Raw genomic sequence first — 72,089 nt, forward strand, 5'->3', positions numbered from 1 at the left:
CATTAATCTAACTTTACGCCTTTTATTCTTACCCCTCTATGTTTACAACCAGGGTCTGAAGGAAAACTTCATTCGCAGCAAGCAAATGCAAAGAATCAATTGTTTTCTCTTTTTTCTCATCATTTTTCTGGTTATGCATTTCACTGGACTTATTACATTCAAGAACAAGAAGGTATTGCTTCATGATTCATCAAATCCGACGCGGAAGGAATATCAGACAGAGGAAACATATCCCCTCTGCTTAATTTTATTTTTTCCTCTGACTGAACTTCGCTTTTCAGAAATTCTATTATTGCATCAAGACTCGAAATGTTTTGTTCAGATTCAGTAATTTTTCGTTGTCTTTCAAATGATCGCAATACATGAATAGGAATAGCACTTTCTACAAGAGGATATAAAATTGTTCCACACTGATCAGTTGTCACACCGAGACTGTTCAGGGCTCTAAGTTGTGTTGAAGGTTTGTTATACAAACTACTCAGAGAATCCTGCTTCTTTTTCTCTGCGTTATCCAAAACAAGTTTTATTAACTCTCGAACATAAAAATCAATTAAAAGTTCTTTACGGCCATATCTCTCAGTGAGGCTTTCTATAGCTAAAGGATAATTTTCGTTCGTAACAGGAAAAGATTCTACAATATCTCTAGCTTCTGATTTAATTTTTCTTGACTGTATCAAATAATGGAATTTGTCTGCATTCGTTAAGTTATTATTTTCATGTATGTTTTTAAACTGATTCCAGAACGTAAGCCAATTTCTTAAATAACCTGCGAACTTATAAAGTTCTACTTTCGGTAGGCGTTGGCACAAAGTTTTACATGTATTTTCATCAGTAACTAATTTCTGACTGCTCTCTGACGGTGTATTTTGGATTTCGTTTAATTTTCTCTTAATATTATAGAGAAATCGTTCCGATTTTAACTGTATCCTAACAGCCTTTTCTCGATAGTCCTCTGTTATTTCAAATTCTGTTTCGAATTCTTTATCATCAGTTATAGTATCTAAATAAGCACTGTGCGTCAATTCTAATGTTTCTGCCTTTTTCTTGAACAAATAAAAACACACTTCTGTTTCTTCATAATCAACATTAACATCATTTAAAAGTTCATCTAGTCTTTTATATGCTTTAGTAAAAGCTGAACGTTGCGAAGTTTTGTTTCTTTTCATCACTTCCATTTTGTCTTAAGTTTAAAATATTCAGATAAAAATTAGGCATGAATAGTATTTTAAACTTCAGTAAAACAATAATCAATAACTTCAAAACGGAAGTGTAAGGTAATAAACTTAACCTACCTATTCTTTTATCCGACATGTTTCCAACAAACACGCCCACCCAGGGGCGCCAGAAATGTCGTGAACATCATTTTGAGTTTAAGAGAAAATAATGAGCGGTTTGTTAAAATTTAGATCAAATGAAAGATCTTTTGGATAAATCGCAGAATAGGCTGCATCAGTCGATACTGTGTTTACTTCTCTTATGCTTGGAAACGCCTTTTTATGACGTAAAATTGGTTACTCCTCTTCTTAAAAACAAGTTATAAGTATGCTATAGCTTCGTATTTTAACTGCAGTGTGCCTTTGATTTGGGAAAAAAAAAAAAAAAAAAAAAAAAAAAAAAAAATAAGAGCCCAAGAGCCAAGATATCTATCTACTGGTGATTACTCTTTGTAGTAGAGGCCAGACTTTAAATTTACGATCCAGATCCAGATCCAGTATTTTAACGAAAACTTAAATTATATTTTAACTGAGTTGAAATGTTAGGTTTATAATGTTCTGCGCGAGATTTTTTTAAAATACAAATCTACTTTTATGTTGTGTGGTAGTGTTAGCATTTAACGCAACGAATTATCTCTCACAAATGTATTATTAAGATACCAAACGGTTGAAAACGATCATTACCAAACGATTGAAAATATTGAATGCATGAGTTAAAAATTATAACCGTAACTTCTGAAAATACAGAAAAGAATTCTTAAAGAATGTTTTAATTATCGATGAGTGTGTCTAATTCGGTGCTTACTTCAGAATGGATGAGTATCTGAATCTGGATTTTTTTTTTATCAGTTGGAGCGAAGAGGTAAAAAGAGCGTTAGTGAGTGGTGCATGGAGAAAAGTTTAATTGCAATATCGTATAAGTGCCCAATTTGTGACACAGATATGAAACTAGTAGAGCGAAAGAACCGTATAGGCGGTTTTGAGTGGATGTGTAGAGTTACTGGAGGCGAATGTAAGCATCGAATTTCAAGGTGTGTTCGAAAGAACTCCTGGTTTGCGAAGAGTAAATTGGACAATTCAAATCAATGGAGTGGGTTACGCGCGAGTTTCTACAATTCTCTGATTTTTTTAAGTGAAAGCAGATTTCTGAGTATATGAGCAATGCAGAGTTTATTCAGTGTCTGATTTTTTTTCGATGTGCACATGGGTAAAGCCAGTGTGGTGCGCAATGCCGAGTTTGTGCAATTCTGTGGTGTTTTTTTAAGTGAAAAGATCGATGTGTACATGGGCGAAACCAATGTGGTGCGCAATTCCGAGTTTGTGCAATTATGTGGTTTTTTTTAAGTGAAAATATATAGAAACGAATGTGGTGCACAATGCCGAGGTTGTGCGCGATGCCAAATTTGTGCAATTCGGTAGTGTTTTTTAAGTGAAAATAGATCGATGTGTACATGGGCAAAACCAATGTGGTGCACAATGCCGAGGTTGTGCACGATGCCGAGTTTTTGCAATTCTGTGGTGTTTTTTTAAGTTAAAATATATCGATTTGCACACGGGCAAAACCAATGTGGTGCGCAATGCCGAGTTTGCGCAATTCTGTAGTGTTTATTTAAGTGAAAATAGATAGAAACCAATGTGGTGCGCAATGCCGAGGTGCGCGATGCCGAATTTGTGCAATTCTGTGGTGTTTTTTTAAGCGAAAATAGATCGATGTGTACATGGGCAAAACCAACGTGGTGCACATTGCCGAGGATGTGCGCCATGCCGAGTTTGTGCAATTCTGTGATTTTTTTTAAGTGAAAATAGATCGATGTGTACATGGAGAAAAGCAATGTGGTGCGCAATGCCGAGTTTGTGCAAGTCTATCGTGTTTTTTAAGTGAAAATAGATCGATGTGCACATGGGCAAAACCAATGTGGTGCGCAATGCCGAGGTTGTGCGCGATGCCGAGTTCGTGCAATTCTGTGATATTTTTTTAAGTGAAAATAAATCGATGTGTACATGGGAAAAACCAATGGGGTGCGTTATACCGAGTTTGTGCAATTCTGTTGTGTTTTTTTAAGTGAAAATAGATCGATGTGCACGTGGGCAAAACCAATTTTCTGATTTTTCTTTAAGTGGAAATAGATGGATGAGCACATGGACACCGAGTTTGTAGAATTCTTTGATGCTTTTCGAGCGAATACTGATCGTTCTGAAACAAGGGAAAACGAGGTTGTGTGTGATGCCGAGCAGTAATGTAACTTAATTTATGTGCAATGTTTAACATATCGTTTGTGTATTTTAAATCTGTATTATTGTGTTAACTGTAAATCATATTTGAGACACCATTTTGTTATTTAAATTGTATTTTTAAGTGTTTGGTTTTTATATGTTGATAATGCTTTCCGATGTTGTTCGAAAATCGATAAATATCGATAATCCGACGATCTACTCAACCGTAGCAAAACTGTAAACTTTGACCCTTTAAGTAACGTTTACCTCATATTTTAATACGCAGTGTTTGGTATCGTAATTGCATTTGATAATATGAATTCATTGATAATACGTGTGTGTGTGTAATAGTATGAATTTATTGATAATATGTGTGCGTGTGCGTATGTGAAGCATTGCTTAGTGTTCCAAGTTTGTAGTATTTATTTTCTTATATTATTTTCTTTCATTCTGAGAAATTAGATTTTTTTTATTTATTAATGCGTAGAGTTCTAGTATGCCTACAGAGAATATGGTGTGATTTAGGAATTTTAGAAACTGATATGAAAGCTGTGTAATGATGTTCATATGCAATAAAAAATATTCTCCTTTTTTATTTATGTAAAGTTTAAAATTTTTAGAAAATAATGAAAATTGTCTAATTATTGGTATGTAAAGAATTATGTCGTTACGTAGCAAGAAGGTAATTTGTAAAAATGATAAAATTGAAATGTTCCACAATATGAGTTTAAATTTTAAAAAAATCTTTTTTTATTTCTATAAATGCTTTAATAAAAATCTTTGAAATTATTGAAGCTGTACAAGTGTTAGAGACTACGACGTTGTTTATCGTTTTAATAATTGGTAGAATTCGCTCACTGTATCATGGTAATTTTAAATATTAAACAATTTATTATACTTATTATCAGTAACGCCTAAGCTTAAATGCTATAAATGTGAATTTAAAGTAAAGAATTTAATATTAATTTACAATAATAAACAATTTATTATTTTATTTTTAAGAGAAAATAGAAAGTACGCGTACTGTAAATGCGAGAATACCGAGAATACATTGTGACGTCACAAGCTTAGTCCCACCCATTTATGACCGTCACATAGGTCCGCCATCTGAACTTTGTTCATGCAGCCTATTCTGCGCTTTTACCCATCTTTTAATATATAGCATTTTAATACTATGTAGCACAGTGTAATAGGTTCATTTTACATCCACAAAATGATCGTAACAACGCAGTTCGATCACCCATTTTTTCAAAACAACAATCTCTCTCTCGTTGCCATTCCGTAACAGAGAAACTTACCTCTCATGCAGTTTGATCGCGGCGCGACAGTGTCATAAGGTCTTCGATATTCTGATGGCCGTATATGTGTTTGGAGGCTCCGAGGAGACCGCATGTCGCCTCGGTTCGTGACCCGATATCCGCCTAGGGGCCCTGCCGCTTGTGTGATGATTTGAGCAGCCATTGGGTAGACCACAGGCACATCTCTATTTCGGATCGATGTTAATTTGAATGCAGATCAGTGCATTTCAGTGGTTGCTCCCTATCAGTCCAGTGGTTGCTCCCTATCTTCGAGGCCTGCCAAACGCCATCTTCCAACAAGATAATGCAGGACCACATGCTGCACGTCGTGTTCTGACCTTCTTCGATACACAGGACAGGACAGGACTAAGTGTGGGAAGCACCAACACATCGCCATTGGCAGAACTGCCCTGGGGTACACGATCTGCAGATCTGTCACCCTTTGGAAACATCTGGTTATGGGTTTCTGAGAGAGTGGCCGCCACTCCTCTCCAGCTAAAACGGTTGATGAAGTGTGGCATAGATTTGAAGCAGCATGGAATGAATTGCCCGTTTCTGTCATCCACGTACAGTTCGACTCCATGCCTAACCGGGTAAGGGCCGTTTTTGCTGTCAGGGGCAGCAGCTGTTTCTACTAACTTTGCACCCCTGTAAACCGTCAAACTGCTTACAAATTTAATCATTTTGTCTTCATGACATACTGTTTACGTACAATAAATATCTTTTTTGCATTTGCTTTCCTTTATGGTGTTGCAATTTTAATGACCAGCAGTGTATACAAATACATATCAGTGAATTCAATGTATATGTATTTTTTTAACCACCTTTTTACTTCAAGTTTTCAGTACAAAATATTTTGAGTAGCTTTTAACGAAAAATTACTTTATTATTTAAAAAATTAAATAATTAGTAAAAATATAATAAATAAATAATAATAATTTATTAATAAAATTAATATCTTATAAAAATAAAAAATTATAATAAATTAATAAAATCAGTAATATATAAATTTATCCTGGCAACAACTGAATGCTCTCTCGTATCATACTAAATCGCGAGAAAATTAAAAGGTATTCTATAAATTCATTAGCTGAAAATTTAAGAAATCAAGTTGCATCCGATTTTTTGTAGGAAGCCTAAATTTTCAAAATTGGAAAATTCTCTTTATTTCTCCTTTTTCATCTTCATATATAAAAGCCATGGAACAGGAAGATAAAACAAAATCCGGAGAAACAGCGAAAGTAATTTTATTATATTATAATTGGCCTTTCTGAAAATAATTTTTTCCCCATTAAGTATTTTTGCTATTTCTTTGAAATTATTCTTTTTGTCAAAATCTAAGCTGCTAAAATGTTAAAATTCACTAGAATTTTTTTTTTTAATCTAGAAAACATTAAATGATTATAAAATGTATTTAAAATGTCTTCAGTATTATACAGAGGCGGAGGAGATACGTTCAAGATATGTCAAGTAAAATACTGAAAAATTATATAAATGGCAAAAAGTGACATAAATTTATGAAAATCTTATTGTTATATGTGTATAAATTATAAAATTCTAAGCTTACAAGACGAATATTTTTGGAAACTAAATGCATCATCTATTATTTCAAAAGTAGTTTGAATTTATTAATTTGTGATAAATACAGTAGGGACCAGATTAACTTTTATTTCTATATTATATTTCAGAAAAAAATTTAAATTTTTGGTAAAAGCGCAGAATAGGCTGCATCAACAAAGTTCAGTACGAGGAGCTGCGTGACGTCATTAAATGGGTGGGACTAAGCTTATGACGTCACAATGTAGTCTCGCATTTACACTACGTGTACTTTCTATTTTCTCTTAAAAATAACAATAATAAATTGTTTATTATTGTAAATTAATATCAAATTCCTTACTTTTAATTTACATTTATAACATTTAAGTTTAGGCGTTACTGATAATAAGTATAATAAATCGTTTATAAAATTACCATGATACAGTGAGCGAATTCTACCAATTATTAAAACGATAAACAACGTCGCAGTCTCTAATAGTTGTAGAGCTTCAATATTAAATTATTATTTTTTTATTAATACAAATAAACTATTTTTTTTTAATTTAAATTCATATTGTGGAACATTTCAATTTTATCATTTTTACAAATTACCTTCTTGCTACGTAACGACATAATTCTTTACATACCAATAATTAGACAATTTTCATTATTTCTAAAAATTTTAAACTTTACGTTAATAAAAAAAGAATATTTTTTATTGCATATGAACATCATTACACAGCTTTCATATCAGTTTCTAAAATTCCTAAATCACGCTATATTCTGTGCAGGCATGCTAGAATTCTACGCATTAATAAATAAAAAAACTAATTTCTCAGAATGAAAGAAAATAATATAATAAAATAAATACTACAAACTTGGAACACTAAGCAATGCTTCACATACGCACACACACACATATTATTTGCAATTACGATACCAAACACTACGTATTAAAATATGAGGTAAACGTTACTTCAAGCGTTAAAGTTTACAGTTTTGCTACTGTTGAGTCGATCGTCAGACTATCCATATATATCGTAAATCGGAAAGCGTTATAAACATATCAAAAAACAAAAAATTAAAAATACAATTTAAATGAAAAATTATGTCTTAAATATAATTCACAATTAAAACAACAATACAAATTTAAAATACACTAACGATATGTTAAACATTGCACATAAATAAAGTCACATTACTCCTCGACATCACGCACAACCTCGTTTCCCCTTTTACACAACGATCAGTATTCGCTCGAAAAACATTAAAGAATTCCACAAACTCAGTGTCCTTGTGCTCATTTATCTATTTTCACTTAAAGAAAAATCAGACAATTGCTCAAACTCGGCATTGCGCACCACATTGGCTTTGCCCATGTGCACATCGATCTATTTTCACTTAAAAAAACATTCCAGAGTTGCACAAACTCGGCATTGCGCACCACATTGGATTTGCCCCTGTGCACATCGACCTATTTTCACTTAAAAAAACATCCCAGAGTTGCACAAACTCTGCATTGCGCACCACATTGGATTTGCCCATGTGCACATCGACCTATTTTCACTTAAAAAAGCATCCCAGAATTGCACAAACTCGGCATCGCGCACCACATTGGCTTTACCCATGTGCACATCCATCTATTTTCACTTAAAAAAAATCCCAGAATTGCACAAACTCGGCATCGCGCACAAACTCGGCATTGCGCACCACATTGGCTTTTCCCATGTGCACATCGATCTATTTTCACTTAAAAAAACATCCCAGAGTTGCACAAACTCGGCATTGCGCACCACATTGGCTTTTCCCATGTGCACATCGATCTATTTTCACTTGAAAAAACATCCCAGAGTTGCACAAACTCGGCATTGCGCACCACATTGGCTTTTCCCATGTGCACATCGATCTATTTTCACTTAAAAAAACATCCCAGAGTTGCACAAACTCGGCATTGCGCACCACATTGGATTTGCCCATGTGCACATCGACCTATTTTCACTTAAAAAAGCATCCCAGAATTGCACAAACTCGGCATCGCGCACCACATTGGCTTTACCCATGTGCACATCCATCTATTTTCACTTAAAAAAAATCCCAGAATTGCACAAACTCGGCATCGCGCACAAACTCGGCATTGCGCACCACATTGGCTTTTCCCATGTGCACATCGATCTATTTTCACTTAAAAATACATCCCAGAGTTGCACAAACTCGGCATTGCGCACCACATTGGATTTGCCCATGTGCACATCGACCTATTTTCACTTAAAAAAAATCCCAGAATTGCACAAACTCGGCATCGCGCACCACATTGGCTTTGCCCATGTGCACATCGATCTATTTTCACTTAAAAAAACATCCCAGAATTGCAAAAACTCGGCATCGCGCACAAACTCGGCATTGCGCACCACATTGGCTTTTCCCATGTGCACATCGATTTATTTTCACTTAAAAAAACATCCCAGAGTTGCACAAACTCGGCATTGCGCACCCCATTGGATTTGCTCATGTGCACATCGACCTATTTTCACTTAAAAAACATCCCAGAACTGCACAAACTCGGCATTGCGCACCACATTGGCTTTGCCCATGTGCACATCGATCTATTTTCACTTAAAAAAACATCCCAGAGTTGCACAAACTCTGCATTGCGCACCACATGGCTTTGCCCATGTGCACATCGATCTATTTTCACTTAAAAAACATCCCAGAATTGCACAAATTTGGCATAGCGCACCACATTGGCTTTGCCCATGTGCACATCAACCTATTTTCACTTAAAAAAACATCTCAGAATTGCACAAACTCGGCATTGCGCACCACATTTCTGGATCTTTAAAACTCAAGCTATGATTGACTTTCAGGTGCGCATACCCTTCGAACTCGAGACAGTCGTATGCTTTCCAACAATCGGATATAATAATCGATCCTGGTAGAACATTCTCTTTAATGATTTCTAGCAATGTTTCGGCACCTCTGTTTTCAACAACTCTAAAGACGCATTTATCTGTTCCTCTCTCAGCCAAACCAAAAACCCATTTTCCTTCGACTCTTTTACCTCTATGATACTTTTGCTTGCCAAACTTGCTTTCGTCGATTTCGACAATGACACCTTCCCCACCCAACTTAACATTCTCCTTCAAACATAACTCCATGCATACTTCTCTACAAAAACTTTTCCAATCTGTCACCGTATTTTTAGCAATACGTAATTCCGTTCGTATAAAATCATTCCCGCACTTACCCAACCACATATAGGTAACTCGCAAAACATCACACATGCTCAATTTACTCTTCGCAAACCAGGAGTTCTTTCGAATTGATCTTGAAATTCGATGCCTACATTCGCCTCCAGTAACTCTGCACATCCACTCAAAACCGTCTATACGTTTTTTTCGCTCTACTAGTTTCATATTTGTTCCACAAATCGGGCACTTATACGATATTGCAATCAAACCTTTCTCCATACACCACTCAATAACACATTTTTTATCTCTTCGCTCCAACTGATAAAAGAAATCGAGATTCAAATACTCATCCATTCTGCAGTAAGCACCGAATTAAACACACGCATGAATAATCAAAACATTCTTTAAGCAAAAGAATTCTTTTCTGTATTTTCAGAAGTTACAGTTATAATTTTTAATTCATGCATTCAATATTTTCAATCGTTTGCTAATGATCGTTTTCAATCGTTTGGTATCTTAATAATACATTTGTGAGAGATAATTCGTTGCGCTAAATGCTAACAATACCACACAACACACAAAAGTAGATTTACAATTTAAAAAATCTCGCACAGAACATTATAAACCTACTATTTCAACTCAGTTAAAATATAATATAAGTTTTCTTTAAATACAAAGCTATAGCATACTTATAACTTGTTTTGAAGAAGAGGCGTAACCAATATTACGTCATAAAAAGGCGTGTCCAAGCATAAGAGAAGTAAACACAGCATCGACTGATGCAGCCTATTCTGCGATTTAGCCAAATTTTTAGACTTCTTAAAAGATACTTTATTTTTTAACATTGCTTGGAATTGCACCATCCTTGGAAATCGGCATTAAGGTGTTAAACTCTTTGCCTTACCCGTTGCGTTCGCGTTTAGTCTTGAAATCACAAAAATATATTTCAGAACCGAACCTCTAGAATCACTTAAATATTGTAAAATTTGGATTTGACATTGAAATTCCGAGCATTTCAGAAAAATACTGACACAGATTTGATATTATAACTTCAAGTACCTTAGATAAACAGCCAATTTGGATGTATTTCGCCAGCTGTCCCAAATGTTTGTATAACAAAACTCATTTCTTCTATTTAATTCCATATTAGAGATATTTATGCATAAACTGCTACTACTACTACTGCTAATAATAATAATAAAGGTAACAAAATTGTTTAAAATAATAAAATTGTAATAAAATTCATTGACTGTTCGAAAGATCTACAATAAACGTATCTTGTCAATCAGTCGTAATTATATTCAATAGAAAAAAAATTAAAATTAATGCTGAATAAAATAGAGAATAGAAAAGAAAAGTGAAAGTATTCTTCAAGAGGGAGGTTTAAAAAAAGACCAAAAATAAATATTTAGAATGTTAAGACGGCTAAAATTTCATAAGCGGGGTAAGTTGGCGCTAAACTATTTTGGCCTTCAAAATTTGGCGAATTTTTTAGGCTCGCTAAATAACAGTACTAAAATGTAATTTTTAAACGTAAACAGAATAGTAACTTTTAAGTTTTGCAGTAGTCAAACGCCGTTATTTTATGTAAACAGAATAGTAAAATGAGATGATAAAACACTCGATGAGTAAAACAAAGTCCAACAGCTTTGCAAGTAAAAGATAGTTCTATATATATGTAATTTATCATAAAATAGTAGAATGAACAATTCTTGTAAATAATTATTGAGTAAATAAATGTATACACTTATCAGATCAGAGCACTGCGAAGTCAGTTTTACACGTAAACAGAATAGCAAATTATGCGTATTCAGCATCATAAACTAACTAAAATATTCAAGTTACTATCGTCGTGAAATTCAACACACTAAACAACTTTCATTCAAAGCTTTAAATATTCCACATCTTCCGATTGCCATATGCAAGAAACAAAACTTTAAAAAAAAAAAAAAAAAAATTCAACTGTATAAAATTAAATGAAAACATTCATAAATTATAAACTTCATGTCATATGAAATCCAACATTCTTCCACCAACAACAGCTTAACCTTCTGCAAATATTTATATAAATATAATATTAAACAGTAAAACTTTTAAAAACAAACACAGTATTTCGAAATTAAATTTTAAAAAAATCTGGCTATACTAAATTCGCGCTCTTACAGTTACCGAAATAAAGCTCTAGGTTTGCCACAAGAAAACTACAACCAAATTAAAATCGCGCCAAATAAAAAACTCTCGCCAAGCTTGGCGCTCACACCGATTATGGAATTTTAACCGTTAAGACTATAAAATGTATATCCGCCCAAAAGTTCGCAGACAATTTTTAAAAAAGCCTAAGCATACAAGAACAAATCATTTTTATGTAAGAATGTGCAACCGCGATTGCAGCCTTCAAGTTCGGAAAGAATAAGAGATAAAGGAATCCAATTAAGGTATGTGTCATTAAACATATATATGTTTACGATTCCAGAATGAAGTTCATTACATCGTGAAAATATGTCTCAAGATCAATGCATGGATTTACTATCGGGCTCAAAAATGCTAAACCTTTCATAATTGAACCTAAATTTAATTTGTCTTGCATTTAAAAATTTAAACTTACGTAACCTAAATTTTCCTGCACTGCGCCACCTTAAATTCTTGACATTTTCCCGCCTTTAAATTTTGCTGTTTATTCCTTTATTTAAATTATAAAAGTTTTGCCATCCCTAAAATTTGTTGCTCCGTGCTTCTCTGAATTCTAAAAATTTTACCCCCTTCCTTCTTCGGGCCAGTGCAATCGCGTAGGTTGCACTAGCTCCAGGGCTGGTTCTGCCAAAATTATCAATGCCGAACTAGTTCTGTCACTGACTGAACGAATAAAAATCATTCAATTCATATTAATTCAAGCCAGGATTCGGCCTCCAAAGAAACATAATAATTTTTCGTTGGTTTTTCTTATAGCTGAGACTTTAAGTAAACACATTAGACTGTTAGTTGAAGATTTCTTGGATGTAAAGAAAACGCACCAACATAAAACTTAAAAATGGGTAAAATGTGAGCTTGGTTTGACGTTGCTACCAAATAAAAAGGTGGTACTTTTCCGTTTTGCCGGCGCAGGCGATAAAGTCGCCAATTATGGTACAGCTGATGCCAAACGGAATATCCTAGCTGGTATTTCAAAACAAATCACAGCCATTTGCAATCAAATTGAGTGTTTCTTTCAATACTGGCATACTATTACATAGAATTTTTACCAGATAGTTCAATTTTATGTCCTAAGGCCATTCATGGTAATTAAGTCAATTAGGATGCAATCACACCGCTCACCCGAAGGCGAAAATATCGAAAAGGCAAAGTCAAGGGTTAAATTCATCAATTCGAATAAGAATGCACTAGCGAATAAAGCACTGTGGTTTTACATAATTTCTGAGTAAGCTATTCGTACGAATTGAAATAATTCTTGCATTTACACTTGTATTCCGGATTAAGATTTAACTTGAAATTAATGTAGATAATAACTGACAGAATTAGATTTTTGTAGCGTAGTTTACGTGAGATAAGATCACTTGGGGTCGCGTGATAAGAAGCGGCGAATCAGGATGATGAACTATGAAAGCATAGTACATTCTTAAATTAATGTCTTTTTTACAAATTTATTGTCTTTATTGTTTTTTTACAAAATTTTAAACGATATTTAAAAGTTTATGCCTTCAAAATAAAAAATTCTTAGAACTAACATTTGTTATGTGTATACTGTATGTTGTCGCCAATAAAGTCTGCTTGGCGAGATTTGCGCTGGCGAAACGGTAAAGTGCCAAAAAGGTTCAACATATTTTTAAATCTTATAGAAAGAGAGCAAGGATTTTCAACTGGTGGGAATCATGGCGTTGTTTGCAGGATCTTTTGATCTACGATTCAGACTGGGTACTATTCTGTTAGAGCGTTGTCAGTTTATGAAGAAAAATGCGAAGAAAGCTGCTATAACAAACGTTAAACAACGTTTCAAATATCGAGGCTCGAGATTTCTAGTTTTCATTTGAAATATCATCACTTTATTTTTTTTTTTTTGGGCCATATTTCGTTTGCACTTTTTAGAAAGACGATGGACTACACAATTTTGCAATTACCTAATAACGAAGAAGCTGCCACAAGATTCTTTCAGGACAAAGGAATAATTCTTAGCAATTGACTTTGTTCTCAAAATCATTCGATGAAGACTCAAGCAAGATTATCAGCTTCTATATCGCGTTGTTACGCTGTGAAAAAAAAAAAAAAAAAAAAGTTTTGAGAACTGAAACAGGGTCTGAAGGCTCGCGTCTTTCTTTCCTCAATGTCGTTCGTTTTATCTATCTGTAATGTTAGGAATAGACGCCAACTGAATTTTGCCAACTTCAGTTAAAAATCAACCATAATACGAAAGTAAAATTGGAATAACTACAAAATTGGGCAAGTAGTTTGATGTCTCGTAAAAGAAATAAAATCGGTGGAAATTACAACATCATAGCAACGGACGAAAGTCTTTTTACAAAAAAAAAAAAAAAAAAAAAAGTTGGTTGGGTTCTTTCGGAACAGTGGGATGCCATACCCAACCTGTGGAGCGATTGTGGGGTAGTGCTAAACGGAGTAATAAACGTCAGCTGGGAACTGCTCGCCACCATTTAGTCATATTTGATAGAATTTTATGTGGCGTCGGTTATGCTGAAAAATTTTAATTTTTTTCTATAATTTAGAATGATATTTGTAATTTTATGCCACCTGTTTAGATTGAATTTCGTTTTGTTTTGTTACTTTTTGCTTATGTGTAGAATATTCTAAATTAAAAGATTAAAACGAAAAATTTACTTTCTTTAAGAATTATGAAATTAAAAAATTTACTTTTTACAGAACGTATTTTTTCTAGTCTTTTGAACTCTATTATTATTTCGCAATTTTATACTTAGCAACAATTGGTGCCCTCCCCCAAAAAAAAGTGGCGCATTTTTAACTGACGCCGCTCTAACGGAATAGTACCTCAGACTGTACCAAAAAACGAAGACCTGAAAAACTTAAATTCTGACAGAAAGCTCATACTAAAGATTAACTGGAGTTGAAATAACATGACTCAAATGAAGTAACATGGGTTAAATTTAAGCGTCAAGGTAAGTATAGAGAAAGCAATAGAAATGTTTCTGTTATGGGAAGGCTCACCAAAAAAGTAACCTGCCTTCAGTACCGGTGCCATGATCTATGGAGGAAGCCCTTTGCTCAACTGTGAGCAAAGATGGATTGTCCATCTGCCAAATAAAGCAGTATTCCAGCTTTATTCTGCCTTCCTGTTCTCTCCGTCTAACACATCGGGCCAGAAAGAAGGTGTTCATTTCCATATTATCACGAGAAGCGAAATTTTCGTCCGCTATCCATTATAATAACAGTTTATAGATTTACAAATACGTAAATAATTCACATTTATTACGTACAATAAGCATTTATGTCTTACAGCATAAAAAAATTCAATTAGAAAGCTGTCAGTTTTACTGATTGTTTTGAATGCATCACTTAATCAAATAAATAATTTTGAAAAACTTAGGGGAATGAATTTTGACTTGATAATTTTGAATGAAACTTAGAGGAATGAATTTGTGGAGAGAAGACTGAATAGAGGAATAACATTTTAGAATCACTGTGATAGCGTTCTCATTTAAAAAGCTATCTTATGATGAAGAAACATCCGTATGGAATAGCTTTTTTAAATTGAAAATATGATTTTATTCTTAACGAATCCCAAACAATGGTGTAAGTTTTGCCGACCTTTGAATGAGTCCCCATCTGCTTCATGTAAATAAATTTCGAGCGATTTTAGAGTACTTATTTTGTAATATTTTTTCAGCTAACAAGGTTCCTTGACGTTTTATTTTAAAAATCACGTATAACTTTCTTAGCAACATTGTTACTGATATTTACTCAAATATTTCAGAGTGATGCTGGAAGTTCTGCTGATTCGGGTACCATAGATCAAGCTTTTAAAGAAATATTTGAAGTTTTTGCCAAATTTGGAGATCGAGAGAGTGAAGGCAACATTACCCTGAAGAATATCGACAAATGGCTAAAGCAAGCAAACATCCTGGGCAAGAAAATCACTAATGCAGACACTGCCATCACCTTCTCAAAAATTGCCAAGTAAATTTAGTTTTAAATTTAGAAGTTTATAGAAATTTCAGATAACTGGTCATACATAATAACTTTTCCCTTTCTATATAATGATTTTAGTTGAAATATGTATATTGATGCCAAGTAAATCCCTACTTAGACAATGTTTTCAATACTTGTGGTCTAAGGTAACGCAGGTTTGTCTAGTATTCCTACAAGTTTCAGTTACAGACAGATTCAAATTTTCAGTTGTTCAGTGAGAGAATCTAAGTATCAGTTTGTAAAAGCTCTCTCTGATAGTAGAAACTTGAGAATAATCTCGTATTTTGATTTATAATAAATCAAAGTATGTATTCCATTAAGGACAAGATTAAAACTGGACTTGACAGTATATTGCTTCAGATTTATTCTTAACATATAACTCGATTTATGCTTAGCATTTCGAAATGAGTAAAATTAGTCAAGAAAATTAAAAACTGCAATTAAAACTAATATATACTCGGAATTAGCGGTATCGAAACAGCATAGGAACCATCGGAGTGATATTTTCAAAATAGCGTATGTTCTCGTGTGCACTGTAACGTCAGAACACTCGTGTTGTCTTTTAAATATTTATTTTAAAAACTTAATAAGAATTTCTTGAGTATTAAATAAAATAATCACATCATTTCAGCCATAATACATACAAAGGCCAGTGACGCGGCGACGACTCTGGTATGCGTCTGCTTTCTTTCGTTCACAGCATTTTTTTCCCAAAGCCCTCTCTTCGTTTTGTTAAAAAACTTGGAATGGGGGTACATTAATTAGTCCCTTATGTCCGGAAACCTCACCAGTAGTTTTCCGCAACACCTTCCTTCAAAGTTCTGTTATCAATATGTCTCTGAACAAAAAGGAAAATCTTCTCATTCCGAGGTGTGCATATGTCGTCACAGCACACTTGTGCGCAAACTAAGAGACTTTGTACATTATGTCGAATTTCTGAAAAACTAATGGACAGATTTTAATGAAATTTATTATGAATATGCATTTATAACATGAAAAGGGATTTATAACATGAAAAGGATGATTCCAAAGTCATTTTATATATGCTCGATTATCAGTAAAGCTTATGGTTCAGGGATGGTGGATTATCAGTAAAGCTCATGGTGCTCCACGCTATGACATCGAGTTGAAAATTAGTCTAATATGAGGTATGGTTCCCTCCTTATAGCCAGACAAATAGCGTAGCATCGCCGCATACTGTACAAAAGGCAGTTGAGGAGTCCACTCCTGCGGCAAGGCAGTTTTCATCCCTGCAGCAATCCATCCCACTCCTGCGGCAAGGCAGTGGGGCTCTCAGAGGAGGATGGTGAAATGAAATTACCCTCCCAAGAAAGTTCCAGACATAGTCTATGGGGTGAAGGTCAGATCTGGATAGCAAATCCATGCGGTGAATATCCTCCTCACTTTCTAGGTAATTATCGATCAACTGTGCCCTATGTGGACGAGAGTTTTCGATCGTTAACAAGAACCCAGGACGAACTGCGACCCTGAAAAGTCGAAAATTGGGCTGCGAGATCTCTTCTTTATACATCATAGCAGTCAGAGAACCTCTGTAAAATACAAGCAGGAATGTGAGGCCGTTCAACATGGCCTTCCAAACCATTACACGGCCGCCGCCGTAATGATCATTTTCTCTGAAGAGGGAGAGATGGTATTGTGTTCGAGGCTCTTTCTGGATATAGGTACACCGGGAATCAGTGTCCAGGCTGAGTGGGGCCCACCAGCGGCCGAGCGCTGAACACTGGTAGTTCGGTCCGAGGTTCGAATCCCGCGAACGGGCTGGCTGCGTGGACGTTTTCGTGGTTTTCCCCATGTGCAACGTGCATACGAGCCATTTGTCCTTAGAAAGTGCTCCACGAAGGCATCCCTCCCCTTAAGCAGATAGCCCTAGTGTGCTTTGCCGTATTCTCAATACACCACCACCACCAGGCTGAGTGACGTCTGTTAAACGCACTGTGCTCCACTGAAGTCTGATTTAAGGCATATATTGTCTGCACCATGCTAAATGCACTTTCTTGTGCATTCTTGTGCACTTTCTTGTTTTTCTGTGTGATGCAGTGAGCAGAACGGCTCTTCTGGCATACAGCTCTATCTCGGGAAGCCTTTGGTCAACTGCAGACCATGAAATTCGGGTTCCAGTGGTAGCATACAGCTCACATGAGAGCTGTAAAGCTGTAGCTGTCCTGTGTCGCCACATTGAGAGTGACAAATAACGATTCTCATTCGTCATTGTGAATCTTGGTCGATCTTGTACAGATCTTCTCGATATAGATCCAGTGTCTTAACACGGTTTCCACAAAATGTAGATGACACTGGGCGCTACGTTGAGCTGTGTAGCCACCTGTGCTTGTATTTGGCTTACCTGCAATCCTCCGACAATTCTTCATCTCATTCCGTGATCCATACGTTCCTGGATACTCATTTTACATGATACTTAATAAAGTTTACCTAATTCTTGCGTTTACATATTCTACTCTGAATATTTGCTGAAGTCTTCGGATGTATGTCTTCGGAGCTCCTTTGGCTCAATAATTTTGTAAAAATAGACATAATTTGGAAATTGTCTTAATTTTACCCAGAAGTGTTATATGCGTTTTATAAAGTTAAGAACTTAAAGGAAATCAAAAGTAATGTTAATTGTTATATTACATCATTCACTGGTGAAACAATAAGCTTCATAAAATGTGCATTGTAGTTATATACTGCATGATTTTCAAAGATCGTTATTGTGGCTGAATGCGTGAAAGACAAATGGCATAACACTGTTCAGTATTTTTAGCTATTTCTTAGCTAAATTCTGGTATTCTTAGCTAGCATACACTGCTACTAGACCAGCTTGAAAGTTTGTTAGCCACATCCCTAAGACTAGAAGATGAATACAGCAGGGAAAGGGTGTAAAAAAAAACATTTTAATTAAACTCAATTATTTGCAAACGGCACATCTCGGTGTTTACAAATCCACCATCCACTTGTGGCGATAAAACTAAATATAATGTTAAACTTAACTGAAAGATAAGCTAGTAGTTCAAGTCTACACAAATTAATTTAACCTAGCAGTTTGACTCGGAAATTTACAAAGCCGTGATAATAAATTTTGGCGGTAAGAATATGAAGCCTAGATTCAGAATTCATTCAGCTGGTAGAAACAGCAATGTGTACACTCAATAGTGAAACACGCTGTGACTAACCTTTTCTGTACTTAGTTTACACTCTCGCTTACTTTAACTCATTGACATACTGACAAGGAAACGCAAGAGAAACAAAATATAGCAGGAAAGGCTAACAAATTAAAATAATTGTTAATAAAAATAATATACTTCACGCAGTCTTATGTATGGGCAAATGTAATATTGCAGAATTGTCTCAACATTCTTATTTGTGATGAGGCTTATTAAGCATTTTTTTTATTCTTTGTTTAAAATGCTTTGCTTCTTATAAATTTCAATGAAATAATGAAGAAGAGGTAGAATTTAGTATTATCTTGCTCCTCTATTCTGAAAGATGAGTTTAAAAAATTAATTCATTAGTGGTTTTTATTTACTAACTATATTTTCTACTAGTCCATCAAATTAATAATATTGAAAATTATTTACCAAATTAACCCTATGTAACCGATTGTTGTCCTAAAAAATTAATTGAGAGCCAAGTGTATTCCTTATATTTAAAACATAGTTCTAAGATCTATGGACTCAGCTTAGGGTCAGCAGCCACAGGATCTCCGTCAAAGACCTGAAAATCTGTGTGCCAGTCTACCACGGTGTCTATCCAGACCATCAAACCTCCTCTAATATTCTTGTTTATTTCCCGGATGTTGGAGGATATGAAGCGGGTTTATTGATGAAGATATATAGAGAATCGCTCATTAGAATGAATCGGAACTCACTTGTGAAGGGAACGGCTCCCACTGATTGCTTGGTCTAAAGTCGGTTTTCTCTGCATTGTGTTAAACTGGCTTTCTTGTACGCAGAAGTGAGCAAGACGAAAACAGCAGGATTTCTTGAAAATAGATGATATTTTAGAGCCCTATATTTAAATATAGGGCTATATTTGCCTTTCCGACTGTTTAAAAATGAATGATATAAAAGAATGTGCTTTTAGCTGATCAGGAAAAAAAAAAAAAAAAAAATCTGAAATGTTTCAGATTTTAAATTACGTCCAAAGGGGCGTTTTTTTAACGTTTTGAGTGTTACCTTTATTTATTAAATATCATGTTCTTTGCACTTAAACCATAAAATTCAGTTCAAGAGCAATATCGCAAAATAATGTTAAATTAAGCATATCTTTAGAATTTCCGATATACACAGTCTCGCGAGCTAGAGATAAAAGTATTTTTTTTTTCTATATAACGTTGCCATTTCTCGCTTTTAAAGCATTGAGTTTGTAAATAAAAAATTCGTTAAAGTTTTACAAAATATAAAATCTATAATAAAAAAATAAATTCCAAATTTGGGATTTCAGATGCCCATATTCGCAGTAGGATTTCGTCATTCAAAATTCGATGGCTCTATGTACCATTGTTTTATCACAATGCGAGAAATAGACAATCATTTATGCAGATTTTTCATTATTTAATTTCTTCAAATATAATGCAGGACTCTAACATTTTGTGGCAACAGTTTGAAAAGTGAACCGACGTTTATGAGTCCGGCGCAAAATCGCAAAACGAAAACAATAGTCCTTCAGGGACAAAGCCCCTTTGGACTAAAAAGAGAGAGTAAAACTAATTATTTTAAATTTATATATATATATATATATATATATCCTATATATTTAAAAAATTGAGGAATTGCCCATGACTAAAAGTCGGCAATAGAATTTTGGGTAAAGTGCAGAATCATCCACTGCTTGACGCGTTTTTAAGAACTGCACATACTCGGTATCCATGTGCACATCGACCTATTTTCACTTTAAAAAAAAATCCTAGAATTGCACAAAAATGGCACTGCGCACACCCTTGACTTTATCTATATACACACCGAGCTATTTTCACTTAAAAAGTAAAAGAAAATTGACAAAAATCCAATTGTTTTTACCCTTGTAAAAAGCGGCGAACAAATAATTGAGGGTTTCTGCACTTTACCGAGAATATTTTCAAAGAAAAGGCATCATTCATTATAGAAAATTATGTTTGAACAACCAACGAGATGAAATTATGCTTTAGCGATAACTCGGTAGCGAAACAGAGATGCAGGAATAGAGATTCAGTTATGTTTAGCAATTTTTATATAAATTATATAAAAATGATCTGAAATAGTTATTTACTCTTGTGCTTCCATTCAGTTATATTCAGACGGTACTTTTCCGTTTCGCCGGCGCAAGCGATAAAGTCGCCAGTAATGGTACAACCAATTCCAAACGAAATATCCTCGCTGGTAACCTTTTATTTTAACTTTTACATTTTCAAAACAAGTCGTAGCCGTGTTTTATCAGATTGATTGTTTCTTTCAATACTGGCATACAATTACATAGAAGTTTTACCAGAAAGTTCAATTTTATGCCCTAAGGCCATTCGCGGGCGGTAATTAAGTAATTAGGATGCACTCACACCGCTCACCCGATGGCGAAAATATAGAAAGGGCAAAGTCAAGGGTTAAATTCATCAATTCTAATGAGAATGCACTAGCGAAGTAAAGCGCTGCGGTTTTAATTTCTGAGTAAGCTATTCATACGAATTGAAATAATTCTTGCATTTAATTTGTATTGCAAATTAAGATTTAACTTGAAATTAATGTAGATAATTACTGAGAGAATTAGATTCTTGTAGCGTAGTTTACCTGAGATGAGATCACTTGGGGTCACGTAATATGAACCGGTGAATCAGGATGTTGTACGATGAAAGCATAGTAAATTCTTAAATTAATTTCTTTTTACAAATTTGTCTTTATTTAATGGCTTTTTAATAAAATTTTAAACAACATTAAAATATTTATACCTTCAAAATAAAAAATTCTTAGAACTAACATTTGTCAACACGTTTTATGTGCATACTGTGTGTTTCCGCCAATAAAGTGTACTTGGCGAGATTTGCGCTGGCGAAATGGAAAAGTACCATTCAGACTTTTTATATAAATTATAATAACAAAAAAAGTATTATACGAAATTAACATTTCATCTAAATTAAAACATCAATCTTAGATAGTTATTTACTATTATACTTCCTTTCTTGCCACAATTATTTTTGGCAGCATTGGCATCAACAATAGTTTGGCGATTTTTTACGGCCCTCGAAACCAAATAGTACCGAAATTATTTATGTTCGGCTCAATGTTTTGTGAGTAACATTCGTAAATCTTCTATGAACAACTAGCCGTCGGTTTCTATTTTTCGTGATGAGTCTTATAACAGCACTAAATCCATATTGGTTCTGGTTTTTGCAACCAGAATTTGTGGTATCTTTGTTCAAACACCCGTTTCAGCTCCTCATTTGTGAATAATTCAATAAATTTCTCCTGTATTAGTATGAATTCATCTGAGAATGTGGGTCTACTTGTGAAAGGGTCCAACAGCCAATCGGGAATAGCCACGTTAAGCTCGTTTTTGTAATTCTGAAAGCTTCTTTCTTCTCACCCCAAGTTTTGTTTTTATATAAAAGGTTTTGCAATAATCTCAGATATTATACTTTTAGTTTTAATTAAATTTAATTGATTACCTTGTAGCTTCAAACTAATTTCGCTAAATTTGGCAAACACATCAGTCATATAAACTATATCATTTTTTAATTAATTACACTAAGTAACAAACACATCTTTAATTTCCAGGAACTGCAACATTGAATCAAAGATTGCATAATGTCGATCCAAACAGGCACTTTTAGATAATCAAAGGACTTTCGTGGTTACGTAGTAAATTAATCTCTCATTTAGGGTATTTCTTTTGACTTCAGTAACTACTCTAATCACATAAACTAGTGAGCACATGCAAGCAATCACCAAGATTTTTGGCGACTAAATGTTATCGATGAATGTACAGATAGTACGATAGGTATACTTTAAAGCCTCGATATCATCCTACCATTGCTGAAGTACCATCAGCAGCAATGCCGAGAATATTACTAAAATGTATAGCTTTCACATCGGAAAGTCATTTGGTACTTTTCCGTTTTGCCGGCGCAGGCGATAAAGTCGCCAATAATGGTACAACTGATGCAAACGGAACATCCTCGCTGGTAACCTTTTACGCCTCATTTTCAAAACAAGTAGCAGCCATTTCTTATCAGATTGATTGTTTCTGTTAATCCTGGCATATAGTAACAGAATTTTTATCCAGATAGTTCAATTTTTTTGCCCTAAAGCCATTCGCGGTGATTAAGTCAATTAGGATGCAATCACACCGCTCACCCGAAGGCAAAGATATAGAAAAGGCAAAGTCAAGGGTTAAACTCATCTATTCTAATGAGAATGCACTAGCGAAGTAAAGCACTGCGGTTTTACATAATTTCTGAGTGAGCTATTCGTACGAATTGAAATAATTCTTTCATTTAAACTTGTATTTCAAATTAAGATTTAACATGAAATTAATGTAGATAATTACTGAGAGAATTAGATTCTTGTGGCGTAGTTTACCTGAGATGAGATCACTTGGGGCCACGTGATATGAACCGGTGAATCAGGATGTTGTACGATGAAAGCATAGTAAATTCTTAAATTAATTTCTTTTTACAAATTTATTGTCTTTATTTATTGGCTTTTTACAAAATTTTAAACGTTATTAAAAGGTGTATTCTTTCAAATAAAAAATTCTTAGAACTAACATTTGTAAACATTTTTTATGTGCATACTGTATGTTGTCGCCAATAAAGTCTGCTTGGCGAGATTTGCGCCATCGAAACAGAAAAGTACGTCTTTTTAGTTCATTACGTATTATTTCACCTCTCGTGTCAGTTTCCAAACATTTGATAAATAACAATTTTTTGGAATTTTTTTTCCTTATTTTACAAATCTCACATCAAGTAAAGCTTCGTTTCGTAGTAGTAAATTTGTTTGATCAAGCTGCATAGAGAATTTAGATGTTTTTAAATACTCACCTAAAGAATTTTCTATGCATTGAACCATTTCGTCAATCCTTCCTTGTATTGTATTATTACTCAGAGGAATTGTTATGATATCAAAGCTGATTTTTGCAGCACGGTGCGGATTACTTTATTTACAGCTGTAAGACTCCTATAAGTTGCTCACCAATGGTGTAACTTTCCGACTTCGCAATCAGTAAAGATATGTGTGTGTGATTATGTCAAAGCCTCGCGGGCTATCTGCTTAAGAGGAGGGATGCCTTTGTTGAGCACTTCCTAAGGGAAACTGGCTCGTATACACGTTACACATGGGGAAAGCCACGAAAATGCCCATGCAGCCAGCCCGTTCGCGGGATTCGAACCTCGGACCGAACTACCAGTGTTCAGCGAATTTACCACTCGGCCGCTGGTGGGCGCAATCAGTAAAGAAATGTTATAAGAAACACACTGTCAATCATTATCTTGCTTGATGCTGCCGCAATGACGGTGTTTTCAATTATTTTCCTTCGGTTGTTTTAAAACAAAAATTAATATTTTTTAATCTTTTTTGTCGCTGTGGACTTTTGTCAAATTAATATATTTTGTCAAACACTTGATAAATAACAATTCTTGGGAAATTGTTTACTTCTTTTACAAATTCCACATAAGCTAAAAGTAAAGCTTCATTTTCTGCTAAATTTGACTCGTCAAGCTTATAGAGAATTCAGACGTCTTTAAATACTCACGTGAAGAATTTTCTATGCATTGGGCTATTTTGTCAGTCTTTCCTTGTATTGTATTATTAATCAGTGGAATTCTTATAATATCATTCGTAATTATAATAGCTTTATTGATTCGTCTGAGAAATTTTATTGCGCAGAAGGCACATAAATAAAGTACTAAATATTGATAACGGAATAAAGCTTTTTAAATAATAAAAATAAAGCCATTTAAATATTCACCTCTATATGTCTGCATTTTTTTGACCCACTCATACTGATAACTGAAAAAAAAAAAAAAGGACAGGATTTGTTTTATTTTAATCATGACATAAAAATTGCTTTTAGTTTATTTATTTCTATTTATTTTAACATTCATAATAATGAAAAGGAGTGGTAATTATTTTATTTTATTCTCTCACCCATCCCCCCACATTGCCCATACACATCCATATTAATTTTAATTTGCGACAGACCCCCTCCCCTCAGTGGTCATAAGGACTCTGGATTTCAAAGGAAGTCACTTTGAAAACCACTCTTTCGGATTAATCCTCATTAAGAAGTACAGAGATGGTAACTTTCTGATGAAAGTGTATTTAAGTTTTAAAGAAGATAATCAATAAAACATGGTAACTTGCTTCAATACTGAAAGAGGGAACTTGTCGCCAATAAGCTCTAAATATCGAAAACAATCTCCAAAGCTAACTTCATACCCTCAATTGAAGATTAGCCTTATTCAAAGTTCAACCTTATAAGACTCGATGCAAATGCTGCAATTAAACATATAAACGACTCTTTGCCATATTTTGAATTTAGAATATAAAAAAGGGACCATATACTGTAATTTAACTTCAATACAAAAGGATGTATACATTTCTAATTCTCTCTCTTTTTACATTATTAGAACAAAGAAACGCATGGACTTTCACGAGTTCCAAGAATTTCTGGACACCCTGGCAAAAGATAAGAAGATGGAAGCCCAGGAACTCATATCCCAACTGCAAGCAACTGCAGCTCCCGAGCTCAGCAATGCTACAGTGAGTAATAAACAGAAGCGATGCCAGATAATTTGAGGGTATTTAATAACATTAAATGCCTTCTTTGAGCATTAGCTTAATTCATAAAGAAGTACAACTAAAATACAACACATGTTGGGCATTTTGAATTTTAAGATCTGGCACAGGTAATGGTAGTTTAATGAAGTTCAGACGAAAAGGCTCGGTGTGCTTTGAGAGGCAAAACATTCTCTTTATTGGAAATAAAATTGTAAACTGCAACTGATAATACGATAAAGTGGTGTTTGTTATATCCATTCGTTAATGTTACAATCAGTTATAATTTGCGAAAAACCCGTATACTTGCCCAGCGTTAATTAAATTATAATGTGCAGCAGATCAGTCCACGTTTCACTATATTATTTATAATTTACGATTTATATTTCCATTCAGAAACTCAGAAGCCTTTTATTTGAGAAAGGGAATGTTTTGCCTTTCAAAATACATTGAACCTTCTCGTTTGAATTTCACTAAACTACGATTAACCGTGCCAATTTTTTTTTTCTTTGGTCACTACTAAGGCAGAAGCGATGGTCATTTTATTATACCTAACAAGTAGCCACCGTTACCTCATATGAAGGAACAGGCAATTTACATCCATGCCTTCTCCGGGATTCAAAACCGAGCACTTCGGTACGGCAGTCAGAATCACTAACCACATTTTCGTCTGGGCGGCCTTGAGCCAAATCTTAAGTTAGGGTACTTACGTATTATCCTGTCGACCGCGGAAATTGTCTGCTATCAGACCATGAGAGTTGGTGGTGATGCCGCCAAATTTGCGCCGACAGTTCCAGCGGAATTCAGAAGGAATTAACTCCTCTCTGTTTAATAAACAATCAGAGTATTCGACCCACTTTGCTTTTGCGTTTCTTAAAAAACGTTTCGTCGGTTTTCTCTATCTTGTTAGACTTTCTCATTTTACTGGAGGCTCTGAGTAGAATGCTTTAAGTACAAACTTTATGCAGGTAACTGTCACATTCTATTACTGTTTTTTTGGGCATGCATAGCTGACTGCATAGTGTCCATTAATACACACATTCTTGATGGTAGGATACCATAACTTCGAAAATAATCCGCTGCTTGTTGTTTTGGAGAAGTCCCAAATTTAAATCATTTTTTTTTTTTTTTAAATTCAAAATACAAGGCAATAGCACTTAATTTATTTCATTGCTCATAAAAACAAAAGGTGGCTTATCAAGAATTAATCGGAGTAACATCAAGCAAAAGCACAGATGCTGGGAGTATCTTGTTGCCTCTCGTTTATCCATAACTGGCACTAAATCGCTCTGTTTGGTGACAATTTCACGTTGACGGGATAATACGTAAATATCAAAGTTAACTACTGCTTACTTCACATTTAAATCAAAGCTTGTTTCTTACTATTGTTACCACGTTATATACTGAAAAATCACTATTTTAAAGTTTGCTAGGCTTCTTTTTAGGCTTCAAAGACAACAAATAGAAACAACTGTTCAGAAACTCTAAACAAATAAAACTAAGCGGTACTATTCGGTTTTGAGGGCCGTAAAAAATCGCCAAACTATTGTTGATGCCAGTGCTGCCAAAAATAATTGCGGCAACCCTAACGCAAGAAAGGAAGTATAATAGTAAATAACTATTTAGAATTGATGTTTTAATTTAGATGAAAAGTTGATTTCATATAATATTTTTTTATTATTATAATTTATATAAAAAAAGGGCTAAACATGATTGAATGGAAGCATAAGAATAAATAAATATTTCAGATCATTATAATTTATATAAAAATTGCTAAACATAACTGAATGGATGCCTACATCGCTATTTCACTACAAAGTTATCGCTAAAGCATAATTTCGTCTCGTTGGCTATTCAAACATAATTTTCTATAATGAATGATGCCTTTTCTATGAAAAAATTCTCTGTAAAGTGCAGAATCGCCCACTTATTTGTTTGCCGCTTTTTACAAAGGTAATGGATTTTTGTCAATTTTCTTTTACCTTTTAAGTAAAAATAGGTCGATGTGTACATAGATAAAGTGAAGGGTGTGCGCAGTGCCATTTTTGTGCAATTCTGGGATTTTTTTTAAAGTGAAATTAGGTCGATGTGTACATGGATACCGAGTATGTGCAATTTTTAAAAACGCGTCAAGCAGTGGGTGATTCTGCTTTTTACCCAAAATTTCATTGCACACTTTTCTTCATGGGCAATTCCCAAATTGTTAAATCCATAGTATTTTAAAAATTAAACTAGTATTTCAATGGCGTCTTAAGAAATATAGAACTATATAAACTTACGCAATCTTGAAATCAACGCGTACGCTAGATTTGGCGCGCTGTTAAATGGGCGCGTTTGCTAGATTTGGCGCTTTTGTTAAATGGGCGCGTTTGCTAGATTTGGCGCTTTTTTTTGTTGCAATATTTTTACGGTCCTCAAAACGGAATAGTACCAAAAAGCTTTAAAAATTATTATTTTACATTTAAAGCATGCGACTGATTCAAAATTCACAGAAATAACTATTTTATAGCAAAGACTTCCCCACCGGTGAGCATTATCAATCACCTGCAATCTATCAAATGCCTAATATTAATAAGATTTTCTTTTATTTCATAGTCTCACTTCTTATTATAATTTCCAGTGCAACAAAAAGTGAGTATGGACGTGTTCACTTTGTATCTACTGAAGATTTCGCAATTTATATTTTTTTTAATGTTGATTAAACGTTGGTCTTTATTATATTGATCAAATATTGATGTTTATTATGGTTATTAATGTTGAAAAAATATTTTTATAGTGATAGTATGTTATCTGAATATTTAATTTGAGTCACTCTGAACTTTTAAGAGAATCTAAGATCATTCATTTTTTTTTTTTTTTTTCAAAAACTATTTATTTATTCCCCCTCCTTTTTTGGTAATTTTTACTGCATCGAATAAGATGTACTCATATAGCAATAGCATGTCTTTTTTTCCCCACTGAACTCTATGCATAAAATTTGTAGTTTCATAAGCAGAGTTTTCGCTTAAATCGACTTATGATTATTGTTAGTATTATTATTATTATTAGTAGTAGTAGTAGTAGTGTTATTGCTTATGAGAAGACTGAAAGTATTAGATTGCGCTAAAAAATCAAACGGGAAAGGAATGAGTTGGTACATAGAGATTTTTATTTTTCTTAAGAGAGATTTATTTATATTATACCTAGGGATTTAGACGGGTTTCTGCCTGATAAGAGGGAAGCTTTCGCTACGAACTTTCTCAGAAAAACTAGTTGATATATTATTTACACACAATAAAATCCTTTAAAAACACTCATGCAGCCAACCTGTTTTATTACCACCGGGCATAAATTTAGCTGTGTTTCTTCTGTGTTCAAAACTATGGCCTGTTTCGTACTACCCGCCTTTAAACAAGTTTCCAGTTTCAAGGGAGGAGGCACATCTTTTCTTTGTGAAACTGTACATTTTCCACTTCTCAGTTTAATTTCTGCAGCTTTCAGTCATTCATACTTCAGTTTTAACTCACGAGAAATACTTCTGTAGCATAAACTTATGTTTCCACCTCTCTCCTCCTGGTCACGACACCTCATTCTTCATTTGTGAACTAGCTTTGTTATTTTTAAACAATTGAGTAATTATAAGGGGCGATTTAAATTCACGGTATGGGCGTAGAACATTATTCGGTAAATGGTGGGCGTATTATGTTCAGCATAGCCATTTCAATCGGAACACGCATAGAGATTCAAACATTCCAATATGATTTAGCGCTGGTTCAACCGGTCATGGACCGTTTTCTTGCTGAAATACCATTGACCGATTAGACAATCACAGTTATGTATAAATTATCTTCTAACCGCAACTTGGTTTAAATTTTTCTGAACCAGTTGCTATATCTTGTCAGAAGGCAAAGTATATATAAACAGATCGAATGAAATATGTTAAGGCTATAAATAACAATCTCTGCATTTTTCAAACAAAACTCTCAGGCCATGACACTGAAAGCTTGGTTAAGGACTTACTGATGATATCACAATCACATTGTGCAATTTCAGAAACACAGGGCTTTGAGCTCAAATAAAATGCTCTAATGAATTATGGAACCTTAGTAAAGCATGTTCAGAATTTCTTCGTACCAGATATCCGGAGGATAAAATTCACTTAACAGGACTTAATAATACAGTTGGGTAGCTTACCAACATACAAGTTCGACTGAATTAAAGTTTGACTGAACTTACAAGTTCGTATTTAGTTCGACTGAAGTAATTATTTAAAATCTCTCTCTAACTCTCTCTGAGTTTTTGCTTAATAGGAAAAAAATATTGCTAGGATAAAATTCGGCTCCTTAAAAGCTTTCAAAGGATCCATCACATTGAAAATGGCATCCTTGAAAGGGGGGAGGGTAAGAGGAATTTGTACTTTCAAAAAATAACAATAACAAACCCTTCTGTTGAGTCATTTGTATATGGGACGAGTATATAGGGAATTTTGGTATTCCTTCTCTGTAGGCACTTGTGGTGCAATAGTTAACACATCCAGCTAACATGGTAGAAGATTCTTGGTTTGATTTCTGTCGAGAGCAAAACTGATTTTCCAAGATTCAATCTCCAAAATTCCAATAGTCTGTATCTATCAGGACCTTTAATTTTTAGAAATTAATATCGTTAAAGATTATAAATGATGAAGAAAAAAATCTTACAGTAAATTAACCTTTAATATCGTGGTTCTTCGTTTAATGTTATGTTGATAATAGGAAAATATTAGTAACATTTTTCCTAAATTCTGCTCAATATTATTTTTCTAATTCAGCTCAAAAACTTAAAATTCCATTTAAAGATTGAACACATAGGTAGTAGACTTAACCTCTGAGTAATTAAAACGTTGCTGAAACGATTTAAGGAGATTCTGCGTGAAATGCATTCACTTAAACACGTAAGGTTTTTTTGAAAAGCAACGTCTGCATTATTTTACTATTATACCTGTATGTTGACTTTCATACTTAAAGTCATTGATTTTCAGTACTGTTTCTGCAAGGTCAAATGTCCCATTCTTCTTTCTTTCTTTCTTTTTTTTTTTTTTTTTTTCCTGTAGATGCCAGTGACAACGGGAGCAGTCGGAGAGAACTTGCGACGTATGACGGATCCCTCTTTGTACACAGGGGCTCACAAAGAGCGCTTTGACGAATCTGGGAAAGGTAAAGGGATCGCAGGAAGAGAAGACTTGACTGATAATTCCGGATATGTCACAGGCTATAAAGAAAAAGATACCTACGATAAACTTCATAAGAAAGATGAGGAGAAAAAGAAAGAGGACTGAAATTTTATTTATACAAATCTTTTTGAAAATTATCATGCTATAATACTCCAAAATTTATAACTCGTTATAATAAAACATATGCTTTAATCAATTGAAATAGTTTTTTTATTATATTAAATCTAAAATAAGAAGGCACACTCATTCTTTTTTAAAACAGTAAGACTGGTCGTGAGTCTTGATATGTGAACAAATCAATTCTTAAACAAAATTAATTTCTTACTGATAATGAATTACTAGGCTGCATTTATCGTCACTGATATTTTTTACCACAGTGTTAATAATTTGGTTAAGACAACAAAGCTTTCAAGGGTTAAGGAAGGAATGCGTTTCTAGCGGACTTGCATAAAAACGTTAGTTCATGCTTACACTACTAGTCGCTACTACTTAAAGTCCCAATCACATTAGAGAAAATGACCACTAAACGTCGGTACGCAAACATAAATCAAACAACATGAAGGGCAAATTTTAGCAACAGTATGAAGAAAAGTTCACTTTTTTAACAGAAAAATTCCTAAGCAGAACTTTCGTCTGATTGGTTGTCTCTACCCGGGACTGAGGTCCAGGCGAGACATTTTCGGTGAGGTTTGAAAAAAATCCCGCGTAGCCGCAACATAGTTTCCGTAGCTAGGCGGAACTTCGCTTCAGGCGGGGCTCTTTTTTTCTAGGAATCCTCCAATGCTATTTAAACCAATGCTATCAGAATCTCGTTTCTCAGAAAATTTCCGTCTAGTGTAGCCATGTGTGATAACCTCTTTAGGAAAACTACGAAAGCCATAAGTGGTTTTTCACCGCCTGGAAACAACTGAAGGTTTCGCGCCCCCTCCTGTTTTCTAAGAATGGAAGATATTTCATTCTAAAATTTCGTGACATCAGTCCGGCAAAAATTATGTTAAGAAATGTAAATATTGTTGAACAAAGAGAACGCAACAAATAAAAGAGTGTGAAACGACGCATTACGTTGCATCCAGCTTTTTATTTAAAAAAATCCCTAATCTCTCGACAATCCTTCAGTGATCAATAAGAAGGCATCCTTTTTTTTTTTTTTTTTTTTTGCATTATTGGCGAAACTGCTGATTCCAGCAGCTCATTTTTACTGCTGGTAATGCTATATGAAAAATTTGTTTTTACCATTTTTACTGCTGGTAAATACCTTACCCCATTTTTGCTAAAAAAGGGCAATAAACTATTCATTCATTCATTGACCAGAAAAAAAAAAAAAAAAGAAAGGAATTGTTATGGCGTCTGCTTCATCTTCGACATACTATATGCATAATTTCCACCCTTAAAAATGTAAAAAACCACTACGCAGTTTAAGATAATCATTTCAAATGTTTCTGTCAAATTACCGGAGCATTTTCCTAATAAATCCGATAACGAAATTCTTACTTTTACTGCTGATGCGATTGGCGTTTCTTTGATAAGCATGTATGAAATCCAAATTGAAAGAAAATGGTGTATGAGGGGGAAAATGACCTCTAAAAGTCGGTACGCAAACATGAATCAAACAACATGAGAGGCAAATTTTAGCAATGATAAGAAGAAAATTTCACTTTTTTAACGGAAAAATTCCTATTGGGGGGAGGAAGTGGCAAAAGTTATAAATGATGAAATTGGTTCGCCTAATGTGTCCATTTGCACAGTAGGATAAATGATGGAAGTTTTAAGGTTTCCATATAATGTAGAGTCATTAGTTTGTGAATAAATAATATAATGTAGAGTCATTAGTTTGTGAATAAAATAAACTAATGACTCTACATCACTCTACTCATGTGATGTAGAGTCATTAGTTTATTTTGAAGCAGAGGACGTGAAAAAGGAGCAGTGCCCTCGCCGGGACTCGAACCTGGACCTCTCGAAAACACACCAAGTGTGCTAACCGTTACACCACAAAGGCATGCTTGAAAGCGGGAGAAAATACCTTATAAAGGTCCCTTTTAAAGGTCGACTCAGGATTAGAGGACCCAATCGCAAAATCCTGGTCGGGATGAATTATTTTCCACAACCTTTTAGTTCGGGCGCTACTGTAAAATCATTTTTTTTTTAGAAGACATGTAAAATGTGCAATACCCTCTCGAATACGCGCCGAGTGTGCTAACCGTTACACCACGAATGTATGCTGAAAGGAGAGAGAAAATACCTTGTAACGAAAACGCATATAACAGTCGGTTTTGATTAAACGTGACGATATTGAACGCTTAAGGCACACATAGCTAAGAGATAATAATAATAAAAAAAAAATCGTACACAGGTTATAACAATTTACTGTACCGATAAAATCTGGGTAAAATTTGGGCATTCAAAAACAAAATTTGGCAGAATACAACAATAAAAGTGCCAAGACAGCCTTTTTGAGCTGCCTTTCAACAGGCCCAGTTACTTTCTCAGGAAAATGTTTACGACACATAGCTGGAATATGCTGAGAATGACGACGGATTTATTCCCAAAGCGTGCGATATATAAGTTAAAAAAGGAAGCATGAAGAAGATTATCACTAGGAAATGAATGCAGAATGCTATGAAAATTGGTTTGTAAAACAATTACTGCCTAATTTGCAACCTAAGCGTGTATTTGTGTTGGATAATGAGTCGTACCACAGCGTTTTATCTGAGAACATGCCTTCTTCATATACAAAGGAAAGCAGATATTCAGCTGCTGAAGACAGACGGACTGTGCTCCGTTGACCACAATTTCATTGAGAACTGACGCCAACTGAACTCATCTGAAGAACTGTGAAAGACTATGTAGCATCCGAAAAGCGAACTAAAAAAAAAAAAAAAAAAAAAAAAAAAAAAAAAAAAAAATTGAAGTCCATAAATTGATTTGGTCCATAAATTGATTTGTATTGATTTGGTAGCTCCTATGAAAAGGACTAAATGCGTTAGGCATGTAATAGTAGGGAAAAAATGTGGAAATTAGATTGCTTGGTAGAGAACACCGTTGAATGCGTGAAATTTAATATTAATGAGTCGGCCATTTCAGATTCTTTCAGATGACAGTCTTAGTGGAGTCGGCAGAGGGAACACGGTTTTCTCTCTAAAGGGGAAAATATCTTCGTGGGAGGACATTTTAAGAATAAAGGACTGTTTTTGTATAAATACACCGAGAGACTCGCATGCGATCCCAGTGCTTTCAGTCTCTAGAAACGAACTCGCTGCATATTACCAGTGTTTCACAGCTTTATCAACTCAGTCACTGATACCCTCGATGTGATATTTTCTTAAATTGTAGATGTTCCGATGCATGTTTATCTATTTTCTGTGTGCCTACATGCATTATTTTGCATTTTATAAATAATCTTACTTTTAAGTGTAGCTGGCCTTGACATGGCGGCGACTGAGTGCTTTCGACGGTCTTTTGAATTTTCTGTACTATGAAAACAACTTTCAAAGTACTTTTATGATTCTACATGGTTTTATTTACCTACAAATTGATTTGCATGGATTTTAACACAGTTTTCATGTGGGCTCGATGGACTCGATGGAATCGGGACTACTTTAGTTAGAATTCTTTTTGGGGAATTCACCTCTTTTTATTCACCTTTTTTTACAACAAATGTATGGTTTTAACGACTTTTCCCGATATTTGGAAAATTGATTCTTGTTCCTAAATCTACAGGTGGACATAGACCCATCTGCTTATTAAAGACCCATGCGAAAATCCTAGATAAACTCATCACGAAAAGACTTGAGCATTTTTTAACGAAAAATAATATTTTCAGTTCAAATCAATATGGTTTTCGAAAGAATATGTCTACTGATTTAGCATTATACAATGTGATCCAACAAGTCAGAGTAAAGCGACAAAGTAAACATGTAGTCCTGGTTTCCTTCGATGTTCGAGGGGCATTTGACTCTATTAGCTTGTTCTCCCTACTGTCTATATTAAAAGAAATTGGCATCTCAAGAGATCTATTTGATATAATTAAAAGTTATCTGGAGAATAAAGAACTAATTTTTATGGGCAACTCTAATACAATTATTCTTCATTATAAAATTGAAAAAGGCTGTCCCCAGGGCTCATGTAGTGCTCCCCTGTTCTGGAGCCTCATAGCAAATAAATTACTACAAGAAAATGTAACTGATATGAATATTACCTGTTATGCCGATGATATTATGGTAACTATTGCAGGAGACTCCCTCAGAAAAATAGAGGCTACTTTTAACCTGCTTGAAAATGTTTTTAGGGAATGGAGTACTGAGCAAAATATAGAATTTAATATTGAAAAAACAAATGGTATGTTTTTCCCTTGGGGAGGGAGAAATGTTAGAACCCCCAGACTGAAATATGATCAAAAAAGAATAAAATTTGTGAATACCTTTAAACACCTGGGTGTATTGATCGATGATAAGTGGAACTTTATAGAGCATTTTAAGTCCAACGAAAAATAGAAGAAATTTAAATTATTATAAAAATACTTTTACTCCAATCACTCTTTCTGACAAAAGCTTAACCCTGAGGGATATTTACAAAAATGTTATTATACCGAAAATTCTTTATGGTATTGGTGCATGAGGTAATCGAGCAGGGGAGCTGGTCAAGACAAGGCAGAAATTAGTCTCATTGCAGAGGGCCTGGGCAGTTGCAATTACAAGATCATTTAGAACAGTCCCGACAGAAGTTGCGTGCTTACTGGCTGGTGTACCGCCTCTCTCACTACAATTTAATTTACTTATGACAAATTTTGTCTGAAATATAGCATAAAACAGAAAATAATGTATGAAGATAAAGCAATTACCAGCGAGGCTTTTTTAGAACATGATCTGACTTCAAGCCATCCTAGCGAATATTACGGTATATCCTACGATAAAGACTATATTTCAGCTGGAGAAATTGAAATTTATACAGATGGATCAGGGTTTGCGGAGAGCATCGGCTGTGCCTTTGTCGTATTTTCCCACGGTATTGAAATTGGTTACAAAACGTTTACTTTAAAACCAAGAAATTCAGTTCATCAAGCAGAATTGTTGGCAATTAAAATGGCTTTATCCTAGATCAAGAAATTATCCGTGGGGTATTACATTAATTTATACTCAGATACCTTATCTGCTCTTATGGGCACTCTCTCGCCGCTTTCGAAAGAATAATATTGTTATTGAAATTATACATATATATTTAGAACTACGAAAGAAGCATATTTTGAATTTACATTGGATCAAAGCTCAAGCTAGTCATTATGGGAATGAGAGAGCGGATGCTCTAGCGAAAGAAGCCTCCCTGGGGGTTGGGACCGAAAAGGTTTTTATTCAAGATTCGAAAAAGAAGACATGTACTATAATATATGGCAAGCTTATTAGAGACTGGAAAAATTTATGGGATCTCTCTGAAAGAAACAAAAACTATCTAAAATGTTTAAAAATTATCAAAAAATGGGAATTTTAGGAGTGCAGATGTTAATCAAATTCTCACTGCACATGGAAGGTTCCCTGCTTACTTAAAAGGGTTCCACCTCCAGGAAAATGATATATGTAAAGTTTGTAATAAATTCGGCGATTCAAAGCATTTCGTCGAGGACTGTTGCCTGACTGGAAGTGTGAGAGAAAAATATAAATTTGCGAAGTTTGAGGATTTATTTAGTAATTATAAATTGTTTAGAAAATTTGCAAGAGATATTATGCAAACTGTGAATGAGAATAAGAAGAATATTGGTATCGAGATATAACAAAGCAGAATCATACTGAAAACAGAAATAATTGAGTTAACTTATAAATTTAAGATGAATTTTGATAATATAAAGAAGATTTGAATAATAATAACTAATTGAAAGTAAAACTTATAAAGATTTTAAACTTTAGAAAAAAGACAGAAATATGGAAACGACGCATTTATATACTAATTCACCGAGAGTGTTTGGAATGTATGTATCTACTTTACTTTTTTTTAATATTTAAATTTATGCCTTTGTGGCTTGGCCTGTCCCTTCATAGCCATATGGCAGGTTTCGCCTGCTAGGTGGGCTGGGGGCCAGTGCTTAGAACTAACTAACTAACTAACTAACCCTCGATGTGCAGATGATTATATCTAAGAAAAGATTCCATCTAAGATTTTTCATATGATATGTTTGTTTTCTATACCTTTATGTATGTGCATTGTTTTCAACTAACTTATAGAGTCCTACCCTCGCAAAATATATTCCACAGATTCTCAGGCAATTGAATCAGTTTTCTCTCTATAAACTGAAAGATATCACACCAATGTATTCCCCTGCGGAAGCAAAAGGTATATCTTTCACGCGCCGTCGCATATAGCCGTTTCTCAGAATTCTTCATTCAACGAAGCGTAAGAATTTTAATTTATTGCTTCTTTGTACGAGCTAAAGGAAATATTGTAATCGCGAAAAATGTCGGGTATATGAACAGAAAGATCCATTTTGACGGTTCCCGAATCCATTTGGATTATTTTTTTATGTGTGTGTGTGTCTGTACGTGTGGACCGAATAAAAGACTCTTTTTTACAAAACGCATTGTACAATGGATGTGAAAGAGATTCAAAAGGGATATTTTCGTGACGTCTGTACGCACGTACATACCTATGTATATATATCGCATAACTCAAAAACGCTTAGCCGTAGAACTTTGAAATTTTATATATTAATATCTATAACACCCAGTTGTGCACCTCTCTTTTTAACTGCAATCGGCAGAACCAAACGTATATACGGGGTGTGACACGAAAAAAAACGAGACTGTGTAGCTTGAAAAAAAGAGTGGAGTTGGAAGCAACTGTTTTGGTGACGTCATCCCACACACCTCCTCTATCCATGCGGCCAGTTTCGACTTAACTGATCACACCAGTTGGGAGCACTGCGCCATTCAGTGAACACGTGCAACTTCATTCTGCGGAAAAAATGTCTAATGTAAAAACCGAACAACGAATCAGCATCAAGTTTCTTGTGAAACTTAAGAAATCTGCTACGGAAACATTTCAAATGTTAACTGAGACTTTTGGAGATGAAACTTTGTCCTATGCACGTGGCATAAGCGGTTTTCAGGGGGAAGGGACAAAGCACGCATGTTAAAATCAAACTTCAAGACTATGTTAATTGTCTTCTTCGATATTAATGGAACTGTAATGATTGGGTGTGTTCCCAGTGGTTAGACTATTAATTAACTCTACTACACTGAAGTACTAAAAAGACTTCGTGAAAAAATTAGGAAAAAAAAGGCCACAGTTCTGGAGTGATGGCTAGCTGTTGCACCAGGACAATGCATCTGCTCACACGGCCCTATCTGTCAAGCAGTTTCTGACCAGCAAAAGCATTATTGTGTTGGGGGCATTCTCTTATTCACCTGATTCTGCTCCATGTGACTTTTTTGTATTTCCTAAAGTTAAATCTTGCTTAAGCCATTTTACCTCAGTTGAAGAGGTTCAGGCAAAAATGGAGAATTTCCTGAAGGGCCTCGTTCCAGAACCGTTACCAGCAAAGGCTGCACCGAATGCAGAAGTGTGTGAATGCTGAAGGGAACTACTTTGAAGGTGATGATGTCGCGGAGAACTGATTCTGTAAGTACAATGATTTATTCGACCAGTCTCCTTTTTGTGTGTGTGTGTCACACCTCGTATAAATATATGTTTGGTATCTAGCTTAAAAATCCTTAACCGGCTTTTATTTTCGCTATTCATTGGTCATATACTTCCAGTTACAAAAGCGTTTTAAATGACAAAAATATTTATGCTTTGGCAAATACAAATAAAAAACATTTCCGAAAACAGAAAATGTGTGCAATTTAATAAGCCGTACAAGGAAGTCATACGGTGTCCATATCAGATTTTTAAAAAAAATATAATCATACAGTCATTAATTAATATGCTCAATGGTTTAAAAGCAATAAACGCACATCTTAATAATTTTAATTTTTTAATTTTTTAAGAATGAATACAGCTGATATAAATTAAATGTACCGTAATCTGTACCAGTGAGAGGCATTGTTACTATATGTTACTATATAACTTGTGATATAAAAGCAAACTCCTTGGCACTTTAAATAAGTGTACTTGATATCTGTGATTTAAAAGAAATACACGCACATAATTAATCACTAAATAAAGTTAAATATTTATTTATAATCACTAAATAAAGTTAATATTTAGTTGTTAATGTGGTGCTGTGACTCATCTCACGTGCCTGACTGTGACATCAGAATAAGCCCACGAAATTCATCGTGACAAGGAGAGCAAGATTGCGCCTGTCGTTGACAAAGCCTTGAGCACCATACAGGTGACAATACGACTTCGCTCAGTTCCGCCCCTAACTTTGATGGAGAGCACCTCGAGGGAACAGGTCCGAGTCTCTACCACCAACCTTTCGAGAAAACTTTCGGCTCGCCGCATATTTAGTGACCCCATGCCACACAGACACTACAAATTTACAAATATCCATGCCTTCTCCTGGATTCGAACCCTGCTCTTCGGTATCGCAATAGGCTCCCCTAACCGCTATACCGTCTGGGCGGTTTTATTTTTTAATTATGTGTCTAACTACTGTCATAATTAAAACTCATTTAATTTTATAATAAATCCACTGACAATTCTTATGAACATTTGCGCTTTGTTAAAATTAGCAAAAGCCATTTCTAATGTAATGTATCTAATGTCACTTAATTTGTATAGAATCATTTGTCTTCTCAATTTTCATGTATGTTTTACAATTTTAAAGTTTTTAACATTTCGAAAATTTTAATGGTAATTATATATATGTAAGATATAACAAAATACGAATGGCTGCTTTAAAAATTCATTGGTGACCTCAAAATTAACATTCTCTTCCCCTAAATTCATTTGTTTTCCCAAATTCGAGATCATTCCAAATTACATAACACTGTTTGAAAAGGCAACTAAAACTAATGTTGACCAATCATAGCTTAGAATACTCTGTGCACCTACGAAGTATAAATATTGAGTCAAGAGCACTACTGTCTGTCTACGGTAAGAACAGCTCCCGCCACGGTGTCTGGCGAGTGGCGGTCGCTATAGCAACAGGGCTAGTATATTTCAAATAGGGACGAACCAAGGGTTGCTTTATTGTTATTTTGTTTTTGGCGACTGTTGGCTTAAGGGAAGTTTATCATTCGTCTTCTCGGCTTCATTCCAGCTGCACGCATCTTTTCTTAAGCCTTATATTATTACTATTAGCTCTTTTTATTCTCGTTGTTATATCATTTGTGCTAGCATTTGCTCAAATTCGCTTCTATTTAGCTTGATTTTCGTAGTGCTTTGTTAATCGCCAATTTTTTAAAATGCCCTTCCAGTTTAAGAAAGGTCAACCTTTAAAGTCTCAGTTACGTCAAATCGTGTATAGTGTCGCAGAATTTTGCGCTTCTGAAGTTTCGAATACACTTGGAAAGAAATGTAAAAGCCCTGCTAATCATAAATGTGAAATTTACGATTTTGACAAATGCGTTCTACGGCAGACAATACAAGACTTTTACATCAAAGAAAAGAAAGTGCCATCTGTGCGGAAATTACTGCCTGTCTTGAGGCAAAAATTAGACTTCCCGTGGCAAAAAGACTCTTTGTGTAAAGTTTTGTGTTCAATGAATTTTCGTTGGAATGCGTAGAAAAAAAAAAAAAAAAAAAAAAAAAAAAATCTTATCGAAAGACCTCACATTGTATTTTGGAGGAACAATTATTTACGCGAAATGAGAAAACTCAGAGCAAGTGAACGAACGCCACATCGTTTACATCGATGAAACATGGATTGACAGCAATTTAACTTTTAAGAAATTTTGGCAACATGATACGGTTTTGGGCGCACAGCCAGTTTCCCTTAGCAAGCCCTCCATGGAGGCATCCCTCCTCTTAGGCCTGGAGGCTTTCCGTAATCATATAAACCACTCAAACCACTGGTAATTAAGGAAAAAGCAGTTTTGATTTTAATTCACCTTCTCTTCCTTCCGCCATTAAATTAACCAGCTTTTGGTTTAGTTTAAAGGTATGAGAAAAGAAGAAATGTTCGCAAAAAGTATTTATTGAGAGCATGGGTATGTAAAAAAATGCTTTTACTTTCAAGATGATTCTATATACATTTAATGATGAAATTTTTAGTCATTATTAAAGCACAAGCAATAAATTAACAGAAAATTTTGAAATAAAAACATAGCAGAACGTCATTTAAAGACTGAAGAAATTGCTTTGAATGTTCACGGTAGATCAGCTAGAGGGGAGAACTATAAAAATTAAATTTATTTTATATTTATGAAGTGCGTCTATACTATATAAAGAGAATGGGGCAATCAAGTAGATTTCTAAGATGTCATCTATGATTTTGCAAGCAAACAAATAAACAAAAAAGAAGCAAAATAATAGCATGATTTTTTTAAATGTCGAAATTAAAATTTTTCTTCAAAAATAAACACGGATTTTTAAATTTATTTCCCTACAAGTTTATTTTTACTCATTGTACATCTAGAGGGATTGCAAATTTAGCGACTTGTACCTCACACGGCAAAACCAAAGACCGTTTCTTGACTGCAAAAGCTTTATCTACGCCATCGAATTTCATTTTCGGAAATTGGATGTCGGGGTCGACGCAAAGGGTCAACAAGCATTTTACTTGAAACTAAAACAAAATGTGAATATCGCCAAATCATCTTTAAATGCGCCAAGGTGGCAAACTCAGAAGTAAGTCTTCAAGACACCCCTACGAAAAATGGGTTAGGGCTCGTTTCTACGGCAACAGACAGCTGCAGACAAACTGGCGAGAGCTGTTCTTACCATAGACAGATAGTACGCTTCCCTTTTTTCCTAACTTCTGCCATGCAAACAACTCCACGCCGCTTATGCTTCCTTGCCTGAAATGACGTCGTAGCTTTTTATCTGTGTATATAAACATTTTTTGCATTCAACTATGATCGAAAAGTAATTTGTCTGCCAAAGAAATAATTTTTGATGGTTTTGCCAATGTCTTATTCTTGCCTTACCCACCCACCCATGCCTACAGCCAGAATTTAAAAGTACCGGATTCATTGACTGCGCACTTAGTATATTACATATATATGTAATGAAATATTACATGTAATGAAATATTATGAATATTCATATAATGAATATTAATATAAGGAAATATTTAATGTTTTTCTAATATTTTGAAATTTTTAATGACTGCAATCTGAAGTTCCCAGTTTCTAATATTTTGAAATTTTTAATGACTGCAATCTGAAGTTCGCAGTTTCCAATATTTTTATTTATTTTATTTGCTATTTTAAACAGTAATAAACAAGACAGAAGACGTACTGCGGGAGGGTGATTGTCCGCGCATGACCGGAAGGGTATACATCTTAGGAGACAACCAATACCAAGATATAATTTTTACGATGTCTGCCAAAAATGTGGTTGGAGTTTTTTTAACAATCGCCCTTAAAATCTAATTAACGTCTTGCTAAAATAAAAATCGAAAGTTTTACTCTAGTTCACTGTTTTAGAAATAGCCAACTGGCTGACTTCTTAGAAATTTGAAGAAAATAACTTACATTCAAATTTGCTAAATTCATATGTTTTACTTTTTTGGGGGGAGGGGGGGATTTTACTCAATCTGTAAGGAATGCATTGTTAGCTCTTTCATTTCTCTTTTAAGTAATGATTCAGTTTTTAAATGTTACCAAATTCGTAAGTGTTATGATTAGAAAACAGTAAAAACTTTTACATAAATTAAGAAAATTTAAAAAAAAAAAAAAAATCTGAAAGTTTTCAGACTTTATTTACATTACGTTTTTCTTGACGTTTTGTGGGTTACCTTTATTTATTAAAAATCATGTTCTTGCACTTAAATCATAAAATTCAGTTCAACAGCAATATCGCAAAATAATTTTAAAATGAGTGTATCTTTAGAATTTCCGATACACAGTCTCGCGAGCTGGAGGAAAAAAAAAAAAAAATGTTTTTTTCGTACAGTGTTAACATTGCTCGCTTTGAAATCGTTGAGTTTGTTAATCAAAAATTCCTTAAATTTTTACAAAATATGAAATCGGTAATAAAACAAATTCTAAATTCGGGCTTCCAGATGTCCATATTCGGGTGGAAATGTACGTTATTCAAAATTGGATGGCTCTAGGTACCGTTGTTTTATCACAGTGCGAGAAACATACATACATTTATGCCGATTCTCTATTATTTAATTTTTTAAATATAATACAGGGCTGTAATATTTGGCGGCAACAGTTTGGAAAGTGAACCGACATTTATCGTGAACCAACGCAAAATGCCAAAACGAAATTAATAGCTCTTCTGGGCTAACGCCCTTTGGGCTAAAAACATACCCTACAGTTAACTATCAGGTTAAGCTGTAGTTTTGTTGAATAAAAAGATTGTTAATTAAATACTCTGGGTTTGGCAAGAAGTGGCAAAATGTGCGGTGAACTGGAGAAAACCGAACATTGGTGGGCAATTTGATGCGTATGTATAACTTGAAGAATAGGGAGAAAAGCCATAAAAAGGTTGTTCTAGCCTTGTACGTGTTCTCAGATTAGACTCTCTTTGAGGTACGACTCTGATAGTTCAGACTTTGCCATATTTCTGAAGAAAGTGAGGCAACAAAGGTAAAATTATTTGTGCAGGAATAATAATTGCTAAGTACAGAAATAATAATTGCTGCAACAGTAATAGATAATTGTTGCATGTTGTGTGGTTTTAAATTCTGTTGAAATATTTCTAATTCCTGAAAAATTAATGACCTGGGTCTTCCATCAAGGAAGTAAATTTCTTTACACGTTCTTAATGTCGCTCATTACATTTTCAGTTTCACTAAACTTGAAATGATGTGGTTAATAGCATTCATAGTCGGATTACCTGTTTGGACATTCCGTGTGGTAACAAGGACTTGGACACAAGTAAGAACCAATTTTCCCCCATTTACTTGAAATCTGTGTTTTTTGCATGTGTATCATGTCGTTGTTTAACCGTAGCTAATGGGCCGAGTTTCTTTGAAAGATAAATTTTTAAAGTTAATCAATTTAATAGTTTTTTTAAGTTAATTTTAAAATTGCAAAGTTGAGGTGTTTTTTAATCTTCGAAATTCGAAATTTTTACTTTTAATAGACCTGAAAAGTTATAATGAGAAGAGCGCACTGTTAACAGTTAGCTGAAGACACCTTGCCTGAAAAACACTAATTTTGGGGGGGGGGGAGATGCATATATATACACTTCCTGTTGGCAAATTTTAAAATGTTAGCGCATACAATGCTAACAGTTTTTATCTCTAACATAATTAATTGAATTTTATCTAATGAAAGTCATTTTAAGTGCTTGAATTGATAAATTCATTGTACAAAACTTAACTATGCTGTATTTTCTGCATTTCATATAAGGGTGTTAAACTTTATATTGTGTGAAAAACTTGCATGAAAGTATCCCCTTAAAGCAAATGCTGGTTACTCTTCAGTCAGAAGTACAAGTTTGCCAATTTCTGCTGGAATATTTACTTGGTGACAATTAATAAAGACAATAATCAATAGAGTATAACTTGTTTCAATGTTGAATGAAGAATCTTTTGGCTAACAATACCCAAAGCAGTCTCTGTTTCCTCGGTTGAAGGTGATTCCTTAAATGATACCCCGCAATAATCTACGAATGTCCAATTAGTTTGCCTACTAAGAAAATGACGTTTTAGAGAGCTCTAAGCTAAGAAAACAGAAGGTACTATTCCGTTTTGAGGACCGTAAAAACATTGCAGTGAAAATGTATGCGCAAAAGCGCCAAATCTAGCGTACGCGCAGATTTCAGATTGCGTAAGTTTATGTAAGTTTATATAGTTCTGTATTTCTTAAGACGCCATTGAAATACTAGTTTAATTTTTAAATCCTTTTTTGATATCCTATGGATTTAACAATTTGGGAATTGCCCGTGACGAAAAGTCTGCAATAGAATTTTGAGTCAAGTGCAGAATCACCCACTGCTTGACGCGTTTTTAAGAATCGCACATACTCGGTATCCATGTGCACATCGACCTATTTTCACTTTAAAAAAAATCCTAGAATTGCACACAAATGGCACTGCGCACATCCTTGACTTTATCTATATACACACCGAGCTATTTTCACTTAAAAAGTAAAAGAAAATTGACAAAAATCCAATTGTTTTTACCCTTCTAAAAAGCGGCAAACAAATAAGTGGACGATTCTGCACTTTACCGAGAATTTTTTCATAGAAAAGGCATCATTCATTATAGAAAATTACGTTTGAACAACCAACGAGATGAAATTATGCTTTAGCGATAACTCGGTAGCGAAATAGAGATGCAAGAATAGAGATTCAGTTATGTTTAGTAATTTTTATATAAATTATAAAAATGATCTGAAATAGTTATTTACTCTTGTGCTTCCATTCAGTTATATTCAGACTTTTTATATAAATTATAATAATAAAAAAAGTATTATACGAAATTAACATTTCATCTAAATTAAAACATCAATCTTAAATAGTTATTTACTATTATAGTTCCTTTCTTGCGTTAGGGTTGCCGCAATTATTTTTGGCAGCACTGGCATCAACAATAGTTTGGCGATTTTTTACGGCCCTCAAAACCGAATAGTACCAAATGGTGGTGTGGTGTGGTGTATTTAATTATGGCAAAGCACACTAGGGCTATCTGCCTAAGGGGAGGGATGCCTTCGTGGAGAACTTTCTAAGGGAAACTGGCTCGTATACACGTTACACATGGGGAAAACCACGAATACACCCATGCTGCCAGCCCGTTCGCGGGATTCGAACCTCGGACCGAACTACCAGTGTTCAGCGACTTTACCGCTAGGCCGCTGGTGGGCAGTACCAAATGGAATTTTAAAATTTAGTTTAATATTAAAAAATTGAATTTTTTAATTATAATAAGAAATAATATAAACGTTATTAAGTTTGCGAATTTCGGTCGTAATATTTACTTGGGGACAATTAATAAAGACAATAATCTATAGTATATGATAACTTGTTTTAATATTGAATGAAGAATCTTGTCGCTAACAATCGCCAAAGCAGTCTGTGTCTTCTCGGTTGAAGCTCAACCGCAGATATCCCTTAAAGGATACCCCTTAATAATTTACAAATTAAAATTTTATCTCGGATAATTTGTGACATCTCTAGCTGGCTGAAAGTAAAAACAATGATATTTAAGTATCTAATTAGTTAGTCTAGTAAGAAAAGGATATTTTAGAGAGTACTAAGCTAAAAAAAATTTTTAATTTAGTTTAATATTAAAAGGAAAATTGAATTTTTTAATTATAATTAGATATAAAATTACCGTAATTCATACCGACCAGAATGTGCTTCTTACCTTTTCGTCGGTGTTTAATAAAAAAGTGGTTAATATAGATCGTTTGCTGGTAATTGCCATTCCGGGAAATCGTAATGTTTCCGTCAATATTTGAAAGAATGTAAATTCATAAATACGATGAAAATTAATGATTAGGAATTTTACTAGAATAATATATTATACCCATCAAACTTAATTATCTTTAGCAGTATTCAACGTTCAGTATTCAAGCACTGAAGCAGAATTCTCGCTGACTTTTGAATCAGGCTTAGGCAAAAACTTGTGCGAAAGTTTTTGTTTTTCTTCCAATGGGGGGCCCTCAGCCGACTTCGAGTTGGCCACAATTAAGGCCAGAAATTGTGGTCACTTTATTATGGAGACACCTAACAGGTGAGCCACCTTTGGTTCCTATGAAGGGACGGACAGTTACAACCGTGCCTTCTCCGGGATTCGAACCCGAGCACTTTGGTATCGCAGTCGACTTTCCTGACCACTATACAAGTATTTATTAAACTATGGGTCGCAAATCGGAATTTCAATTCGATAGTTGAATTTAAAGAAACTGCATTCATAAGACTTTTTCGTTAATTGACATTAATGAGATTAGACTTATTAAGACATTACATTAACATATATTAATGAGATTAATTACTTGTTAGCTTTACAAATTCTTTTTCATTTTATATATCTAGCGATTCAAACGTAACACTTGAGTTCTCACGAAAATCTTCTTCTTCTTGAATTTTGGATAGGAGTTAGAACTCAAATTTCTCGTTATTTCTGAAATGGCATTAAATGTTCTCTCATTCAGCACCACACATTTTTATAAAACTAGTTTTTCAGCTTTAACGCTATTTGAAACTAAATGTCTTTCAATAGTGAAATATGTTGAAGATGCTTTATGTCCAGCAGTCTCAAATATCGCACCAACATTTAATTTGTTATGTAGCAGAAAACGAGCACATCTATCTCATTAGTTCTTCAATTTTTGCTTGCTTCAAATAAATCCTAAAATACTTCTTTTTATATGTATATTGTTTACCAAAGAAGTAAATTATTTACGGGATTTTTATATCTTTATTTTATATTTAATATCTCGGGTCGCGAAAAAAGTCTGACAAAAAGAGGTCGCGATTGAAAAAAAGTTTAAGAAAACCCTGCACTATAGTGTCTGAGTGCCTGCGCGAAAGTATAGTCATTAAAAGATATGATTCGGCATAGCCATTGTAAAATTACGAAGTTTATTCAAAGCATAACTGTTGTAAAAATGTTTTATAAGGTAGGCAGAGATAGAGATTTTGGTAATTTATTAGTTTAAAATACGTATGAATTTTCCTTAAATGTATTCTATCAAATTTTGAAAATCGTTGCAAGAACGTGTATTACAAATACTGCTTTACTAGGATTTTTTCTCAGATTGTGTATAAAACCGAATTGTTAAAAAATTGCTCATATCTTAACAATTTTCTATTTGGGCTCAAATTTGCAATTTTTCTTTGAAAGGGTATTAATGAAAATTGAAACAACTAACAACTTCAACTTTCATTTCGAGATTAAATAACTGCCGAACCTGTTTTAAGAAAAATTTTCTCGCACACTTAATTTCCGATTTAAACCATCATCTGAATAATTTTGCTCTTCTACTGGGGCGATTCACGAAATTCAAATTGCGTTCTTCATGTCTCGAAAGCGCGACTTAGGATATATATTAGATTTATATATAGCACTATTTTAACATAGGTATTTTGACACAAAATCGGACTTTTTCTGAAATAACATACCAAAGTTTTTACATATTTCGATTTTACGACTCAAATTATGCCAGAATACCAAGTTTTGTAAAAATCGTACGAGTAGTTTTTAAAATATTAGCTCTCAAAATTTTAGCTCCTCAATGTTAATTGAATTTGGCAAATATTTATTTATATCTCTTTTTTTATTAAACTTTTTTTATTTTTTCTCTCACATTTCGAAATTTAGGTTCATTCCAAATAAAATTTACCCATTTTTTGTGTTTTATTTTTTAAATTTCTATTTTTAAATAATTTTTATAAATTTTTCGAAAAAATTTTGAATTATAACCTATAAAATTTTTACCATCATCTTAAAGTAGGTATATTTTTAAGAATATCTGCAAAAAATTAGACTTTTTTATTCAAAATTTTCTAAGATATACACAAATTTACATATTTTCGCGGTTTGAAATTTGGCATCGTTTTTTGAGCGATAATAACGCCAAATGTGATCTATGGATTTTTGTCACACTGTATTGCACAGCTATTTTTAACCTTAAATTTCAAGTAAAATTTTACGGAGAATTAATTATATGACATTTTTTCCCACAATAATGCGTAATAAATATTTATTAATACTATATGAAAAGCTATTTTTTAAATAAATTTTTTAATATTTTTTTTTAATTTCTCTCTCTCTCTCTCTCTCTTTTTTTTTTTTTTTTTTTTTGTTTTTGTTTAAATAAGAGTAAATTTTAATAAGAGTAAATTTTTACCTTCGCCGTTTTATCGTCTGCTACTTTACTTCGCTTAAATCGAATAGTCTAAAACTGAGAATTTTCGTTTGATGTTTATTTGAATTTTATGACATTAACTGCACTATTTATTTCTAAATAAACTGATGCTTTTGAAGTGGCTGAAAGAGCGGCTGGTACTATCATCCATATTTTTAAAGCACACTATATTTTTATAGAAACATAAGATTTAGAATAATCATTTTTATAAAAGTCAAATTATGATATAAACATACAACCCTCTAGAGACTGAATTAATGGAAGTTCAATGGTTATGTAGAAATGATCTGCAGCTACTTAATCGCTGGATAAGTCAGCAGATTCTGTGGACAAGTAAGAATAATTATATAAACGACACCCAACATTCTGAATTCAATTAACAACGAGGATACGATGTTTATTAAATGAATTCAAGAAGTTTTAAAACATAAAAAATCAACTCATTTTTTATCCTAAAATGTATTTTTGTGCGTAGCGTATTTTCATTATTCTAATTTAAAATTCTAATAATTCTTAAAATTCTAATTTAATTGTCAAGAACTGATTCCTAATCATCAGTAATATAATAAGTAATTATTACGGTTATTAATATATCCTTCTTATAAAGTAATTGCAAATATTTCAAAAAAACTTTCTGTCTGAATGCAAATATTTTTCTGTGCAAATATTTTTAATTTTATATTAATCAAGATTGCACATGATATTATTTATTTGCACTTCAATTCTTAACGTCAGTTCTAGTAGAAGTTACAAATCAATTATATTTAATTAAGGATTGGATTGGATTGGATTGGATTATTTAATTATGGCAAAGCACACGAGGGCTATCTTCCTAAAGGGAGGGACACCTTCGTGGAGGACTTTCTAAGGAAAACTGGCTCGTATACACGTTACACATCGGGAAAACCACGAAAACACCCATGCAACCAGCCCGTTCGCGGGATTCGAACCTCGGACCGAACTACCAGTGATCAGCGTCATTACCGCTCGGCCGTTTGTGGGCCTTAATGAAATGGAAGGCGATAACTTTATTTAAAATGATTGTCAGAAATACCAAAATGTTTTGAAAAGTTGGATACTTTTTAATATGCTTTCAGAATGCTTAAAGAAAAAGAGAAGAAAAATAAATTTTTTCGTAAAATTTAGTATTTGTATTTTTTTTTTAATTTAAAACTTTTCAATCTTATTATATTTGATTCTTGCGATTTCAAAAATAAAATATTTGACTAAAATATGAATAACATTTTAAGAAACCAAATGTAGGATAAAATTGTGTAAAGCAATGGGCACAATGATAAAACTGTTTAAAGCAGTGTATGCAAGTCATCCTAAGTTAAAATGTCGGTTATACATCTCTCTTATTTATATATATCTTTTCTGAACGGAACATTGAAAGGCGTGTAAAACTGCGCTTTACTGTATTTTCTCTTTTAATATAGTATGCAGTTTCCATACGCATCGTAGTCTGGGTTGCAAAGTATTCTTCCGAAAGAAACGCAGTTCAAATAAATAAAATCAAATTCTGGAAAATTGATATTAATAAATATATTTAAAATGTTAATGTCATAAAATTCATTTAAAATGCTCAGTTCGAAGGAATAAATAGAAAATTTTAAATCAATTATCTGAAGAGACAATGCAACACAAACAGTTAAAATAAAAGTATAAAAATTTAAAAAGTACCTAAAATAATAACTATGACGAAAAATATATATAAAGAAAACTATTTGAAAAAAAAATAAACGCTGCACCTTTATTTACGCAGTTCGAATAGGTAAATAGAAATTTTTAAAACAGTTATTCGAAAAAAAAAAAAAAAAAAAAAAAAAAAAAAAAAAGTGCAACTTTAAACGAGCAACAACTAAAATGAAATTCGAAAAAGAAAAAATTACTTAAAATAATAAGTTATAATTAAAAATATAATATAAAGAATATTATTTTGAAAAAAAAAACGATGGTGACTTTTTTTCCTCTCACGGGAAAGGAAACTAGGTTGCCATATATTAAGAAGTTCGCCAAGTGAAGTATTCTTGGCGCAAACTGACAAAAAATTGCCAACATAAATCTGTGAATTTCTCCGTAAATTTCGCTCCAAATTTTACAAAATTTCATATTTAGGCGTAATTTGAGTCGTAGAATCGAAATAAGTAAAAAAATTGGTATGTTATTTCAGAAAAAGTCCGATTTTGTGTCAAAATACCTATGTCAGAAATTTGCTATATATAAATCTAATATATATACTAAGTCGCGCTTTCGAGACATGAAGAAGGCAATTTGAATTTTGTCAATCGGCCCAGTAGATAGGAAGATATAGGACTGTCGCATTTTTTTTTTTTTTTTAGCAGTGTACATTTTTCTAATTTACACCTCTTTAACTAGCTACTTTCCAACTGGTTAAAACTTCTAAATATAAACTTCGCCCACCAACAGCCAAGCGGTAAAAGCCGCTAGATACTGGTAGTTCGGTCCGGGGTTCGAGCCCCTGCGAACGGTCTGGTTTCATGGGCGTTTTCGTGGTTTTGTGTAACGTGGATACGAGTCAGTTTCCCTTAAAATGACATCCACAGGGCATCTTTCCTTTTTCGTGTAGTGTCTAAGAGCAGACACGTAATAAGTTAAAAAAAAAAAAAAAAAAAAAAAAAAAATCAACTTGGTCCTGAATTCAATTCTTAAGGTTGACTTAAAAGATATCTTGTTTCCAGCTTAATAAACATTAGTTTAGAGAAGTCCTGTTCTTCAATTTTATTCTTAATAATTTAAAACTACCACCCACCCCAAATTTCTTTTCAAAAACTGTGAATTTTTCAGCATTTAATTTTTTTAATTAAAATTTTTTTTTTATTTTTTTAATGTGCTCAAATATTATAGCTTTACAATATCAAATTTGTTTTCAGCTTTCATCTTGGATTATTGAACACTTCCAGCCATTTTCCTGTGCGGACTGCCCCTTCGTGCAGCTAAGAAGGTTAACAAGGCAGCAATACCAGAAGATGCGAGACATTCAGATTCGCCAGAGAATCACAGCACAGGCAACAATTGGTAGAATAAGACTGATAGCGTCACATTTCTGTACAAGTTCCAAAATCAGCTTTGCGGATGTTTTCAGATTCCATTATATAATTTTCAAGGCTACGAAAGAAGTGTTATACTTAATATTTCTTAGTGCCTGGTTAGAGGAATTCCGCATTATATACACTTTCTTGCGCAGACTTACATAGATTGCTTATAAACTTAATAATATTACAATCACCTAAATTTCACTTTTATCGAATTTTGAGAAAAATGGATACAAATTAGATGTGCATTAAAATTTCTAATTAGTTGAATCTTCTCAGCAACATTTTAAATCTTGAATGCTAATTTCTAGTTCATAATTAATCTTATATTTTTACTTCTTTATTATTCATTTTATTTATTCATGCATTTCTAATAAAAATAGTTCAAAAACTGGTCTCTTCATTCTAAGACGAAAGGTGAACTGATATAGCAGTATACTGTTTATCTTCGGACTCAGCAGAAAAGACAGAAATTCTACTGCTAAGCAATGCTTTATGGAGCTAAAATCAATAACTGAGTAAGATTATTCGAACTTGTACAAAATATCTCCTCTCCAGTATGTTGGTATCTAATCCGAGTTAGGAAAATTTGGGAGCTTCCTTAAAGAACTTTGTTTCATTTAAAGATTTTTTTCCAGTGTAAAAGAGCTTTTTACGCCTTTCACTTAATTTTATTTTCTATATTACTGAGTTACTATATTTTAATGATATTGTAAAAAATATTAAGTCTCCAATTTTCAGATTGGTTCACTATTTTACGAGCCCACTAATGAATGAGGCCGTTGAACATTAGTAGTTCCCCCCTCACCCGACCTCAAATCTTTAGAACCGGCAATTTGTACGGATTTTTCTTGATTTTACCCTTGGTAAGATATATAGTCTCCGCGTGTTTAGCGTTATACGGCTAAATAAGCATTAGTACAACGGATAGCTCCTTAAGTATACAATGACTCTCACCATTCAAGCATACACTTGACAACTATTTGGTTTTTAAAGGTTTTGCACACTTCTGCACTTTTTTTTTTTTTTTTTTTTTGATACTCTTATGCCGGGCTGTCGGTGTAGAGCACCCGACGTTGCCGGCTCTATAACTAAGTATCCCAATAAGGCACAAGACGTTGAACAGTCTGGACGTGCAGTGAGAAAGCGTCGGAAATGGGAAAAGTAACAGAAAAGTTCTTGGTTTTCTTTCTTCTTGTGACGCTGGTCACAAGAAGAAAGAAAACCAAGAAAGCCGCGCGCATGGAGAGGGTAAATACGAGTGGCTGTCTGGTAGTGTTGGTATTATGATAAGTGGGTGGTTAAGACATGAGAATAAGTCTGAGAAAAGTTTTATTATCTAAATCAGATATCGTAAGATATAACATACAATACAAATACATGACACATAAATAAAAGATACAAATGATAGAATATAACATATATACACTATATACAAATTTACACTATTTACAGGAGAATCCGTGAAAGCGAATTAAGTAGTGAAATTATCGTCTCGGGTGAGGTGCGCCGCGTAAGGTCTGATGCAACTGTCTTCTCTCAAAGGTAGATAGTCAAAAACTTTAAAATGACGTAAAAAGTCGCATTGTATGGCTTTGTCGAACGATAGCTTTATTTATGGAACGGGTCTGGAACTTTTCGCCGTGGCCATTTCACCGTGGCCGTTTCGCCGTCGGGACGTATCGCCGTCAAGACATATTTTTCTTTTACATTATTGTATTTTATCTTGCCGTATTATACTCCTATTAAATTTTATTTAGTTAAATAATTCTGTTTACCTTTTTCCTTTTGTATACTTAATAAAGGTTGCTTTTACTATATATAGTTATTTACAAATATGAGATATAAAGAAATTACACATAGTTGGGAAATTATGTCGGTATCAAAGAAAACTGGGGCTAAATTTCTGATGTAACAGAAGTTATATTATCGATTTTAAAATTATGCGGGAACAATATTTATATAATTCGGCAATTCTAATCAGCTTGTTCAGAGAAATCACTCATACAAGCCGAAAATTCACATTTTTATGAAATCTGAATGGAAAACTGAATTGCTTTGGAATCTGTCAGCAGATTACTTAGATTTAAAACTAGCATGCCATTTGTAACGGTGTATTTGTATAAAACCGTACATAAAATTATTAAAATAATTGAATTACTGTACAAATTGAATTAAATTATTAAACTAAACAGAGTTATTAGTTTAAATCAACTTGAAATAATACGGCAAGATATAATCCAGTTAAGTAAATCCAGTTAAGTATATGTGTTGACAGCAAAACGTCCCGACGACGAAACGGCCACGGCGAATAGTCCCATTCCCCATGTAACTGATCATGTGTGCGTAGTATATAGCATTCTGTCGAGTAATATTTCATCTTGAGTGCATACATTTGTGAGAGCGATAACTAGGTGAATCCTGGAAAAATGCATTTGTGTTTAACTACCCCGTTTTTATTTTAGAAAAATACTAACAGAAGAGAGTTGTATTTAGTTTTCCTGTTTGCGAATGAGGGAAAAAAAACATGAAATTGAGATGTTGCTAATCTCATTTTTACCGTCAAGATAAGTCTACTTCGTATTATGCGTATTACATAATACCAGAATCAATTTTAGTGCAGATGCAAAAAGTTATCCCAGAAGAGTTGAAGAAATATATTTCTTCAACTCTTCTGGGATAATTTTTATATCTAGAAATTATTTTTGTGCCTATGAAAATAAGGAGGGAATAAAGGTTAACCTATGAAAAAAGAAGAAATAGAAAAAAGAAGACTAGAAAAAAGAAGAAGTAGAAAAAATACCTAGGGTGGTTTCTTCTTTTTTCTTTTTTCTATTTTGTGCCTATGAAAATAAGGAGGGAATAAAGGTTCTACTTCTTCTTTTTTCTACTTCTTCTAAAGTACTTGATTGCGATAAGAGTTTGCAGTTGTAAAAGTAAACATTTCGTGCTTATTAATCCCAGGGAAAAGGCTGATTGGATATTTCGTGATTTTTCCTTTTTTTTTAACAAATGAGTTTCGTTTATAAATTCCTACATGAAGACATTCTTTCTTAAGAAAGAAGGCCCTTGCATACCTTGCCATAATTGTATAAAGAATGACCAAACCTCTCCCACTTACTTTTTATAATCTTCCTTTCACTCTATTTTGTTTCGAGCGGTAAACTCGCTGAACACTTTTACTTTGACATTGTTTCGATTCCAGGCAAATGTGCTGGTTGCATGGTTTATTTTCGAGGTTTTATCCATGTGTAGCGTTTATATCAGCCAGTTTTCATCCACTGAAGCATCTCTTCCTTCAGGGAGTTAGCTTTTGTGTATCTTGCCATAATCAAAATAAACCGCACTTAGTCTGGTGTTCAACGGCTTTAACGCTCTGTCATTAATGAGCGATAATTATTCCTTTCTGACCCCATTAAGTCTAAAATTTGCTGCTTATTTACTGACATAGTAAACTTGAGAAAATAAATAATTCCCACTACCTAATTTTGATTTTTAATCTGTACATACAAAGGATTGGGTTATTGGGATTATAACAAAGCACACTACAGCTCTATATGCCTAAGAGGAGATAAATCTAAAAGGCCTTTCTGGAGGATTTGTTTTAAGAGATTAGTTCATATTACTAGATACATACGGATAAAATCATGAAAATTCTCATTCAGCTAGAATATTAGTACGGATCGAATCCAGTGGATCCAATAGCGGCCGAGCGGTGTAAAGTCGCTGCACACTGATTGATTATTCGATTGGAACGTGAGCGAACGGGCTGGCTGAATGGGCGTTTTCGTTGATTTCCTCGTGTGTAACGTGGATACGAGCCAGTTTCCCTTAGAATGTCCTCCACGAAAGCATCTCTCCTTTTAGGCAGGTAGCCCTCACTTGCTTTGCCATAATGAAACAAAGTAAACGAAACTCTTCATTCCAGTCTGCATTAAGCTTATTGGTAGTTCAGTTGGCGATGAGTGGAGATACCTGGTCTTTACCAATGGTAGACCTTTTTATACTACTGTGCATAGGTTTAAATGTGTAAATTTTGAAATACATATATACATGAAAGAGGCAACAAAATTCAACGTGCTAAAAGTAAAATTCATAAACTCCAATTCCTGGATTCGGTAAAGTTTGAATTTATGAATGTTTGGTCGAATTTTATACCGAAAAGAGCAACACAAACTCAAAATTTTGTGATCGGCTTCTTACGCAAAAGGTGCATTTTTTTTACGCCTTTTGCCAAATTATTCTACAAAGCGGCCTTACTCAACCAACTGAATACTTCCATTATAATAATGAGTATCGGAACCAGATTTTATTATTCTATGAATATCTTCACCCACCCAGTGGCCAAGCAGTAAAATCACTGAGCTCTGCTGGTTCGAATACCAGTGAACGGGGTAACTGTACATGAGAGGTTACGTTATTTGAACGTGGCAAAGCCACTAAGGCTATCTGCATATGAGGAGGGATGCCTTCGTCGAATACAAACCATGCAGCCAGCCCATTTGCTTGGGTTCGTAACCAAATTTTGTCGAATTACCAGTATTTAGCAGTCACCGCTTGGCTGCTGGTGGAGCGACTGCATGAGAGTTTTCGTGGTTTTTCCCATGTGTAACTTGCATCTGAGACAGTTTCGCTTGAAAAAAAGTTCTCCTGAAGGCATCCCTCCCCATAGCCAAACAGTTCTCAAGCTACTTCATCTTAATTAACCTAACCATAAATATCTGAAATATGAAGATGTCTAATTTGACAGCATTCCATCTGCAAACTGTTTGGCCAAAGAGATGTGCGACGAAAATGAAGTGAGATTTCCAAAGCATGATTAGATTTTTATTCACTTTTACCTCTCGATTTGTCTAGCGAATTTGATTGTTTAATCAATTAATGCAAAGCGTGCATGATGGCCCACCAGCCAGCTGAACGATAAAGTCACTGAACCCTGATCGTTCGTCCTGGGTTCGATTCCATGTGAACGATTTGAATGCATAGACGTATTCGTGGTCTTCCTCGTGTGTAACGAACCAGGATACGAACCAGTTTCCATTAAAAAGGTTATCTACTAAGGCATCCTTCCCTTAGGTCAGGATTTCTTAAACTATGGATCGCGAGACCTGCAGCAATTTTAGCAGTTTTGATATTTCTTTAAAACTCATTATAATAATTTTACAATTACCAAATATTTTTGCACTATGTATCTGAAAATAGATCAAGATAATGCAATACAGACGAAGAAAAAAACGAAAACGTTTCTATGAGTTCTTTTTCTAATATAAGCGTTCATTTTCCTTGCATTGCACGTGACGCTGTCATTTCCTCTGTTACTTATTGAAGATTTTCACACTGTTCTATGTCTTAAAGTCAATGACCTAAAGCTGCAATAAATTACAGTAACAAGGGAAAAAATTGACAGTTGCACTCATGCGTGTGTCGGATTTGCGCAATACTTATGGGGTCTGACAAAATTTTTGTAAATATTATTGGGTCTTGGGGGTCGCGAAAATATCTCAGGGATAAAAAGGGGTCACGACTGAAAAAGGTTTAAGAAACCCTGCCTTACGCAAATAGCTCTCAAGTGCTTTGATATAATTGGATAAATCAACCAACAAAGCAAAACATGCAAGGACTATCTACCTAGGGTGATGGATATCTTTATGTAGGACACTTTAAGATAAACTGGCACGTATTTACTTTGCGAATGAGGAAAATGCAAAACTAAAGAAAATAACTTGCTTCCAAATTTGCTAAATTCATATGTTTTACTTTTGGCAAAGCGAACGGTTTGGGGAGGGCGGTATTTTACCCAAAATTTGTAAGGAGTACATTGTTAGCTCTTCCGTTTCTCGTTTACGTAATGGTTGTTTTTAAATGTTATCAAATTCGTATGTGTTATAATTAGATAACAGGTGATGGATATCTTTATATAGGATACTTCAAGATAAACTGGCACGTATTTACATTGCGAATGAGGAAAATGCAAAACACCCCTCCTAGCCCGTTATTGTGATATGAATCCGGATCAAACTACCTGCGTTCTTATTTATTCGGACGCTGGTGGTAGAAAATTCTACTGCATCCTATTTTGCTTCACAATGAAATAACTCTTAGCTTCAGTTCTTATACAGAAATGGCAACACTTATCTGGAATAATCGCAACATGGTCAAACTGTTTAAAATTATAATTATACAAGCCAAATATAATAGTTTTAAACAACACACTTAGAGTATTCTTTTGCTACTTCTTTTCTCTGTTATTACATCAGGTCCACAAGCGGCCAAGCTGTAAAATCGTTGAAGATAGGTAGTCTGATCTGGGTTTGATTCCAGGCGAACGGACCGGCTGTTTGGGCGTTTTCGTGGTATTCCCCATGTGTAACATGTTGTAATATCTTGTTATTTAATAAATAAATATAATTATTGTTGAATTGGGAACGCCATATTTGTATTAAACCGTTACTCAGTACCGTGAGATATTGTTTCAAAAAGATTAGTATTCTGAAGATTTTACCAGCTAGGAGAAGTATAAAAATTTTGCTACTTAAGAATTGCATAAAATTTGTCTATCACCGTGAACTAGAAGTAAAATTTATGTTCTACTAAGAAGATTGTCTGTTTGTAAATTACTGCAAAATACATTACAGTGTATACCAGCCATTTTCTCTTAAGTTCTCCGTGAAGGCATCTCTCCCTTAGGTACATGCCCAGCGTGCTTTGCCATAATCAACTAAATTAAAACCTATCATTCCATTAATAAAAATATTCCAAACAGGAAATTTCTTAATACTGAGATAATAGAATTCCAGATTTTGTATCAGTTGTGTGAGAAAAAACACTATCGTTAACAGGGGATATTTTATTGCTTCAAACTGTACTTCGTACATCCAACTGTGGACTTTAAGAATTGAATATCCTTTAAGGTTCGAATTATTTCAGTGTTCCCAGAAATCACTCTAAGCTTCGTGGTTTTCTCCACGTGTAACGTAAATACGAGCCAGTTTCAACTTATTGGCATAGATCAATGTTTACTCCAAATCCAGTTTTTCTTCCCCTAATTAATCGCAGTTATTTATTACACAAAATGCATTGTATAATTTTTTGGGTTTTGTTTATTTTACTAGGGGAAATACCCAATGCCAGTTAAGTTAGATTGAAAGTAATGCATATAACAACAGAGAGAACAATACCGCTGTAATCCTTCTCTAATAACGATGCAAAAGATACGATTCATAGTCATACATTTTTCAGTGTAATGCAATAGGGAACCCACATAAAAAATTTCGATAGAAAAATAAACTAATTATATCAGCAACACTGGCACGCAGTTTATAATGGTTTTCGTCTTTCAAATCAAATGGTAGCAAAAGCTCAAGTTCCATTAAATATTTCACTTACATTCAATTTTAGTCGATTGAATGTGGCAAAAAATTGATCATAATTGATCAGGAATCAATAACGGAAACAAACAAACACACAAACAGACATTTTTCTTTATATGCATAGATTTTGTAAAAATTACAAATTTTTTATTAACAAACTCTACAATTTGAAAGTGAGCAGTAGCAACACTTTTCGAAATAAAGCATTTTTATCTCCAACACGAAAGACCGTTACCACTTGGAAAAATGAGGGCGAAAATTAGCACTTTCAGAGATTTTAATTAATATTTCGACTATTTAAAGTCGTACGAAGATGAGAATAGTCGAAATGTCTTCCCACGAATTTTTGGAATCGGGAATAATGTATTTAATGTTTTGCAATGCTATTTTTATTTCATCGTAAAAGTTAGAATTTTTTTTATTAACAAACTCTAGGATGGACGTCCATCTTTTCCACGACACAGAAAAAAATTGTTCAAAGTATGGTGACGGTAGCTATACTAGTGACTGAGTTATTAGAGGACAAACACGCAGAAATTTCTTCTTTATATATACTATATAAGCAAGTATGCGAGGGCTGTCTGCGTAAGGGAAGGAATGCATTCTTTGAGGGCAAACTGGCTCGTATTCACGTTACATATGAAAGGAACGCGTTGATCTAGAATCGAACCCAGATCGAATGACGTGCGTTCAATTCCAGGCGGATGAGTTGCCATGCAGTCTCGCGTGCTGGCGATAAAAATGTTTTTTTTTTTTTTTTTTTCGTTCAGTGTTGCCATTTTTCACTTTGAAATCGTTGAGTCTGTTAATCAAACATTCGTTAAATTTTTACAAAATATGAAATCGATAATAAAACAAATTCCAAATTTGATGTTCCAGATGCCCATATTTGGGTGGAAACGTACGTTATTGAATATTTGATTGCTCTAAGAACCGTTGCTTTATTTAAGCAGATTCTTCGTTATTTAATTTCATTAAATATAATATAGGAGTCTAAGATTTGGTGGGAACAATTTGAAAAGTAAACCAACATTTATCGTGAACCAACGCAAAATGCCAAAACTAAATTAATAGTTCTGGGCAAATTGCCCCTTTGGGCTAAATATAGTTCTTAATGTGTTTACAATCTAAAAAGCATTTCATTAATAACATGAAGATAATAGCATACAAATTTAATGTGTATCCTCATTATTACATAATCTATGTTTTAATAAATATACATAATCGCTGATTATGCAATTTCAGATTAAAAGTAGTAAAAGTAATTAGCATAAAAGTAACGTCGCGCGTATACAAACAGATTAACAAAAATTATTCACCTTAAATTTAATAAAAAATATTCAATTATATAACAATAACATTTCTTTTCACACGGTCAGCACGAAATACAACAAATTTGGCGAATTTTCTAAGCAAGACTCAACGAAGTCGATATTAGTCTTTTGGGGACGAATAAGTTGTTAACAAATCATCAGAAATAGCAAGTCATAAAATACTGTCTACTCTGAAATTTCCGCGATTATAAATTTAATGACTATATATACAATATTCGTCTTCTTTTAAACTTAAACATATAAATATAATTCAGCAGGAGATTCGAGGGCCCCCTAAGCTTTCGGGCCCCTATGCGACGGCATTCCTTGCATACCCATATTTACGCCACTGGATATATGAGTACGGATATGGTCACTCTGAGCTACGATTTCATAAGAGTAGGACTGCGACAGCTTGTCTGTCACGCTAAGATTATGCTTCGCCATTTTCTACATTGACCGCATGTTTTTCATTACTTACCAAGATTGTACATCAACCTGAACTTTTGCTTATCTTCGATTCGCCTTTTAGATTGCTATTTATCAAGATTGTATGCCAAATTACTAGATATGATTGCCTAGATATGCTATGCTATGATTGCACTTTATGCTATGCCTAATGCAGCTGACTCGTAATTGCCACAAAACTGCCTCTTATGCCTACCCATACCACTAGTAAAATGCCTGCTTATGTCTTGTTGAGAATATATGATCGCGCTAATTGCATTTTGTATAATTTGATGCTTATCTTTTAGTATCGCCTGAGGGTGTTGATACCAAAGGGTATCATTTCGTCATCACAATCGTTATTGGCCCAGTGCACAATTTGATTTTCTAAGCAAGACTTAACGAAGTCGATATTAGTTACTGAGGGATATCAAAAGTCAAAGTTTTCTCAACCTTTTCTGTTCAAGATCCTACTTTTTGAAGTTCTAGGTCCCAACTACTAACGAGTTTTTACCTATAGCTGATGTGAGGCTGAAGTTTCAAGTTCCACTTATGCCGAGATTATGAAGCATTCTGCTTGATGTGTTCCGGCTGTCATTAGATGTTTGCTCTTTGGTCGCTGAAAAGAGAATAATATCGAAGTGCGAGTCCAGAAGGGCAGGAGCTAATGGCGAAGGGGCGTATTGTCACGTGGGCTGCAAGCTGACTTATCATTGGTTGCAAGTTTTCTGAGGAATACCTCGCTAAAAGTGCTATTAAATACAGTACAAAACACATATGGAAGTAGAAATAGTAAAATTAATTACATAAATCAGTCTTCTAAATTATTTACATATACATATTAGTTCAAGTTCGTCAGGAGATAAACACAAGGCACGGGAAGAAGAGCCCGTAAGTAACATGGGTAGTCACCCACTCAAGCTGAGGCTCAGATGCTTGCTACTTGAGTTTGGTGTCACTGAAAGTAGATACTATCGTGATCATTATTTAATAGACACTAATTAAGTGGGAAAGTCTTGATTTTCCTTAATCAGGTAAGCAGCATAAGGCCTGAAAAACCTATCTTCAGCAAGTATCTCGTAGTGAAACAAGCTAAAGTTCATAAGATGTTCACAATTTACCACACCATTGAAGAAACTTGCATTAATCTTGCGAATAAATTGATTTAGTGGTTCAATTTTCATGTCTCTATGCAATACTTCGTTTCTGACATAATAGTGAACATTTGTGCTAATCCTAAGGAACTTGTTCTGCACTTTCTGGAGTTTCTCTATATCTTTTTCAGTGGCAGTATCCCAGGCTGGCGCCGCACATGTCATAATTGTTCTGATGGTACTAAGATAAATTAGTCTTTTCTTATACAGATCCAATTTTGAAAATTTTCCTGTAATTGGGTAGAGACATTTCGTGACTCTTAGTGCATGGTTACGAACATTCTCAATATGTGCAGACCAGGTAAGTCGATTATCGATAGTTATGCCAAGATATTTCGCTTTATTGTCAATTGGCACTGGTTCGTTAAACAGTAACAGTTCCTTTTTAGGGGGGGGGCATTTCTCTTTCTTTTTCTGACAATGAGGAGTTGGGATTTTTGTGCATTAATCCGGACTTTCCAGCGTTTGCACCAGTTTTCAATGTAAGGGACGTTTTCCTGTAGTTTTTTAATTGCATGATTAAGATTCGCTGACTTCACCGCGACAGCAGTGTCGTCAGCATAGCCTGCAAGTATTGCATTATTATTGCAGTGGATTTTCGGGAAATCTGCAACGTAAAACAAGTAGAGTTATCAGACCTAAATCCGATCCCTGAGGAATACCACTCAGCATGATTCTTTTAGTAGAGAGGGAGTTTCCAACGGAGACTTTAAAATTCCTATTTGATATGAAAGAAAGCAGCACAAGAATGAGTTCTCTTTCAAAATCAAGATCGATCAATTTGCAAATTAGCCCCTCATGCCAAACGCGGTCGGAAGCCTTCGCCACGTCCAGCATAAGGACAGCTGTATTCAAATTATTGTGAAGTGCTTGCCCCACAAAGTCAGTAATTCTTACTAATTGCTTGGTGGTCGATAGATGTTCACGGAATCCAAATTGCTCCGGTGGTAGCTTTTGAAGGTGCAATTTCATACGGGCAAGTAAAATTCTTTCGTAAAGTTTAGATAGTCCAGGTAGGAGGCTGATAGGTCAGAAACCATCTGTTTGCATATGATCTTTCCCTGGTTTGGGGATCATAATAATTTTGGCCGTCTTCCGTTGTTGGGGAAAGTGAGTCATGCAAGCGTTAAACATAGACGTAATCTTGCATATAACGTTGATAATAGGCAGGTTTTTCATGGCAGTGTTTGTGAGCCGTCAAGCCCCGGGGCTTTTTTGGTCTTCAATTTTTAATGAGGGACTGAACTTCGGATGGAATTGCAAGCTTCATTAAATTATTAGCTTTATGTGAATTAAGCCAGTCCTTCACTTTGGAGAGCGTGTGCAGTTCAAAATCAGCCTCGACGGGCCAGCAATTTGGCGAAAATGGATCTTCTAGGTGAGAAGCAAACATGGCTGCCTTTTTTTGGTCAGAAGTCGCAACCTTATTATTGAAGTGCAGTGGTTGGTTACTGGTGTACGTAGTTTTTAAATTTTTGATGAAATTCCAAAATGTACCATTTTCGGCATCCAAATTCTACATTTTTTCCCTGCCATAATTCCTCCTTATGTTGTTTAATAAGTTTCCGTATTTTTTTACTGATCTTATTAATTTCCCTCTTGATTGGTGGAGACCAGATCATGTGATAACGTTTTCTTAACCTATTTCGCTGCTGCATTAGCGAACGAATATTTGAGGGTAATTTATAAAGTTCCTCTCCATCATTATTTATATCACTTGCCTCTACAGTGGCGGTTTTAATTTTACTGGTTAATGAAGAAATTTCATTTTCAATATCAATAACAGTACTTAGGCTTTTTTGAGGAAAAGTCCAGTTTTCAACAAATTTTCAAAACGCCTCCAAATCTGTGTAAGTTCTGGTCGTATTAGTCGAGGGTTTAGGAATCAAAAAGCACCGCGTCCGCAGGCGTGGTCGTGAAGGCAAATGCCTCGAAGTCAAGCAAAACGTTTCTTCTCCTCTATTTAAGCTCCTCCTCTCTTGATGTCGAAAGTTGATTTGTCGAGGCCAGTCACATGAGTGGTCACCCACCCAAGTACTGACCCCGAAAGAAGCATCTTGAAACAGGAAAGTTTGAAATGAAGGAAAATTTGAAGTTTTTTGAAAAATAAGATAAAGTCCATGTTATCCATCGGTTCTGTGAATTATCGCAGTAGTTTAATTTTTATCCTCAGCTATTCTCATCATAAATATGGCCTTGAATCCGGCTGCAAGTTTTTCTGCCGTAGTTTTTGCTTTTTTATGTTTTCTACGTAATCTATAATGTTGCTGAGTAATTCTTGATTTTTTTTATTCTGGTTTATCGTTAATTGTAGGTCTTGAGGAGCTTATGTTTTCTTTATTTTTCTCGGAAACTAATGCTGGACAATCTTCTTTTTTCCAAGTGAAGTCTGCAGGTTTGTTGGGGGTTCTTCTCTTCTCGAATTTTTGTCGATACACTTCATACTCTGTAGCTACAAACATGATCTTTTTTACAAAAGATGAGGTTGGTTTTTCTTCTTTCTTCAATGGGCAGGTATTACCTCCGCATTTGCAGCATTTGATTTGATTAGTGCATAGGTGCTGGGAGTGTCCCAACTCCTGACACTTAAAGCACTGTATCGGTCTCTTTTTTGGGTTGTACTTTTCGTTGACTACGTTCAGGCTAAACATATTATTTAGTGAGTGGATTACGTATCCGTTTTTATTTTTATTCAGCTCTAACAGCCAAATTGGCAGTTTTTCAAAGTTACTTTTTGCGCTTCTGCTGAATTGCTTCACAGTTTTTATAGGAAATTTTCTTCTATCGAGGCTGTCGAAAATAGCTTCTTCCTTAATATGAGCTGGGATATTTTTTAATATATATTCTTAGTGGTTTTCTGCGTTCATTTGGAAGGTATGAAAAAAAATTCCTCTGAGTTGTAGTAATTTCGTAGCATTCTTATAGTCTTCTATCGTTTTAATATTCACGAAAATTGAGTCAGATTTCATATTGGCTCTTATTTCGTCATTACAGATTTTTCTGAGTTCTTTTTCTATCGTCAGCCATTCGATTATTTTTCTGCTGGAATGCTATGGGGGCTAGGATTCCTTCAGACTTCGTTTCATCACCTTCCTCGTTAGCTTCAGGATTCAGATTTTCAAATGTGTTTTTCTTTATTACATCCATTGGTTCAGGATTTTTTGAGGGTTTCGATTTTTTCTTTGGCGATTTCCATTCTCTTTCATCATCATTTATTTTCTTTTCAGTTGCTTTCTCCGCTTCCTCTCTTCTTGGCTTTGACTCTTCGATGTACTTCAGAATTTTTCTGTTGGGATGTTCTTTTATCATCTTAGTCACTGCTTCCAAACCAAATTCATCTGCTAATATTGTTTTTTAATCATCGTTTATCTTGTAACGGCATAAAATATAAATAATTAGTTTGAAGGTAACTCACAATATTTTAATACTCATAATACTTTAATAATTATAAATGTTTACTGTGCATATTATTGTATTATCGTTTCTGGCAACAGTTTTTATCTTTAGAATTCGATTTGTTTGGTCAGCGCTAAATCCCCGAACGCGCAGAGAGGTCACGTGATCGTCGCTTCTTGCGTAAGCTGACGTCACAACGAAGCTCCGCCCAGCATCAACAACTTCGTTCGATGTAAACATGGTTCGCAATTTTGATTCGGAAATCTGAAATAAGTCTTTGTGGATATCTGTGAATATGTATGTTTGAACGATTTCGAGCATTATACAACTGAATGGCTTGGTTATGTTTCTCCGTATAGGAAAGCGAAAGAATAAATAGTGATCATTTTTTAGATTGGTCTTATACAGAAAATGTAGTGCACGTAAAAAAAATCTTCAGTAAGATATTCTAGTATCAGATATTTTTAATCTTATTTTTACATGATACGATTGCTTTGTCAAGTTCACTGATTAAGCTAAACTTAGCAAAACTAGGCAAATTTAGTCTATAAATTTCTCTTTCAAGGAATATTCAGAATAAAACTGGGATTATGGTAACCTGACAGTAAGATTAATAATTTAATTCACAATGGAACTGTGTTTGAATAAAAAAATATATATAAAAACAGTTATCTGTTATTTTGTAACCAGACCTTAAAAATAGAATCTAAGTTTTTGAAAATGCCAATCAACTGCATTTCCATATATTTGCTATTTTTTTCTCATGTAACATCATTCATCATCATGGGCAAATTTGTGAATAAAGTTTATAGAGTTGCTACTAAAATATCTGTGTGTTTTATTGGATTTATGATGCTTGCATAATAACAGATATTTGTCATGGCACCATTCATACTTGTGGATAAATATCCAACTCTCATATAACAGTTTATAATTATATCAACACAACTAGAAACTGAATTTCTTTGCTCCAGGCAAACTGGGATTTGTGTTTCCTCACTTTCAAAATCAATTTAGTTTTATCCGAAATCTAGGCTCCATTTTTTTTACCTAATTTTAAATAATTTCCTTGCCAATTCAATAAAGTTAAAAAAAAAATAGACAGTTTCTATTCTCTGACTTCGCAAATCCAACAGATACATAAATCAGAAATTACAAAAAGAATGACAGTTTTTTATTGCAAGCTGAAATTAGGTGCATTTGAGTAAAAATTTTATATGATGCAATTAAAATACAAAATGAGCAAAATTTCAGGCACATATCTTGTAATACTATTTCTATCATCATCATATTTTTCAAACAAGGGGCTCACATTTGTTAAAAAAAATCTGCACGATGTTCCTATTAAATAGTTTATGCTCATTTTTTCTCCAATAAGTATATTTTTAAAATGTTTGTGTACTTTTATCATGCATTACAAGTGAAACTGAAAAAAATTAATAAATATCAGATTTTATATGTGGCACTCGACATACTTTTGTTCTGCAGTGTTGCCTCTGCTATAATTTTATGAAACACTGCATTTCTGAATATTCAAAAAAATGAATATCAATTGTATAGGCTGCTTCTTTACGAAAGATAAACTAAATGCAGATTCTGCCAAATTGGGAAAGAACAGGTAGCAGTGCTAGGAATGCGTTTTTTTTTTCTACATATATCAACCATTCAATTTACTTTCTTTGTTTTCAGCATTCATCTTTACTACCTATATTTCTGTCGCTGAACTTGATTTAGTATTAAACTATTACTTTAATTCTCAGGTATGCGTACATGGAATTAGTTTCATTAGTTAAAAAGATTATTAGTGAGTAAGATACTTGCAGTGGTATATTGCTAAAAATATATAAGCATGCAGGAAAAGAATTGTTTTAAAGGACATAAATTATATCTTAATAGACAAATCAACGTTATCCCCCAACAAACCAATCAATAATATAATTTGCTATTTCAGAATTTTCAGCAACAATACATTTTCTTATCTTTCTTTTTAATTATTCAAAGCTACAAAACAGAAAATAAATCCATGACTGTTTCAAAATTTAAATACTCAATAAATAAAAGTGTGGAGAACAAAATATGATTTTAATAATGAATATTTATAAGGAATAATGTTTAACATTAATAATAACTGTTCAATAAACTATCACTAACAGCAATACATGCATCGGAACCAGGACTTAAAAGAGAAGAGCTAGCTCATAGAGCGTTTCCCCCTGAAACAGGCAGTTGGGAGTGATGACGTAGCACTGATGCCACTGAGCGCGGAGATGCAATTGACAACATAGAAATTAGCGTTTTAAATTTGAAGAACCAGCGTTTAAAATGAGCTGTGTATGAAAGATAGCTATAATTTGGAAGAGACAATGTTACTGCAGTATGCATTTTACACTGAACATTAAAAAATAAATTAATAGTACTTACTCAATTTTAAAATAATACATAAAATGCGCTACTCTTAGCATAAAGTTCCTTTTTTTTTTTTTTTTTAATTTGCAGGGATTTTTTTTTTCTTTAAATGCCTGTTTGTTTCTAATCATTTCTTTATCTGCATGTTAACTAAGAAAACCGTACTACTGCTTCTAAGATAACTACAATAACAGCTATTTAAAATTAATCAAAAAACAACCTTAATTGGCATAGTTTTAAACATGTATGGTTATATATGGCAAAATTTCTGCTAATCTGAGTTTCAGCCTAATTGTAAATTTTACATTGGTATATTTTTCTCCCGATTCAATAAAATAACATATTTTTTTTTAAATAATTTTGTAACTTAGGCTTACATCAATATTTCATTTAAATAAATACATGTAAGATTGTTATCTTAATTTAGACAAAACAACTTTACTCACAGTACCTAAAATAATTATTTAATTTTTCAAAAGTGGAGGTTAAGGGGGCACGTCTTCTTATGCCAATTACTTTAATATTATACTTTATATATTGTTCCGTCTGTTCGATAGATAGGTGGCGCTCTTGATGCCCCCTCGAGGAAAAATATTCTACTTGACGCTTGAACTTGAAGAATGACGCATGTCATACCCTTTTGATGCTTGATTATGTTTCATGGCTGCTATAGGCGCTATAGGCGGCCGCTATATACTTAATGATATAGTAATATACTATATCATTAAGTTTATTGTTAATAAATGTTATTTCTGTGTTCGGTGAAATCTTGAAGTTTTGATTTGAAATTCTAATGCTCTCCCAACTTGTTTTCTGTAAAACGAAACACCTTAGAAATTATGACTCATGAAGAGAGACATCATACATTTTTTGGTGTCTGAAACCCGCGAAAAGGGGAATTACCTTTTGAAAGGTAAGAATTTTGATTTATTTGTTCTTGGTATCGATCTTTGAAAACGAAACATAATGGATGATTTACCAAAAGAGAAAAAGAAATGTGCTATTGTACGTAGTAAAGTTACTACACTTCTAAATAAACTTGAGAAATTATTATCGGAAGAATTAAGTAAAGAACATCTAGAAGATCTAAATTCATCATATGAATTGCTAATTGAATACCATGAGAAACATAAAAGTCTTGACTCAAAGATCGATGCTCTCATAATTGATGAAAAAGAATATGATAGCGAACTACTTGTATGTGAAGAGTATGATGAAAAAATTATAACGTTTAAAGCTAAGATTGTTACTAAAGTAAAGAAAATTAACAGTAATGAAGTTGTTGAAAGAAGTATAATTACAACTAGTAATGGTATTAGTAGTACTCTGAATGGTAATAATGTTGTTACAAGTAGTGCTTCAGTAAAGTTACCTTAATTAAATATTGAAAAATTTGCTGGTGATCCCAGTAAATGGCTCGAATTCTTTAATTCGTATGATAATGCTATTCATTCTAATCCAAGTTTATCTAAAATAGATAAGTTTACATATTTGAAAAGTTTATTATCTGGTTCAGCATATAATTGTGTTTCTGGTTATGCTTTATCTGAAGAAAATTATGATCTATGCATTAAAAGTTTAGAAGAGAGGTTTGGTCGTAAAGATGCGGTTATATAAAAATTCATGCAGATGTTGTTACAGTTAGAACCAGTTAAAAGTTCTTCAAATGTTTTTGAGTTAAGAAAGCTCTATGATCAGTTACAAATCCGTGTTAGAAATTTAAGTAGTTTAGATGTTACTAACGGTTCATACGGACAGTTATTGAACCCAATAATTCTTAAATTTTTACCTGAAGATTTAGCTCTTGAATTCCATAGAAAAAGAACATCTAACCAAAATATAGAAGTAAGTGAATTAATAGAGTTCATTAAAATCGAAACTGAATGCCGAGAAGCAAGTATTTTGATTAAAAGCTCAAAAGGTAATAAATACACAGGGGTTAATCCTAAACAAGGGTTCAAAAATTATAAAGTCAAATCACAAGCTTCTGCTTTTAACACATCGGTAAAAATGTTTTGCATATTCTGCAAATCAAACGAATATTCATCTGCCGGATGTTTGAAATTTTCCGACGAACTAAAACAAAACAAATTAAAACGGGAAGGTCGCTGTTACAGATGCTTTCTAAAATCACATTTATCGTCGAATTGTCGGTCAAAAATACAACTTAATTGATTAAGTTGCATGATACAACCATGCGAAAATTGTAACGAGAAAAATCATAATAAACTTTTCTGCCGTTTGAAATCGAAAGAAATGGAAGATGTTAACTCCGCAGATACGCAAAATAAAACTTTAGTATCTACTTCCCACTGTAACACTCTAAAACCTGAAAATAGTGTGCTTTTACAGACATGTTCTGTTATTGCTCAAAGCAAAAATAAATCGAGAATCGTAAGATTATTAATTGATTCAGGTAGTGAACGAAACTTCATCACCCACAAGTTAGCGCGCGATTTGGAATTGCAAGTCATTAGAAAAGAATCTCTAACAATTTATTCGTTTGGAAATCAGCGCGGTAACTCGCAAGAATTTGATGTATATAGTCTAAAAATAAAAAAATAAAAGCGATGATCGCTGCCTTGTTGTAGAAGCTATCAGGATAGAATTAATATCATCAACAGAATTCCAGGCACCATCAACATGTCAAAACAGTAAAGAATTTATGACTAAAAAGGGTTTGGAACTTTCGGATACAAGTCCCGTTAATGAGAACATAAATATTCTGCACTGTGCGGAGCATTTCTGGTATATACAAACAGGAAGTAATTCAATGATAAATGATGGTTTGTTTATAGTACCGACGATATTTGGATACACAGTGATGGGTAAAGTAAAAAATAATAATACTCGAATTAATGCGTTGTTTTTATCTTCCGTTGAAGGAAACACATTTGATTTGCAGTCATTTTGGAAATTGGATTCGATAGGAATTGAAAATGAAAACAGAACATTTTCGGAAACTGATTTGGATACTATTAAGCATTTTAACGACAGTTTAAAATTTAATAACGGCAGGTACGAAACAAAACTCTTTTGGAAGGACAATAAATCACAACTCGCTGATAATTTTTTCATTGCTAAATAACGATTTCTAGGACTAAAGCATAAATTAAAGGGAAATGATTTTTTATATAATGAATATGATAATATAATTAGAGAACAAGTTGAAAGGGGGATTGTTGAACAATGAAAGTTTGTTGAAAATGAACCTGTCTGTTATTATATGCCTCATAGGCCCGTTATACGTGAAGGATAAGGATAAGGAACGGGGGGCGTGGGCACTATGCCTCTACCATACGGTTAATTAGTATAGCACCACGTCCACCATGATCTAGAGAACCCTTAAGACAACACTATTTCAAATACTTGAGTACATTATTGAAAATGAATGATTGATTACAAACAATTGTGGTATACCTTGGCAGTAAAATTGTTGCATTTGTGTAAATAACAAGTTACGATAAAGACAAAGATGTAGTGATAGTCTGTAAAGTGCTAACGATTAATATTCCAGTTGTTGCCATTAAAAGAGGATACTTCCTGCTGTAATGGTCACTCCAGGATCATTTATTCTGCTGCGCAGAGGTCCATGCCGAGACTGGCTAGCTTCTCCATAATTTTGATGAGCTGCCGGCAGAGGTGCTTCTGTTTGACCATGAGCTTACAGAATGCCTGTGTGTTTGTAGCGGGAATACGTATGTGCATCCCGTTGGTCAGAGAGTAGGTAGTGACGTAATGCTCCGGAGTACCCAGGTGACCGCAGCTGCACTGGTCTGTCTCAGTCGTGCCGTGCCTGGCAAAGTACTCCTGGAAGGGTCCATTGCCTGTAACATAACGGACCAGGTGCGGGTTAGAGTAGAGCCTGGCTGGATTAACATATAAAAGATGATAATGAGTACGTCTGCCGGTCTCAGCAATGTCCCACTCAGCCTGCCACTTTGAGAGTGCTTGCAGATGGAGCATTCTTTTTAAGGTAGAGTGTGGCAACGGTAATGCTAGCTTCTCGGCTTCCTTATTTAGGGCAGCGTCTTTCGCAAGGAAGTCTGCTGCCTCATTTCCCATATTGCCTGCATGGGCTTTCGTCCATGTCAGGCGGGCTTCGAGATGTTTAAACTGTCGTAAGAGGCTTTGAATATCCTGGACTATTGAGGAGGAGTGTGCCGGCTTTTGCAAGGCTCGCAGAGCTGACATACTATCGGATACTATAACAGCTTTTTTGATATTGTTGTTGGCAATATATTGTACTGCTTTCTGGATAGCAACTGCCTCCCCTTGAAAGACGCTGTTGTTCCCGTGAAGATGGCCCTTCCATTGCGTGACTTGCTCCTGGCCTTGAAATGTAACAAACGCGCATCCCACATTGTGGTCCATTTTGGAACCATCAGTGAAGATGAGGGTGTTGAACATTTGTATATCTTCTGGCTGTCCGTCCATCTTTGAGCCGTCGGTGTGAGCATAGGTATTGTGCCTATGGGTCTCGAGAGACTGTTCTTTGATGCTGACGTTTATCCCTATGCATTGTTCGGCC

At 34.1% G+C, this 72,089-nt stretch overlaps 1 protein-coding gene and 1 long non-coding RNA gene across 2 annotated transcripts; both read left to right on the forward strand.

Annotated features, from left to right (window-relative positions):
- The first annotated feature begins 5,823 nt into the window (after nucleotides 1–5,823).
- Nucleotides 5,824–30,745, forward strand: LOC118203053 (tubulin polymerization-promoting protein homolog). Its single transcript, XM_035375298.2, has 4 exons — nucleotides 5,824–5,967; nucleotides 15,389–15,591; nucleotides 25,214–25,346; nucleotides 30,430–30,745. The coding sequence occupies exons 1-4, from the start codon at nucleotides 5,926–5,928 to the stop codon at nucleotides 30,652–30,654; spliced, it is 603 nt and encodes a 200-aa protein (XP_035231189.1). The 5' UTR covers nucleotides 5,824–5,925; the 3' UTR covers nucleotides 30,655–30,745.
- A 12,165-nt stretch (nucleotides 30,746–42,910) lies between these two features.
- LOC118203054 (uncharacterized) lies at nucleotides 42,911–51,857 on the forward strand. Its single transcript, XR_004760502.2, has 3 exons — nucleotides 42,911–43,184; nucleotides 43,385–43,475; nucleotides 51,311–51,857. It is a non-coding gene; the product is annotated as an uncharacterized LOC118203054 (long non-coding RNA).
- The last annotated feature ends 20,232 nt before the right edge of the window (nucleotides 51,858–72,089 follow it).

This window comes from Stegodyphus dumicola, chromosome 1 (genome assembly GCF_044657685.1).
Source record: "Stegodyphus dumicola isolate Sdum_Otavi_A_Nest chromosome 1, ASM4465768v1".
In the NCBI taxonomy this organism is placed as follows: Eukaryota; Metazoa; Arthropoda; class Arachnida; order Araneae; family Eresidae; genus Stegodyphus; species Stegodyphus dumicola.

What these genes read in the sequence shown, in the direction of transcription:
- LOC118203053 (XM_035375298.2), top strand. Translation starts at nt 5,926, where the DNA reads ATGGAACAGGAAGATAAAACAAAATCCGGAGAAACAGCGAAA. An exon ending in AATCCGGAGAAACAGCGAAA is followed by an intron (nt 5,968 to 15,388) that starts GTAATTTTATTA and finishes CAAATATTTCAG; the next exon opens with AGTGATGCTGGAAGTTCTGC. An exon ending in ACCTTCTCAAAAATTGCCAA is followed by an intron (nt 15,592 to 25,213) that starts GTAAATTTAGTT and finishes TTACATTATTAG; the next exon opens with AACAAAGAAACGCATGGACT.